Source organism: Cervus canadensis, chromosome 23, assembly GCF_019320065.1.
Source record: "Cervus canadensis isolate Bull #8, Minnesota chromosome 23, ASM1932006v1, whole genome shotgun sequence".
Taxonomy (NCBI): domain Eukaryota; kingdom Metazoa; phylum Chordata; class Mammalia; order Artiodactyla; family Cervidae; genus Cervus; species Cervus canadensis.
In genome coordinates, this window is record NC_057408.1 from 18,975,541 (window position 1) to 19,036,488 (window position 60,948).

Here is a 60,948-nt window from a genome sequence, read left to right on the forward strand (position 1 = left end):
AGTGCAATTACTTCTTAGATTAATTATTTTTTCTGGGAAGAGCTAAATCTAATAAACTAGAACCTTTTAGGAAATAAGATTTTGCTTGGATAGGAGTAATTAAACCCTGATAAGCTATGAGTTTCACATTTTCTTATACTACCTCTCTGCCAATTCCTGGTGGCCTGACCTAGAATTTGGTTTTTTCAAAGACAGGTGGTGATTTGAGGAGTAGGTTTTAGAACTGGTGACCATGACTATTCTGGGGGTGTTTTCTCCTAGGAGTCTGGTTTTGGACTCCAAGGTCACATGTAATGCTGGCAGAAAGCCTCTTCTGTTTCTGCACCAAGGATTACAGACTCGGTGCCTTTACCAAAGAGGAAAATAGCACCCTGTCTTAGAAGCAATAACAGGATGAGTATTAAATATTCTTAAGGGGACAGGAATACATTAGTTCTTCCAGGGCTTTATTGTTTGCATGATAGTCTTCAAACAAATTTTAAAAAGGTATGAAATTTAGAGTGATTATAGCAATTTTATATACAGTAATAAAGCAAGAAGCATTAAAATATGGCTCAAAAGACAGAAAGTGTTTAAGTTTAATACATTCATAAAATGAATACTTACTCAAGAGGGCAAAAATTAAACAGCACCAAACATCAAGGTATTTTACAGAATTTTCTGTGTCATTATGGAATTTTATGAAACCTACTGAGTCAAGTTAATTCTAGCCATAGACCAAACAGTTTTTCCCTTTCCCAGTAGACACATACTAAATCCCCAATGATGGATAATCATTTTTAAAATGGGTGATGCACACTACGGTAAATGACAGAAGAGTTTCAGTGAATCAAAACTATGTGTCCCTTTTGAAAAATCAAAATGCCACACCTAACCAATCACCCTGTGAGTGTTCAGATGGATAAATCTGCAGGCTATCTCTATAGAGGTAGAGATTTACTATCTCTAAAGAGAGGGTCTTAGTTAATCAAGACTGAGCAAACACTCTTCAACATGGACAATTACTGGTACTAAATAAAGTAATAGATGCAGATGGCAATGTTAAAAATATTTTTAAGAGCCTTAAATAACCCTCATTTTTAACACCAAATGACCTATAGAGAAAGAAAACATAACTTCACTTGGCTAGAAAAAGCATGGCCTCCAAAACAGATAAGTCTATTTGCTAAGAGGAAAAAATAGTTGATTTTCAACTTCTTGCTAAACAAAATTTAGTCCTTAATTAACTAAATCTGAAGATGTAGGGCAAGTAACCCAAGAAGGCCTGTTGATAAGAGACCCCAGAAAGCCCGGTTGGGACCTTTACTCGAGACTCAAATTGTCCCTGAATTTTGTAAGTAGGACATGGCCACCACATGAATGCTTAGAGAAAAGTTCATTCTGAATCATGGAGGAAGGGTAAATAGGTCTGATTCTGTTAGCCAACATGTAAACATCCAAAATTTGTATCATCGATGTTTAATGAAAAGAAGAAAAGCAAGTGGGACTGAAAGCATGTTTGAAGAAAAAAATGACTATAAAGTTCCCAAATTCAGCAAAAGACACAGACCTACAGATTCAAGAAACTGACCAAACCCCAGCCTGATAAGCCTAAATAGATCCATGCCAGGACACATGTGATTGATAGTCAAAATTTTGATAAGTTAGGGAAGAGTACCTTGAACAAGGTGCAGATTAAAGGCATATTGACTGATGGGGAAAACACCGCTTCAAAGGGCAGCAGACTCCCCATTTCAGGCACCAAGACCAGAAGGAAGAGACACAACCCTATCTCAGCTGTGAATGTCCCATCAAGTGAAACCACATGAAGATATTCTCAGCAAAAGGAAAACTGAAAGACTTTGTCTCTGGGATAATGATAAAGGGATCACCAGGAAGAAATGTGCAATACAATGGAAATACAACAGATAATAGAGCTTTGAAATACATGAGGAGTAAACCTGGTAGGACTAAAAGAAAAATAAACAAATCCACAATTGCACTTGGGGACCTCCACACCTGTCACCTCTCAGTAATTGATGGAAATTACTGCACAAAAGTTCAAGAATGTGTAAAAGACACAAACAACCAACAGGACCTATCGAAAACTCCATCTCTGCAACTGTTTGGAGGGGACACCTCCAGATCCCCAGGACTGGAGGCCATCGGGGAGAAAGCCTGCAGCCCCACGAAACTCTATCCATCTGCCCGCTTAAAAGGGGTCTCCCTTGTGGCTCAGGGGTAAAGAATCCACCTGCCAAGCGGGAGACTCAGGTTTGATCCTTGGTTCAGGAAGATCCCTGGGAGGAGGAAACGGCTACCCACTCCAGTGTTCTTGCCCGGAGAATTCCATGGACAAAGGAGCATAGCAGGCTACAGTACGTGGGGTCGCAGAGTCAGACACTGACTTAGTGACTGAACAGCAGCAACCCACTTTAAAAGCTGCTGACCTCAGGGTCTGGCATTCAGTCAGCCTGAAACCACATGCAGAAGAGGATTCTTCCCTTGGAACACTGACAAGTGTCAGGTGGTGAGGATGTGGGGAAAGGAGAAGCCCTGTGTACCTCGGTGAGAATGCAAATGGGAAAGTATGGAGATTCCTCAAAGAAACTAAACTAGTGCTACCAGATGACCCAGCAGTTCTGCTCCTGGGCATTTGTCTAAAGAAAGAGTGCTACTGTGAAAAGACAATGTACCCCTGTGTGCTCCATCGCTTCAGCCGTGTCCAACTCTGCGACCTCATGGACTGTAGCCCACCAGACTCCTCTGTCCATGGAATTCTCCAATCAAGAATACTGGAGTGGGTAGCCATCCCCTCCTCCAGGGGATCTCCTCAAATCAGGGATCGAACCTGGGGCTCCTACATTGCAGGCAGTTTCTTTACCATCTGACCCATCAGGGAAGAACACGAAGGAAATGACATTAAAATCACAATGCCTTTTATATTCAGTCAAAAAAGGAAATCCTTTGTGAACACTTCACAATACAGATACAGGATCTTCATCCTGAAATTGCAAAATGCTAATGCTGACAGTTTTGGAGAAATGATCATCTAGCCTTGTCTAGATTTGATAAGAATATGTGGTCTTTTCAACATCCTTTCTGATATATGACATTTAAAAATACATCTTGCACTTCAGAAGGTCAAGGGAGGAAATTTAACTTCACATAGATTTTTTAAAGCACCCCTGAATGAAGTTAACTTTATATAGAAAATAATTCATTTATTCATTTATATGCATGTGCGCTAAGTTGCTTCAGTCGTGTCAGACTCTGGGACCACGGATTGTAGCCCGCCAGGCTCCTCTGTCCACGGGATTCTCCAGGCAAGAACACTGCAGTCAGTTGCCATTTCCTTCTCCAGGGAATCTTCCAGACGTAGAGACCAAACCCGCATCTCTTACATCTCCTGTATTGGCAGGAGGATTTTTTTTTTTTACCACTAGAACCACCTGGGAAGCATTCATTTATGTAGTCAATCAATATTTATTCCAATTGATCGTGTAATACATGCTACAGGAAAATGATAAAAATGTATAAAGAAGCTCGTCCTTTCAACAAGCTTTTCAAGGGAATAAGAGACACAGATAATAGTAGAGCTAGACATAAGAAAACTGTCTTTCTTTAGGTATTAAATTGTATAATAGGTATTAAATGTAGGTATTAAATTCACAAGGTTGATTTGATTATTAATAGGTATCCCAAGTTACATTAATGTAAGCAGAAGTGGTGAATGTTATATGCTTATAATCTATTTGTCTTATTGCCAAAACCATAACAATTGATAAATTTGTCCTCACATAAACATCTGTGTATATTTCACTATAACTGTCAAAAAGATGGTTTAAAATGCTGGTTTCCATATTCGTACAGAGATATTCTTTGCCTACCATATATTCTAGGCATCAAGGACAGAAAAAAAAAAAAAAAGATTTCTTTGTCTAAGAGCTCTGGTCATGCTGTCCTTTTCTTTCAGTTATCTCCACAAAATGTTTCAAAATATTCTAAATAAATCCAAAATAATTTGTTAAACATTTATTTGCACCCAGCATGATTTGATTAGAGTTAAATTAGTAAGTGTCCAGTTGGACATTTGTAGTCTAATTCTAATGATGATGAGAAAAAATGATGAACAGGAAAGATAGTTTAGTTCATAAATAAACATTCGTAGCTCCCAAACGCTTGTTATGGGAAAAGTTCAAAGTTTAGACCAAAGTATCGATTCTCTCTCACAGAGGACCTTACAGAGAAGACAATCTAAGAGCCTAGTGAACTGACGAGATGCGGTTCCATTCGAAGTGCTGAAGACCAGCTCTAATTAAAGCACAGTGTGGATAACTAATTGCTTGCTGTCTCTCTTCCCTTCTGCTCTGTAAGTTTAATTAATAAGTGCGAGAATCTCATCACTCTCATCATCTCTCTGATTCCACAGGAGGCAGCCCACGTGCCATGCTGAGGATGCACTCGGAAGAAACAGCAAGAGTGGAACCCGGGGAGAACAGCACGGGCCTCAGGTGCGACCGGAGCAGAGAGAACGCTTGCGCAGCTCCTCCGCTCCGTCAGCCCGGGGCCCCAGGGCGCCTGCAGGACTCATTCCTTTGTGCTCCCCAGCAGACGTGCACCCACCTCCAACGCGTGCAGACGGCATCGGCCCGCACCTCCTCTCCGGGGTCCCCACGCCCCCGCCCAGAGCCCTTGCTGCCATCCCCACAGCGTCCGGACTGCAGCCCTTTGTTAGCCCGGGGAGAAGCCCTGCGGGTGCCCGCGGTCACACCTGCCAGCACTCCATCACGGGGACACACACAGCCCCTCGGCTGGAGTTCTGAATGTAGAGCTCCTTGCATCTCACCAGACTTCAAGCCCCTACCTCTGTGTCTATGAATATTGGGAAACCCCCATTAAATAACCCCTCAGCCTCTTATCCTCCTGAAGATCTGCACTTTCTCATTCCTGGTTCTTCTCAATATCAACACACACACATATATACACAGCTCACCGATACCTCCTGGAATCATCCGTACATTGTAAACAAACTCCAATTTATCCTCTAATTTGTGCAGAAAATTCTCTCCATTTCTAGCCTTGGCTGAAACCTGGCCCTTCCCTGCACTCTTGGACATGGACGCTTCTCACCGTCACAGCACTTTCAGCCCCCAAGGTCAGAGAGGGAGGTGGGAGAGAGGTCAGCTGGTGTCTCTTGACCCCATTTCCACTCTGCCCCTGCCTCAAACTCACTGATTCATCTGGAGCATCTTCTAACTACATCCATCCTGTCTCCCCCTGCCTCCTAGCCAGTGCCCCTGGTTCACTGGAGACTGAAACCTGCTTCGGCACCAAATCCTGTAAAGACCTGAAATGTCTCAGTGGTCGTGTGAGATGACGTCCGTTTAAAGACCCTCATCTCCATCTGGCTGTGCTAGTCCCATTGCCAGACCCAGGTCATCCCTGCAGCAGAAACACCCAAATGCTAAGCTCCAGTGCTTATTCTTAACCATAACTTTGGTTTCCTGTAACCCTCTCTGATCCTCATTACTTATGGAGTCCTTGATCCTTGATCCTTCTGTTTTTCTCAGACTTTCAGCCCCTGTCACTCAACCTTCCTTACTCAACCTCCTCAGTCATCTGAACTGCTCTTAAATGTGCTGAAATAACTCCATTTCTTCACCATATCTGCCCCAGAAAAAACACCCCCAATTAATAATGCTGGAGCTTCCCCTTTATGAAAACTACAACTACATATTCAAATAAACACACCAGTATGAAAATTTGCTAATAAACACATACAGAGATGGAACCCACAGTATTCCCAGTGCCATAGGTACCATGACAAAGCTGGTGACAAAAGACAGAAACCACGACCTCGTAAAACTTAAAATGTAGGGACAAGATAGCTATAGACGAATAATTATAAACATGAATTAGCAGCCTGTAAGTCCAAGTGCTACAGATGAGAACGTGGAAGGACACTGCAACTGCATCACCTTGTTCTCAAATTTACCTTCAAAGTCAGAGAAGGTCTGGTCTATGGGTAACTTTCTAAGTTGAGACCTGAACACTTATTAAAAGTTAGCCAGGTGAAAGTAAGACAGAATTGCGTTTTAGACATAGGGAAGAGGATGCATGTTTCCAGGGTGGGGAAATGCGGGGAAGTGAAGCCAGGTGAGCACAGCATGCAGGCAGTCGGCAGGGAGTCAGCTCCGAGGGTGCTCAGTGCTGGGTGCACGGGGCGCCTCCCCCGAAGGCCTGGGGCATGAGCGATGGCTGGAGGAGCAGGGCACAGGCTCACTTTCAGCAGTCGGGGGGTTCTCTGGAAGGGGTGTCGCGTCGAGAAGGCAGGTGGAGTAAGGGACTCGGGAGAGAGGAGTAAAGGCAGAGACGTGGACCCCGGGTTGGAACCAGGAGCAAGAAGACTGGGTGGGAACGTGCGGGCGAGACAAGACGGGGACCACCGCTGGGGATGCGGGCTGCAAGACGGGGAGGGACCCGGAGACGATCGCGCAGCCAGTGCTCGCAGGCCGCATCCAGAGCCTCGGGAGAGGGGCCTGAGGGAGGACGCGGGGACGTCCCGGGATGAGGGCTCCGTCCACCACACGCAACCCGTGCCCAGGCCCACCTGAAATACTGAGATGACGGGACTCCCCAAGGGTGCGGTGAGGATGACACAGACTGGGGGGACTCAGAAAGAGAAGGGAGCGAGAGAGCAAATGACGCGGGTTAAACGCAATAGTTTTCGTTTGAAGACAAAGGTGAAAAGAATGAGAGCCGAGGAGATGAGAAAGCTAAAGGGACTTTGTTTAAACTCAGGAAGCACTCAGGTGTGGGCCAGGAGCTGACAGAGGAGAGGAGACTGGGTCCCTGTGGCTGCAGAGAGCGGTCATGGCCCCAGCACAGGGAAAGCAGGGGAGAAGTGGAGACTCTTGGCGGTGTTCTGGAAAGAGGCCGAGAAGCCTCTGGTGTGATGGGTTTGCTTTATTAATGAAATAGGACACGGATTTCTGTGCTTAGCATGAAGGGGAAAGTCTGAGTGATAATTAGGGAGCGGGGAGCAGGGTCAGGAGACAGAACCTGGGCCATGAGAACAGACGACCTTTCTTTGATTCTGGTGGAATTCGATTCCGCAGAAGAGGAATGAGAACTCTGTGCCTCTGGAAATGGTTAACTTGGACATAGAGGATATCTTGGCTTTGTAGGAACACACTCAGCTTGTGTTCCAAGTCCTGGGAAATGGTATTCATCCTAGAAAGCGCCCTCCCCCAGAGCATCTTTGCCTTAAACAGGCCCATGTGGGTCAGATGCTGGGCCCCACGCCCTTGCTCACATTTCTCAGGCCCTCAGCGCTGCGGCCTTGGGAAGCTGTCGCCTGTCATCTTAGCTCTTCAAAGGCTGTGCATCACTTTCATGTCTCACTCCAAACCATCACAGGCGAAGGGAATGTGATCTCAACCCTCTTTGCCTCCCATCTCAACTAGGGGAGAAATTAGGATGTCTTTGCTGGCAGAGTCCTCCATGTTTTCATTAATAACGGGCTGGAGTGATCATTGGAAACATCACGCCTCACACTGAGAGTTTGAAGCTGAAATCTGAGGATGGAAATCACATGCCTCTTTGGTCCACACGTAGCTTCTGCTAATTGCTATTCATCAGAGAGAGCGTCTCCTTCTTCGGACAGATTCTGAGGACAGTGACATTGCGTCTGCTCTCCTGCCGGATGCCCTGCACCCTTGGGCCCCCTGCAGGCTTCCACTCCCAGACCCGCGTCTGCCATCCTTCTGGTCCACATGGGGGACGGTTGCCTTGCACACCCCGCTGTGTGAAGATGTCCTCACAAAGCTGGGCTAAGCCCTCAGACCTCAGAAGCTAATCCCATCATAACACAAAGATCTCAGAGCGAATAAAAGTCACCTTTTTTTAAACGCGGAAAACAAGAGCAGGAGACTTTCTGTGCCTTTTGGTTCTCTCTCCTACAGAGAGCAGACAGAAAAATCTATAGACAAACAGTGACTCCCTGATCTGTAATTCACCCAGGATGTGTGCCAGCTAGGGTCTCCCAGGCTTGGGTTTGTCTCTGTCCCTGACACCCTGTCCACAGCCCCTGGTCCAAATTAAACAGCTCAAGGCTGAGAGGGGGATACAAGCCTTATACTCCACCCTGCCCCCCAGACCAGAGGAGGAGTGGGGAGAGGACCCCCACTCCCCACAGACTGTGGAGATGGGAAGACACACAATACAAGGGGACCAGGACTGTCCAGGAGCCCAGACCCCTAGACCTGTCACCACTAAGATGGACAAGGCTGCCCCAGAGGAGGAGGCGCAGAGAAAAGGATGAAATCATGGAAATCTCACCGTGGCAGCCCTGAGCTCGTGTTTTATATACGCAGCCCCTGGACCCTCACCACAACCCTTTGGGGTAGTTACACTCACCGGCACCTTTCACAAACCACACAGGAGAAGGAACAAAACCCATGTGACTTACTGGAGACACATCACCATTGGTAAACAGTAAAAACAGGACTCAACCTGGGCAGCCAGCCTCCACCTGCATCCTTACCTGCATGGTGTGGCTTCCAGGCCCCAGGAGAACTCACCTTTTGTGACCTGATCTGTGTGGATCTCTTGGTCCCAGAGCCCAGCACTGTTTCCTGGGGAACCGGAAGTCACAGGCCCGTGTTTGCCTGGAGTCCCCAGGCTAACACACGTACCCCATCAACAAAGTCACATCTATGCTGACCTTCCCCCACCTTTGGAGCAGTTCCTTGTACCTTCTCAGACACTGTCTCTTGGGTTTGAGTCCTTATTTTGCCCCAAACAAAACAACTCACAACTCTCATGCAGCGTGTTCTTCTTTTCTTCTTTTTTCAGTAGACAGATCAAAATGCTAATAAGTGGTGCCCCTGGAGAGCTGAACACTGACATTTCTGATTTTTAACTGCAACACTCTACTGGCCCCCTGCCCCACCCCCCAGACAGGCCAATGTGTAAGACAGAGAGTGAGGAGAGCACATGGCTCTGCTTCAGCCTCAGCACCACGAACACTGTGGCTGGACAATGGTGGGTGTTGGCATATTCTGGTCCTGCAGAATACTGAGCCCCGCCCGCTTCTGGCACCTCTTTCTCCTGGTCATGAGATCATGACAATCAAGAATGTCTCCAGGGAAATATACCTTGTTCATGGATTGGAAGAATCAATGTACTGAAAATGAGTATACTACCCAAAGCAATCTATAGATTCAATGCAATCCCTATGAAGCTACCAATGGCATTTTTGAGAGACCTAGAACAAATAATTTCACAATTTGTATGGAAATACAAAAAAACTCAAATAGCCAAAGCAATCTTGAGAAAGAAGAATGGAACTGGAGGAATCAACCTGCCTGATGTCAGACTATACTACAAAGCTACAGTTATCAAGACAGTATGGTATTGGCACAAAGACAGAAATATAGATCAATGGAACAGAATAGAAAGCCCAGAGATAAATCCACACACCTATGGACACCTTATGTTTGACAAGGGAGGCAAGAACATACAATGGAGAAATGAAAATCTCTTTAACAAGTGGTGCTGGGAAAACTGGTCAACCACTTGTAAAAGAATGAAACTAGAACACTTTCTAACACCATACACAAAAATAAACTCAAAATGGATTAAAGATCTAAATGTAAAACCAGAAACTATAAAACTCCTAAAGGAAAACATAGGCAAAACACTCTCTGACATAAATCACAGCAGGATCCTCTATGACCCACCTCCCAGAATAATGGAAATAAAAGCAAAAATAAACAAATGGAAACTAATTAAACTTAAAAGCTTTTGCACAACAAAGGAAATTGTAAGTAAGGTGAAAAGACAGCCTTCAGAAAGGGAGAAAATAATAGCAAATGAAGCAACTGACAAAGAATTAATCTCAAAAATATACAAGCAGCACATGAAGCTCAATACCACAAAAATAGACAACCCAATCAAAAAATGGGCCAAAGAACAGAACAGACATTTCTCTAAAGAAGACATACAGACAGTTAACAAACACATGAAAAGATGGTCAACATCACTCATTATCAGAGAAATGCAAATCAAAACCACAATGAGGTACCATTTCATGCCAGTCAGAATGGCTGCTATCAAAAAGTCTACAAACAATAAATGTTTGAGACGGTGCAAAGAAAAGGGACCCCTCTTACAGTGTAGGCGGGAATGCAAGCTAGTAGAGCCACTATGGAGAACAGTGTGGAGCTTCCTTAAAAAACTGGAAATAGAACTGCCATATGACCTAGCAATCCCACTGCTGGGCATACACACTGAGGAAACCAGAATTAAAAGAGACACATGTACCCCAATGTTCATCACAGCACTGTTTACAATAGCTAGGACATGGAAACAACCTAGTTGTCCATCAACAGATGAATGGATAAGAAAGCTGTGGTACATATACACAATGGAATATTACTCAGCCATTAAAAAGAATACATTTGAATCAGTTCTAATGAGGTGGATGAAACTGGAGCCTATTATACAGAGTGAAGTAAGTCAGAAAGAAAAGCACCAATACAGTATACTAATGCACATATATGGAATTTAGAAAGATGGTAACAATGACCCTATGTGCGAGACAGCAGAAGAGACATAGATGTAAAGAACAGACTTTTGGACTTTGTGGGAGAAAGCAAGGGTGGGATGATTTGAGAGAATAGCATTGAAACATGTATATTATCATATGTGAAATAGATCACCAGTCCAGGTTCGATGTTATGAGACAGGGTGTTCAGGGCTGGTGCACTGGGATGACCCTGAGGGATGGGATGGGGAGGGAGATGGGAGGGGAGCTCAGGATGGGGAACACATGTGCACCCATAGCTGATTCATGTCAATGCATGGCAAAAAAAAACACTATAGTATTGTAATTAGTCTCCAGTTAAAATAAATAAATTAATTTAAAAAAATAATGTCTCCAGACTCTGACCTTCAAGTGCTTCCTGTATGACAACCCCTTCCCCTGGTGAAAAACATGAGAACCAACAACAGTAGAGAGGATACTGGCCTCTAAGGGAAGCCAGGCCTTCACCCTCTCACCTCTCAAGATAGATGAGACAAACGGCCCTGTGAAGCTGACCACTGTTAAACTGAATCAAGCAGAATCAGAAAGCTCTGAGTTCTCCACGGCATGTGCTGCTTTATCATTTTCCCTTTCCACCAGATCTCTGTCTTAGCACATTTTAAGTTCAACCAACCAGTGTGACGTTGGCCATCCCAGTGCCTCCCCTCCTTGGAGGGGAGTTTTGCCTCCTCTCTCTAGGAAGCCCACGATGGTCATGTGGATGCAAAGAAACTTTCTGAGGAAAATGACATTAGTCTCACAGCCTTAGATTTTAGGGGGAAATAGTCTGTCTTCCTATTGATCCAAAAGTGTTTCAATACAAGAATTACCAAATCACCTTCTAGTAAATAAAATGCATGCTAATAAGGCAGGTTGTCCTGTGGCTGTTGCTGATTCTCTCAGAGACGCAGGTCTTCTCTGGACACGTCAAGACCACCTACACACAGTGCCTGTGAGCACGGAGAGAAAGCCTGACATCACCAGATCACCAGTGCCAAGAACTGACCCAAAGACAGGTCAAAAGGGCCAACCAGCAGAGAAAACAGCACTGTTAACCATGTCTGATCTTCTAGGCAGATCTCATTCAAGAAATCAAGGAGCTGGCTGCAGTGAAGAGTGCGCATGTGCTAAGTCACTTACTCATGTCCGACTCTGTGACTCCATGGTCTGGAGCCCACCAGGTTCCTCTGTCCATGGGATTCTCCAGGCAAGAACACTGGAGTGGGTGACCAGGCCCTTCTCCATGGGATCTTCCCAACCCAACCCAACGGTCAAACCCAGGTCTCCAGCTTTGCAGGCAGATTCTGGTAGTAAAGAGGATACCCCTTTCATTAGAGACTTAGTGGTTATGTGGTCCAACGATCTCTCTAGAAAGCTCTATGCCAGATGTAATTAATAAATACCTGAAGACACTTAATGTTATCATTATATTATATGAATGATTAAATCCTGGAGCTCAGTTTAATGGTCATGCCATACTCTAGGTACAGGGTGGGTTAAGAAAAAAAAATTTAAAAAGGAGATGTTGTCAACAGGCCTGGAGATTAACCATCACAGTGTTTTTGTTTTTGTTTTTAAACAGGAGAAAATAACCAAAGTCACACAGCTCACCTGTTAAAGGGCATCTAGAACCCAACTCATGTACAGATCATGTGCTAGTCATTCTCTGGAAATTGTAAGCTGGAGAGTACTTCAAACTTGGCCTAAATTATGTGCAGATAAGTGTAATTAGAAAGGCAATGCAGCTTAGAAAACCTGCACATAAATGTGCAGTGAAACAATCTCAGTGCTGAGCGACAAGGGTGTAGATACAGTTCAATTATAATTCTAGTTTCTAAAGCCTTCAGAAAAATGGGTGCGGGTGGTGGCACCATTAACTAAACCATGTGCTCTGCTCTGAGCGTTAAGACTCTATCTGCATTCACACACATTGTGTTAAGGTAAACTATTCTTTCCAGAAAGGAAATCTGAGATAATAGTAAGTCGTTTTATCCACTTATGCCAAATTTATGAAACCTATGGAGTTGTTTTTCCTTTAAACTACAGTGAATGTATGTATGTATGTACTCAGCTGTGTCTGACTCTTTGTGACCCCCTGGAGTGTAACCCACCAGGCTCCTCTGTTCATTGGATTCTCCAGGCAAGAATACTGGAGCGGGTTGCCATGCCCTCCTCCAGGGGATCTTCCCAACCCAGGGATTGAACCTGTGTCTCGTGTGTCTCCTGTATTGGCAGGTGGATTCTTTACCACTAGCACCACCTGGGAAGCCCATAAACTCTGATATCACACCATTATTAAGAACATGTCTATCATTAAGTTACTGAATAATCAATAAGTGGGTTGACATTTTCATTAAAAGAACAAGAGCAGATTATTATGCATGTGACATTCATTTAATAAATATATTTGACTGAACTTTCATGTGTGAAAGTCCATGACATTTAAAAAATTTATTTGGGAATTTCAGGAAAGGAAAACTAATGATTTTAAGCTCCAAATACTTCCAAGATATGTGAGAAAACAGGAGGTGAGACAGTATGATATCTACTACATTAAAAATAAGTAACCAAAATTATAGTTATTTCTGTTTTTAATGTTGTTGTTTAGTCACTGTCAAGTCTGATTCTGCGACCCCATGAACTGTAGCCTGCCAGTCTCCTCTGTCCATGGGATTCTCCAGGCAAGAATACTGGAGTAGGTTGCCATGCCCTCCTCCAGGGGATCTTCCTAACCCAAGTATCGAACCCACACTCTTATGTCTCCTGCATTAATAGCTGGGTTCTTTACCAGTAGCACCACCTGGGAAGCCTGGTATCACCTGGAAGTCTTGTTAAAACACTGTTTCTGCAGCCCCAGTTTCTGACTCAGTAGGTTTGGAGTGGGGCCCAAGAACTTGAGTTTCTAATGAGGTTCCTGGAGAGGCTGATCCTCCTGCTTTGGGGACCTCGATTTGAGAAGCTCTGAGTCAGGGCTTCTGAGCAGCTCGCCTCATAAAGAGGACCTCAGTGTGTAAGTGTGACCTCCACACGAGGTGAGGCCTCAACTGTTCTCTAAGTTCTCACCTCCACAAAACCGTGTCACCAGGAGCTCCTGGTGCATGCTCAGACCCGCCTCAGCTCTGCCAGCCCCAGTCCGTGTGGAAGGAGGCCCCAGCTGAGCTGTGTGATTGCTGGAGCGAGCCGTGTGCCGTGTGAGTGCAGGATGGAGCCCTGGAGGGAGGCTCTTTGCTGCTCTTGGCGAGGTCGGCCTCACCTGAAGAACAGGTGGCTGGCGGGGCAGGAAGTGACCATCAGGAGCACTGGACCTGCAAGGACTGGCCCCCAAACCCCATCAGATGGCCTGGCAGAGGGGCCTGGAGGCCCCCCAGGTCCTTGCTGGTCCCATGCTCGTGTCAGTCCCTCCCTCGGTGCCTGCCCACCCCTGCAAGCCCCACTGAAGGAGCTGGAGCGTGAGGACCCCAGCATGAAGTGTCCACCATGGGGACCTCGCCTGACCTGACAGCTATAGGACCACGGGAACTGGAGCCCTTGGCCCGACAACCCGCAGAGCACGTCAGGAGACCTGTGGGAGCCACCCTCTCCTCTCCTCCCCAGACACAGGCAGAGCTCTGCCAGGCCCAGAGCCCTGTGGGGAAGGAAAGGGCCCTGAGGCCTGGTCCTGCTGACTCTCTGAATGTCTACCTGCTCCAAACACCCCCTTCCTGAGGCCCCCTGACTGTAGGGACCCTGAGGAACCCAGCTACCGGCTGGTGGCCTCCTGAGGGCCCAGATAAAGCCCCAGGGTTCCAGGACCAGACTTGACACTTTGCAGGGAGAGGGGGAGGTGCATTGGACCAAGAGCCAAGTGTGATCTCAGGGATTTTTTTTTCCCTTTTGTACTTTGTTTTGTTTCCAGAGTTGAGTCACTAAACCGCTCTGAATCCTAGCTCCTGATCTAAAAGACAAATACCGTACCCTCATTCCACTAGTAGCTCTACTGAGAAGCTCGAATTCTGTCAACACAGATCCTGCAGATGGGGCCGCAGGAGTTGGGAAACCTAAGGGGTCCAGCACAGGCCTCGTGGGCGTCTGTGCACTCAGCCCCCAGTGAGGGGACCACCGGTCCCCCACCCACAGCTCTGCTGGATCCGGCCACTGGGCCCTGCTTCCCAATGTACAGCAGGAGACTTTGGAAATCGGGCTTCTTTAAATCCTTTCCAGCTCTAGAATTCAATAATTCTGTTACACCAAAATTAAGTGTCTGAGAGGCCATCGATTATTAAAATTGTTATTATAGCTCTCATAGCCATGTTAGTAGGCACTCTGGGCTTCCAGAGGTGTGATGAGATTTTCCATAGCAGAATCCCCCGCAGTATCTCCCTGGGGCTGGGATCTGAGCATCATTAGCATTTTAATAGGAAGCTTGTGAAATCTAGAGACCTCAGGACAAAGAGCAAGCTTCTCGGGTTCTCCTGGGCTCACGTTCGGGGAAGGGGCTCCCGGCTCCCATAGAGGAGACCACCTGCTGCCCAGGTCAGTGCTGTCACCGGCACATCGAAGCTGCCCCAGGGTCTGTCCTGTGGAGGCAGCATGAACCCCTGAGGCAGGCAACGCTCCTGGCTGGTGACTCTGGAGCCCACCGCCCTGCCAGCATCACACCTACCCTGGGAACCCACCTCCTTGAGGCTCCTAGTCCCCCAACCCCCAACCCCACTCGAGTGCCGTCCTTCTTCCGGACAAAAGCCCTGAGCATTCGAGCTGCTCCGTTCTCTCACCAAGCACATGGCTTATCAAACCAGAAGGCCAGTCTTTCACCCCCTTTAAGAACAAGACCAAATGCAGAATCACATGGTGTCCAATGGCATTCTACTATGTTCTTGGTATTATTTAGACACTGAACATGATCTTAGGGGCTCAGTTTCTAAATAATAGACCCAGGTTCAATCCGGGGGTCAGGAAGACCCCCTGCAGAAGGGAATGGCAATCCACACCAGTACTCTTGCCTGGAGAATTCCCTGCACAGAGGAGCCTGGTGGGCTACAGTCCATGGGGTCGCACAGACTCAGACAACTGATCGACTAACACTTTCCCTTTTAAACATGATCTTGTGTTCCATTTTCTTCACATTTTGCATTCTCTCCAGACTCTGCTGCTTACTTTTCCTCTTGCTCTTCCTCTGCCTCTTTTATGAAAATAAAATCCCTGTCCCAACCTTCCACCAGACACTTTCTGTGTATGTATTGGAGACATTTGCAGTTTGCCAGTGCCCGTCTGTGGTTAATCACAAGATTTACCAAAGAGGTATTTCATCACGTTCATCAGTGAAGAACGGACGCTCCCACTGAGCTGATAAAATCATCTTAATCATGTCTGGTCGAGCATTCAAGCTTCCACCCAAGAAGCAGTCAGGATGTCTCACCTTGAGAAGCCAATGAGCCAGCTTTGAGTAAATGGATTGCCTGTGGGCTGAAGGCACTGAAGAGCTGTTGGCTTCCTCATTACAAAGTAGAATGTGGAATAAAGGTGTCAGCTTGCACTGTGCTGGCCGGAGTAGCTTTTGCTGCTGTTGTTTTGGTTTGGGACTATAGTTAACTTAAATGGCAACCCCACTCCAGTATTCTTGCCTGGAGAACCCCACAAATGGAAGAGCCTGGTAGGCTACAGTCCATGGGGTCACAACGAGCCAGACATGACTGAGCGCCTTCACTTTCACTTTCACTTTCACTTTGACTTACAGTGTTGTGTCAGCCTCAGGTGCGCCGCAGAGTCAGTTCAGCTGGACACACTCCTACAGCGCTGTCTCTCAGATTCTTCTCCCACATAGGTTGTCGCAGAATGTTGAGGAGAGTTCCCCGTGCTGGTCGACAGGTCCAGGCTGGAGAAAATTCAGGACTCTGAAGGCTTGAGTAAGAGGCTCTGGAGGCATGGGACAGATGGCCGTGGCCATTCCCAGAGTCTTGTCTGCGCCCAGCAGAAGGCCCAGGGGTTCCCAGAGGCTTGTCTGCACCCAGCAGAAGGCCAGGGGGTTCCCAGAGGCTTGTCTGCGCCCAGCAGAAGGCCCAGGGGTTCCCAGAGGCTTGTCTGTGCCCAACAGAAGGCCGGCGGGTGCTGCAACCCCCTCTGAAGACACGAAGACCAGCAGCTCAGCTGTTACAGTGAAGTCAGAGACGAATCCTCTGTGAAGCAGAACATTTAGTCTGTCTGTAACTTGCTGACGAGGTCACTTTGTTCCCTGGTGAACAATCACCTCCAAACCAAAAAAGAGAAAAGAAAAAAGGGTTGGCCGAGATCAGAGCACAGGATGGGAAGCCAGCCTTGCCCCCCAGCCCTGCCAGATCCAAAGCGGGAGGCGGGACTCGGGGTCTGGCTGCGGTTCTACACCCTGCGGCCCTGCTTCTGAATGACCATGTCCTCAGAACTCAGGGGGTCTTGGGATGAAGGTCTCTTAGTTCAGTTCCTGGTGATTAGGAATGTCCCTGGGCCCACGGATGTGTTCTAGTTTCTTCTGCAAGAACTGGGTTGGTCTTTTCGCCGAGTCTGTGGCCATGTTTCCTCCCCCACGTGGGACTGTGGGGGTCAAGTTTACCTCCCCAGATGCCATGTTCCCAGCCCCTGGAGTATCTTCAGAGGAAAGCTGAGTCAGAGTAACGCCCACACAAGAGCACTCCGGAGTGGTAATGGTGATGCCGGTGGTGTTAATTCCTGAACTGGCGAATAGGACCTCTCCTCCATCTGTCCACGCCAGAAAGAGAAGCTTTCTACAGGTCAGTAAAGACGTCCGTGGCCTAAAGCCCAGCACAGACCAGATCTAAGCTTACACGGTTCTGGTGGCCCGAAGGACCACACAGTTGTCGTCTCTGGATGTGCAAGGAGTTACCCCCCGGCACGACGGCTCTCTTACTCTCTCACAGTTGTCCTGAATGAGCGTCACAGAGCTGAAGGGAAGGCATTGGATGGCTGGTTCCTCCTCAGGGCGCTTCCCTTTCCAGGGGCCAAAGGCTGTCTGCATCTCTGGTCCACGGCCTCTGACCCCATCTTCAGAGCAAGGACCGCAGCATCTTGCAGACTCCCTCTCCATCTGTCCCCGCCACCACAACCCTTTCTCTGCCTCTACCCCTCCCTTGTTTGTTGTATAAGGATCCTTGAGGCTCCACTGGGTCCCCATGACCATCCAGGATAATCTTCCCATTTAAGATCTTTCATTTAATCACATATTTCCTTGCTTGCTTGCTTAGTCACTCAGTCATGTCTGACTTTTCGTGACCCCGTGGACTGTAGCCCTCCAGGCTCCTCTGTCCATGGGATTTCCCAGGCAAGAAAACTGGAGTGGTTTGCCGTTCCCTTCTCCAGGGCATCTTCCCGACCTGGGGATCAAACCTATGTCTCCCAGGTTGCAGGAGAATTATTCACCGCTGAGCCACCTGGGAAACCCAGTCATCACCTACAAGTACCTGTTTCCAGGGGAAACATCCCACTCCCCATGCTGACAGCATTCCTGCTTGTTCTCCTTCCAAAATGCCTCCCAATTATTATGTCTTGGATTATCGCAAGAGCTGCAGACGAACTTCCCAAACTCTATTCTCCCTCTTCCAAGTCCTCTGCCCTCCTCCGTATTCCCGCTTCCAAGTTACAAGTCTGCCCCTGCAGGTAACTTGCACAGGGGGGAAGGCATTCCTCTGGGTTCCCCTGGCCCCAGTCACTCCATTATGCTCATTTCCCCTTGTGTTTACATATGTGTCTCCCCAGTTAAATCATGAAGGGATCAGCGGTAATTATGCTGAGCAACTTTGACTTAGCTGCTCCCTTGGGAGAGACACTGGCTGAGCGTCACCTGGCTCAGGATCGTGTTGGAACTCAGCTCCAAGAATCAGGCTCTGAGAAGTGACAGTCCCTTGCGGGGCATCTACACAGCTCCTAGTCCTCAACCGCGGGCCGCCCTCTGCCCTGCGCTGCCCTGCAGTCTCCTCTGCATCAGGACGTCCAGAGCCTTCTGCTCCCAAAACCACCAGCGCTGGGTCTGCACACACCTTTTCTAACTTAAAGCCTGAGTCATACCATCCTGATGGAAATATGGCCTCTAGAGATTTCTTTTCACTTTCATTTTAGTTGTGACTATTTAAATCACAAAATTTGCATATTCTTGTGGTTTAAAAACAGTACAGGCATTTTAGAAGAATGGTCAAAACTTCTATCTACCTTTTCTTCATCTCTGTGACCCGATCCTGGAGATAATCACTGTGGTCTATTTGAGAATTTATCTTTCTACATCATTTCTACATATTTCCAACTCCAACACAGCTCCAAAATGCATTTCCAGGTATGCTGTTATGTTTATCTGTGCATCAATTTTAATACAGACAATCCAATACTAAGAGTTTTTCATTCAAGCTGTTTCCAATGTTTTGCTATCACAAATAATGTTTCTGGGCACCATTTCTCTGGGCACCTGCTATTTCTGCAGGAGACTCCTGAAAGCACAGCTGATGGGTCAGAGAGGCAGAGGTTGCAGAGTCCACAGAGTTAAATGAATCTTCTTAAAGACTGCCCCAGTTCCTACTCCCATACACAATGTGTATGTGTTTTCTCATATGCTTATCAATCTGATTTAAAATGTGTTCCACTGTTTTTAAAATTTGATGATGACTGGAGAGGTTGTGCTAGTGGTAAAGAACTCACCTGCCAATGCAGGAGACATAAGAAACGAGGGTTCAATCCCTGGGTCGGGAAGATCCCCTGGAGAAGGGCATGGAAATCCACTGTAGTGTTCTTGCCTGTAGACTTCCATGGACAGAGGAGCCTGGTGGGTTCCTATGGTCTACAGGGTTGCAAAGAGTCAGACACGATTGAAGTGACTTACCATGGAGAGGTTGTACAGTTTTTCAAATGTTAAATGTCCACAAGATTTCATTCTGTCCAACAGAAGAAGTGGTAAAGGAAGGCTGGAGATCAAAATGTATCCAGTACCCAGAGTCAGGCGCTGTGACACACACTTTACATGCAGGTGGTCCGTGACTGATGGGTCTTTTCACAAGAGGGCTCTCGGCTTGAGCTACACCCACATCACCTGGAGAGCAGGTCACAGCACCAGCGCCCAGCCCCACCAAGAGACACTGCCCAGTAGACGGGGTGGAGTCTAGCAAGGTCCCCAGGAGGCTGCCTCTGCTGTTCCTGGGACCACCTTTGAGAACAGCTGCCCTACAACAGATATAAGATTCGAACTAATTCCTTCATCCAGCATGCATATTTTTTCTTTATGAGAGCTGGTACCTTCTTGACAATAAAATCCATTAAATACCTAAACCCAAAAGAAAACCCATCTGGTAGGTGAGAAGAGAGCCTCTGGGGTGTAAACTAAAACCTGACTTATTTATTACACCTTCACTGGGCATTTTCCACATACCACAAATACTGTACAAGTCAGGAAAACAATTCCTTTCCATTCATATATAAATTGTGGGGGAAATACATAAAATCAGCTTGGAAAGAGGGGTTGAGATGCCAGCTGCCCTTTCTAGACACTTTGGGGAGAAGTCACGCTCGGTTCTGGGTTTTCCAGGTTATTCGTAAGGAACCTTCTCATTTACCCGATTCTTTCCTTCTTCACAGTTTTAAAGGAACAGAAGATTTGATCATAGATTTCTGCCTCCCTGTAGTGTGTATCCATCTGTCTGCCTTTTCCACGTGGCCATTTAGAACATTGTTGGAAATGCTATTTGATAGTTTTTGAAAAATTCATTTCTGCTTTGAAAAACTCTATGATTTTCAGTTTCTCATTAAAATACTCAGTCTTTTTTTTTTTTTTTTTTTTATTTCAACTACAGAGGGCAGGTCTTTATTCCCAATCCCGATCCCCCCTCCCACCTCCCTCTCCACCCGATTCCTCTGGGCTGAGAATATAAAACATGGTGGCGTAAAAGTTTTTGAAAGAGACATTCTTTTCTCAAAATTGTGCAGTCTATATGACTGGAAATTTTTCATTTTATTTTTACCAATTAGTAACCAACATGCCCTGAGATTTGACTGTAGAATGAACAATGCATTAAGTGCTTTGAAGAGGCACAAAAAAAGTTTCTCTTTACACTTTACTTAAGCAAATAACCCATTAAAATATGAATTAGATAGAAAAGTCAACCGTGGAATAAATAGGCATATTTTAACAACAACAGCAACCACAACAAGCCACACATATGGAAAGGGAAAGAGAAAAGCAACAGAAAGCAGAAGAAGTGATCAAGCAAATCCTTCTCCACATGTTAAATCTACTCTAATGTTACCATATTAATATCAAGACATAAAGAAAAGAAGTAAATGTAAAAACAAATAAGAAGAAAAGAACATTAAAATTTAAATACACATAAAAGCTCTGAGTACACCTGAAATCTATAACTTCTTTTGGAGACACATAGGATGGGTCATTAGTCTGTAAGACTCTAAGACACTGGAGCAGAGACACTGAGTTAGAACATGCACATATTTATGGTACAGAAGTGTACCTTCCATCCTTATCACTCAAAAATATGTTTTCTTGAGGCAACCATGGAAAATTAATAAGTTAGAGTGAAAAATGATGGAACATTTTTTTAATTTTTTTTCCATATGATGGAACATTTTTGATCCAGAAGGAACATATTTACTCAAAATAATACTGTAATACTATAATGGAAAGGCACAAGTCAGAAACAATGGTCTATATTTAAAGGGAGTAATTATGGACCAGGGTCAAGCTCCTCAAAGTTAAAGCATGTTACTCTTCCAGAGACAGTTGGAAAAAAATGAAGAGATAAGAGCTAGACTGAGAGAAAATCTCTAAAGTCAAATATCTGAACAGAACTTATTTCCAGAATAAAGAAAGAAACATCTAAGTTAATAACGTGAAAAACAGCAACCCAGTATTTAAAAATGGTCAAAAGATTTGAATGGACATTTCACCAAGGAAGATACATTGATGATCAAAAAGATAAAATGAGAAGATGCCAACATCAAGCATGCTAAGTCGCTTCAGTCGTGTCCAAATCTTTGTGACTCTACGGGCTGTCATCTGCCAGGCTTCTCTGTCCATGGGATTCTCCAGGCAAGAATACTGGAGTAGGTAGCCATGCCCTCCTCCAGGGGATCTTCCTGATCCAAGGAATCGAATCTGCATCTCTTGCATCTCCTGCATTGACAGGCAGGTTCTTTACCACTAGTACCAGTGGGGAAGGGCTCCAACATCAGTAATCCATAGGAAAATACAGATTATAACTATGAGACACCACCGATTAGCTGCTAAGAAAGAAAAAACACTGACAAGTCCAGTCCTGGAGAGGACACTGAACTGGGTTTCTCATACACTGCTGCCAAGGATGCAGCCTGCCGCAGCCAGCAATTCCTTACACTTCAGACACACTCATCATACCCAGAAGTCCCCTGTGTAGGCATTTACACACGTGAAATAAAAACAAGTGCTCATGCAAACACCTGGACATGAATGTTTACAATTTCACAATTTCCAAGCACTGGAAAGCGTCTCAGGCTCTCCGCCTGGGGAAGAGAGAAGTACTCTGAGATGTGGTTCCCCAGAACTGGCGCCTCCCGGAGAGCAGGGTGAGCCACACACGGCCAAGCCCCGGCCGGTCACACCAGCTGTAAGGGGTCTGGGGGGCTGCGCACCCTGAAGGGCAGAGCCACAGGGCCAAAGAACAGACCAGGGGCTGCATGGGTTCCAGGGAGAGAGTGACGGGCTGGCCAGGGTCTTCCCCACCCCAGCTCTGTCTGGGGGTGCCACAACCCCTCCCCCAGTTTCTGAGTTAAAATCCCTCCTTCAAGTTTGAGGAAGGGAAAGCTCAGTCGTTCAGCCAGTCTCTCAAGTCAGCCACCAGGGTCGGACCCAAGATGGCAACTGACCAGCCTGGTTAACACGAAGGACGTGCAGAAGTGTGGCTCACTCAGAACACGCAGAGCAGCCCTGAGCAAGTGGTCACCCTGCTTTGTCTGAGATACTCAGAAGATGCCCCTCGAGATGCTGGAGGAAAATAACCAAGGAAGTCACAATTCGTATTGCAAAAGAAATTTAAAAATCAAAGAAACTACCACGAGATACAAGCAAAACAAAACAGAAAAGATGATCTGTTGATTACAAATAGATATGAATTAGTTACATTACATTTTGAACCAAAAAAGTCTCAGTATGACAAAAATAATCTTCAGTGAAAAGCAAACATATGAAATTCCACAAAATACATGTGCCCAGGGCCCTCAAAACACATAGCTGGTACAGCCAATATTTTACAATAACTATGACTAGAGTGTAGTCTATAAAATGATGGCTCACTCTGCTGTACTCCTGAAACTAATCAAATATTGTAAATCAACCAAACCTCAATTAAAAAAAAAAAACTCACAAAGCTAAAGGAATAGACACAGGGAGCTTAAATTGAAAGAGGCAAGTTAAACCACTAAGTGCAAACCATAGGGAGGAATTTTGAACATTAATATCAGAAACCATCTCTCAGGCCATACAAAAAATCTCAACAAACTCCAAAAATGAGAAATTGTATAAGCTATGTTTTTCTAGCCACACTGCAGCAAAATTAAGAATTTATAACAAAAACACAAAGGGAGAGAAATTTCCAGTCCTAAGTTCTAAAAACAGCAGACTATTGATCTGACATTAACATAATTAATATCAACTAATAAAGTACAGCATCACTATGAACAAAGCTAGTGGAGGTGATGGAATTCCAGTTGAGCTATTTCAAATCCTGAAAGATGATGCTGTGAAAGTGCTATATTCAATATGCCAGCAAATTTAGAAAACTCAGCAGTGGCCACAGGACTGGAAAAGGTCCGTTTTCATTCCAGTCCCTAAGAAAGGCAATCCCAAAGAATGCTCAAACTACCGCACAATTACACTCATCTCACACGCTAGTAAAGTTATGCTCAAAATTCTCCAAGCCAGGCTTCAGCAATACATGAACCAAGAACTTCCAGATGTTCAAGCTGGTTTTAGAAAAGGCAGAGGAACCAGAGATCAAATTGCCAATATCTGCTGGATCATCGAAAAAAGCAAGAGAGTTCCAGAAAAACATCTATTTCTGCTTTATTGACTATGCCAAAGCCTTTGACTGTGTGGATCAAAATAAACTGTGGAAAATTCTGAAAGAGATGGGAATACCAGACCACCTGACCTGCCTCTTGAGAAACCTATATGCAGGTCAGGAAGCAACAGTTAGAACTGGATCATTGGAACCAACAACTGGTTCCAAATAGGAAAAGGAGTTACGTGAGGCCGTATGTTGTCACCCTGCTTATTTAACTTATATGCAGAGTACATCATGAAAAACGCTGGGCTGGATGAAGCACAAGCTGGAATCAAGATTGCCAGGAGAAATATCAATAACCTCAGATATGCAGATGACACCACCCTTATGGCAGAAAGTGAAGAAGAACTAAAAAGCTCTTGATGAAAGTGAAAGAGGAGAGTGAAAAAGTTGGCTTAAAGCTCAACATTCAGGAAACTAAGATCATGGCATCTGGTCCCATCACCTCATGGGAAATAGATGGAGAGACAGTGGAAACAGTGTCATACTTTATTTTGAGGGGCTCAAAATCACTGCAGATGGTGACTGCAGCCATGAATTAAAAGACGCTTACTCCTTGGAAGGAAAGTTATGACCAACCTAGATAGCATATTAAAAAGCAGAGACATTACTTTGCCAACAAAGGTCCGTCTGGTCAAGGCTATGGTTTTTCCAGTGGTCATGTATGGATGTGAGAGTTGGACTGTGAAGAACGCTGAGTGCCAAAAAACTGATGCTTTTGAACTGTGTGTTGGAGAAACTCTTGAGAGTCCCTTACTGCAAGGAGGTCCAACCAGTCCATCCTGAAGGAGATAAGTCTGGGTGTTCATTGGAAGGACTGATGCCGAAGCTGAAACTCCAATACTTTGGCCACCTCATGCGAAGAGTTGACTCATTGGAAAAGACCCTGATGCTGGGAGGGATTGGGGGCAGGAGGAGAAGGGGATGACAGAGGATGAGATGGCTGGATGGCATCACTGACTTGATGGGCATGAGTTTGAGTAAACTCTGGGAGTTGGTGATGGACAGGGAGGCCTGGCGTGCTGCGATTCATGGGGTTGCAGAGAGTTGGACACGACTGAGCAACTGAACTGAACTGAACTGAATAAAGTACAGAAGCAAATGTAAAAAGAAAAAAACGCATAAAATTTTTAATATGCATCAACATAGGCCTTATTGCTTCCATATTTATCATAAAGCGAAAAATTTTGGTCAAAGTTTTAGTTTTAGAGCATTTCACTTTCTTTCTTTCAAGAAAGAAAAGAAATCTAGTTATGAGACAATTGGTTGCGTTAATTACAGTGCGTGCGTGCTAAGTCAGTTCAGTCATGTCCGACTCTTTGTGACCCTATGGACTGTAGCCCGCCAGGCTTCTCTGTCCTTGGGATTCTCCAGGCAAGAATACTGGGGCGGGCTGCCATGTCCTCTTTCAGGGAATCTCTTCAACCCAGGGATTGAACCCGAGTCTCCTGAGTCTCCTGCACTGGCAGGCGTATTCTTTACCACTAGCGCCACCTGATACTACAATTAAGCAGTTTTTAATTTTCCTTTTTAAGCATTCCTGCCTATAATAGTCTTATTCCTATAATCACATGAAAGCCACTGATATATTTTATTGTCTCCTGTCATCACAGGAGAAAATAATATGATAGAGTTCTCAGCCCATAGAATAGAATGAATTCTATTTGAATTGCATATTTTCTTATTCATCCAACTATTGAAATCTTTGAAAGTGAAAGTCATTTACATTGAATGCTCTTTGATGTAATAAGACTTACATTTCCAAATATAGTCTCTAAGCTAAAAATATTCCCGGGAACAAACAAAGCAATATTGCATCTAATCTGAAAGTAACATGTCTTTAGATGTGAAAGAATCCTTTACCCTTAGGAATAAGCAGAGGTCAGTCCAAAGCATCACTTACCAATGAGGCCTTGCTAGGGGCTAGTTACCCAAAATGGTAAGTAAGACCTGTTTGTTCTGGGCGTAGGAAGAGGGTTCTGTGGTTGCATGGCTGGAAGAAACAGAATCGCACTCAGTTTACAAAAGTGCCTGAGGATGCTAACAGATTAATAACACAGCCTGTGTCTCCAGGAGAGAGGGTGTCAATTTCAGGTGCGCGCAAAGTTTTAGAATTTGCTTGATTTTTGTTTTGTCTTTTGTTTTTAATCCTGGACCCATTTTTTTTTATCCTGGACCCAATTTTTTATCCTGGACCCATTTTTCAGGGTGTAACACTCACAGCCAGCATCCTGGCAAACATACTTTGGCAAACTCAGCCATGAACAAACAACACAGGCTTCTGAAAATGCAAGAGTTTCTGGCAATTTGACCACAGTAAGTGGCTTTCTGGGCATTACAAGCTCCGCGTCCCCAGCCTCCCATCATCACATCCACGTGCCCGATGCAAGCAACATAAGAGCACCCAGAGCAAGCCAGCCTTGTGAAGAGCTCCCTAGCTGGACCTGAGCCCAGGATCTTGGCGAGGAAGCCGAGGAAAGCCTGTGATCACACCCAGAGACGTGGTTTTGGCTCAGATGAAGCTGTTCTCCTAGAGTCTGCGCCTCTGGTGGGCACCACAGGCGAGCCCTCACTCACACCTGCCTCACGACCCTCCCTGAGTGTGGACCTGGTACCTGAGCGCTTCACGGGAATCCATCTACACCAGGGGTCAGCAAGCATTTTTGCAGAGCCAAACGGTGCACGGTTTCAGCTTCGCAGGGCCCAGCTCTCTGTGACTCGGCTCAACCCTGCCACGTGGCCCGAGGCATCAGAGAGCACGGGCACAGGCCAGGCTCCAGTAACCCCGGCTGAGGGACACTGAGACTGCATTCATATCATTCCCGTGCTCACAAGAGACTCTTCTTCTGGCTAAGTGTTCTGGGCAGTTCTCCCGAGGACTGCAGACACGGCCAAGTTCTCCCCGAGCTCAGAGCAGCTGCCCATCGGATGCTCTTTGCTCTCAGGGGGACTGAGCCCACAGCCTGCTTTATGCAACACAGGGAACGCCAATTACAGAGGCACCTTTCTAACTGCCTTTAATTGTCATAAGTAATGTTTGCCAACAGTGGGCGATTGTGCCCAGCAAACCCCTCCCATCCTATGTACAGGAGGTATTCAGAGCTGCTCTCAGAGCAGCTGTTGATATTCAGTCGTTCAGTCTCCTCAGACTCTGCGACCCCAGGGACTGCATCATGCCAGGCCTCCCTGTCCTTCATCATCTCCTGGAGCCTGCTCACCCTCATCCAACCATCCCATCCTCTGCCTCCTCCTCCTCCTCCTGCCCTCAATCTTTCCCAGCATCAGGGTCTTTTCCCATGAGTCAGCTCTTCACATCAGGTGGCCAAAGTTTTGGAGCTTCAGCTTCAGCATCAGTCCTCCCAATGATATTCAGGGCTGACTTCCTTTTGGATGGACTGGTTCAATCTCCTTGCAGTCCAAGGGACTCTCAAGAGTCTTCTCCAACACCACAATTCAAAACAATCAATTCTTCGGCGCTCAACTTTCTTTATGATCCAACTCTCACATCCATACATGCCTCAGAGCATACGGGCCTCTTTATCTTTGTTTTGTGTTCACTTTACTTCGCAGATACACAGTCAGTGATGACCCGACCCAGATGTTTATCTGCGCACTGAAGCTCATCTGCCTGGACAGGACGCTTCTGCGCTTCTGGTCTAGATATGCTGTTTGGGGTGGTTTTCAAACTACCCCCGCCTTATAGTGTTTCATGAATGTATTTGTTCAACTTCCTAAGGTCTTTTTCTTTGTGATTTATTTCCTGAGGTTGAAATGAAAAATGAAAAGCAGCATTTTCAGAGAGAGAAAAATGATACTTCTTACCTATCACCACTTATTTTTAAAAAGTGGACTCTAAAGAGCCACAAAGACAGGACTAGAGAACAGCGTTCTGCACCTACTGCCAAGAAGACATTCAGTAAGGACAGGACACACAATTTTTTTTTTAACCCCAGAAAATTAAAACACTCTAAAAATCTGCTGGGGAAAAATTGACACTTTGCTCACAAATACTTTTGTAATTGGGTTTCACTTGGGTTATTGTATTATTGTCCATAAATCAGAGCTGATATGTGACAACAGGCAAAAATCCCGAGGAATATTGGACACAGGAAAGTAATACCCAAAGCAGCTGTGAAAACTTGAAATGGAAAAAAGAATCTATAAACTATATTAGAATTTCACAATTATGCAAACTAACATGTCCAAGCAGGTTTGGCCACCGTTTGTTTGCATTTTTACTTAGTTTTTACTCATAAATTAATCAGGTGGGTGTGTGCCTTATGGGTACAAGCAATAAGTTCTTAAATGAGTAAGGGAATGATTTAAAAAATACAGATACTTGCCAGAGGTGATATTAAATTAACAAAACAACAAAATCTAATAATCCTGAGTGCCACAAGGAGGCCATTTGGAAGCCCAGGTACAGCTCATTGCCTTGGTAAAAATCAGGTCTTTCCTTGTGTCTTGGACCATCAAATAAAGATTACAGGTTATTGTGGCTTGCCTGGTGTTTCAGTGGTAAAGAATCCGCCTGCCAATGTAGGAGACATGGGTTTAATCCCTCGTCCTGGAAGATCCCACATGCCTTAGATCAACTAAGCCCATGCACCCCAACTACTGAGGCTGTGCTCTAGAGCCTGTGGGCCTCAACTCCTGAAGTCCGCACCCCCGAGAGTCTGTGGTCCGCGACATGGGAGGCTGTGCTCCGCAACATGGGAGGCTGTGGTCCGAGACACGGGAGGCTGTGGTCCGAGACATGGGAGGCTGTGCTCCCCTACACAGGAGGCTGTGCTCCGCGACACGGGAGGCCACGGCACTGAGAGGCCATCGGACCACGACTAGAGAGCTGCCCCTGCTTGCCCCAACTACAGAAAGGCTCTCAAAGACTCGCCACAGCCAAATATAATAATAATTAACTAATTTTTAAAAAGATTACATGTTATTAAAGCAAAATTAAATGTTAAAGTACTTTTTTCAACAATAATACAGCAATACCCAGGGCACCCCTATTCTGAGAATTACGGTGTGGTTGCCGTGAAGCCCCCAGTGTTGAAGCTGGAGAGAAGCTTGGGGATACCCTTCTTTAAGTGAAGCCCACAGCCACCCTGTGTCCAGCCCCGTTGCAGGGGAGCCGGGCACAGGAGGGACCAACGGCCCTGCCCTCCCACCGCCCAGCACTCTCCTTCCATCTGGATCCCCAGGGAGGACCAGGGAAGACCAGGACCGTGAGAGCAGCGACTTCTCTGGACTCCCAGGAACAAGACGGCACTTTAGCTGTGGCCCAGGTTCCAGACACAGGAAGCTGTTACAGAACCATCTGCCCATCAGGATTTTCTAAACAATACTTGGCTCCAGCCTCTGGCAGAGAACTGGATTCTTGAGCAGTAAAATGAGTTGAGCAAAACTGGTCATGCTGCCCCTGCAGATGGGGAGGAGGGAGGAGGTCCTCCCGCTCACTCTGTTCCCGTCCCCCCTCTGCACCTCTCTGCAGTCAGCCATTTGTCCTGCCCTGCAGTTCCTGGGAACTGTAGCTCTCACTGCCAGGACACCCCATACACATGCCCTGGGCGAGGCTGTGGGTGGAGAGCCGGAGCCGCGGACCTGTCTGGTCAGGGACAGAAGGCATCCCATCAGCCAGCCACCTTGGGGGGCTCACTGCAACAAGAGCAGATTCTGGAGCATTTAAGACTACCTGCAGAAAGTTCCCAGAACTAGGTGGTGAAGGAAATCTAGTTAGAAAATCAGAAAAGGAGGAAAAGAAGAGAGGGAGAGAGAACCTAAGAACTGATGCTTTTGAACTGTGGTGCTAGAGAAGACTCTTGAGAGTCCCTTGGACTGCAAGGAGATCAAATCAGTCAATCCTAAAGGAAATCAACCTTGAATATTCGTTGGAAGAACTGATGCTGAAGCTGAAACTCCAATACTTTAGCCACATGATGTGAAGAACCAAGTCACTGGGAAAGACCCAATGCTTGGAAAGATTGAGGGCAGGAGGAGAAGGGGACGACAGAGGATGAGATGTTTGGATGGCATCACCAACTCAATGGACATGTGTTTGAGTAAATTCTGGGAGATAGTGAAGGACAGGGAGACCTGGGGTGCTGCAGACCACGGGGTCACAAAAAGTCAGACAGGACTGAGAGACTGAACAACAACAATCCTCTCTGAAAGGGTGCAGATGGCTTCAGAATTTCAGTTGAAGACAGAATCCTGATTCTTGATATTACACATCTTCCCAGGTGATGCAGCCCTGGGTATCTACAGAGACCATGGAGGATGGCAACATGCCTCCATCCCTTCCATCAGATGGTCTCTGCATCACGAGGCAAAATCTGTTTGCTGCAATGAATGAAAGCCAGCAGACATTACACTGCTCATCAATATAGCTGTTTTTAGGTGGTAAGTGTTCCTCAGGAACTGGAGGGACATCAGATGCCTATTAGCTTTTGGTAGAATTTCAAAATTCCAACTTTTTATGTGAGGCTAGTTATTTTACAGGAAAAATGAGGAATTCACTATCAGAATGGACTCTCAACCCAGAAATTCTCCTTTCTAAGCTGTCCAATGTACCCGATTTAATGCAATATACTACACTGCAAATAACTGAAAATACTTAAATAATTCATCTGAAAACTAAGATTACCTGGTCGAAGAGGTTTAAATGACATCCCAGCTCTACTCATGGTTTTGGTTACATGAAAATAAAAGCCAATGTTTCAACAATGAAGAATTAATTGAAGGTGAATATGCTGTCAATTTGGAAAGTAATTTTTCCTTCCACTAGTTCGATCCCTGGGTCAGGAAGAGCCTCTGGAGAAGGGAATGGCAACCCCACTCCAGTATTCTTGCCTGGAGAATCCCGTGGATGGAGGAGCCTGGCGGGCTACAGTCCAAAAGAGTTGGACTTGACTGAGCGACTAAACAGCAACAGGAGCAGTAGACTCTGGTAAACTGACTTTCATCCAAAAAAGTTCTATGGAAAAACCAGGGAGAACAGAGCAACCCTTGTTGTGTCAATAGTTGTAAACCTATGTATACCTAGACAATTTTTTTAACTCCTGAGCTCAATTTCCTTCATCTTAAAACAAGAAAGGCTTTAGCAAGATGATCCCTGAAGTCTTATCTTGTCTAATCTTTCATGATTTTTCCCAACATTTTCTCATTTTTTTTATTTCTTCAAGGGAATCATATCTACAATGAGCATCATCTGATGTGAAAATAGAAAGGGTCTCATTTCTGTTGTCATGAAAAACATGCCATGGAACATTTTTATATTTCAGAAAAAGTTTTTGATTGAAAGGCTTGGGTGGAGGCTTTCAGTTTCACCAAAAGCAAGGCTATTTGGATATCGCTGGAGCAATTTCAAGGGAAATTGGTTCATGGCGACAGCTCTTCCCCCAGGGTCCTTCACCAGGTCAGGGACCTGCAATGATCAGGCTTGTGTTCTGGAGAGCACAGATGCTCCAGCTCTGCACATCACTGAGCTAGACCAGCTCAACTTATCACACAGGAAGTGATGATGGGAGAGTGGTCATTTTTGTCCCTATTTTTTAGAAATACATCTTCAGCTTAGTCATACTGTGTAATTAATGGGTTATATTAGCATCATACACAACAGTGAATGAGCCCCACAAAACTTCAAAGTTTTCAAGAATTACTTTGCAGGTCATCACCCAAGGCTTCCCTGGTGGCTCAGACAGTTTAAAAAAAAAAAAAAATCTGCCTACAATGTGGGAGACCTAGGTTCAATCCCGGGGTTGGGAAGATCTCTTGGAGAAGGGAATGGCTACCCACTCCAGTACTCTTGCCTGGAGAATTCATTGGACAGAGGAGTTGAGTGGGCTACAGTGCATAGGGTCACAATGAGTCAGATACAACTGAGCAACTAACAGAACACAACTGGAAGAGGGAAATTCACACAAATTCAAACGTTTGCTGATTTGATTTAAAAAATCTTTCCAAACACTCTACTTGGAATTAGAAAATTCAATTAACCTTACAAAAAAGCACCCTCAAGGGCCAAAGTAGACCAGAAGTAAATGACTTCATTTTAATCAGTTCTTAGGGCTGTGAGTGGACGTGGTGAGATTGTCCAGACGCTTGCCAGACCCTGCAGCACCAACCACCTGCTTCTTGGAGGGCGCTGTGTGTGTTCGCTCACATGCCAGTCTCTATCACGAGGATATACACCAGGGGTCTACTTTCCTTCATCTCTTTCATGCCCATCACTGCTCCTGGCACATGGTGTGTCCAAAACACTGTCCAAAACAGATAAATGAAGGGAACGCATTAGAAAACACTGCAGAGGGAATGACATAGAGGTTGTGCCAAGAATGTTTTTCTTGTTGCAAAGAAACGGAATTGCAGCTGTGACATTCTCCTGAGTACACAGGGGAGTCTGGTGGGCATGACGGCTAAAAAGCTGCTCTCCAGTTGAAGAGGTGCCCCGTGGGCTGGAGTATCCCAGGCATTCACAGTCACAGCACATAGTCAGGGATCACATTCAGGTTCCCAATCATTTCTGTCTGTTCTCAAGGATTCCTCCTCCTCCAGGGAGGCCACTGAGAGGAAAGGACACAAATAATTAAGTATTTGGAGAGTTGGTGAAGTCAAACAAATGCATACAAAAGGTTAACTGGAATTCAAAACCATTTCTAAATGCCTAACATGGCATTCCCTCCATGAGACTGAAGTCCCAACAAAGGGGACACAGTTGAACTAAGATCACAGGAGACGTTTGACAAAGAGGCAGGGTCCCTAGATTTGTTACTTACCCTGACTAATCAGAATTTCATAATATTTTTCTCTTCATCCAAACCTTCATTCTCCAAATAGTATGACCTGATTGTACACAGTAGATTTGGGCGATCTCAATGTGGAAAACAGTATGGAGTTTCTTCAGAAAACTAAAAACAAGATCCAGCAATCCCACTACTGGACATATATCCAGTGTGGGGTATGTGTGTGTGTGTGGTGTGTGTGTGTGTGTGTGTGGTGTGTGATTGAAGCGTGCAGAGCTGGACAGTGAGGGGAAGTGTGTTGCCCCTGTGAACACTTACTGAGCCCCATGAAATTGCAAAGATCAAGAAGACAGGTTTCTGGGAGGGGGGATCAGGATGGGGAACACATGTAAATCCATGGCTGATTCATGTCAATGTATGGCAAAAACCACTACAATATTGTAAAGTAATTAGCCTCCTACTAATAAAAATAAATGGGGGGAAAAAAAAGAAGACAGGTTTCTATCCTAAAAGAATTCAGACGTGAATTACAGGTTTCCTACCCCAGGGTGTATAGACTTCAGCACAACTGTGATGAAGATGTTGACGGGGACCATAACTACCACTTGAAGCATTTACCACTGACAACACACTCTGTAATGTCCTCTGGCCCCTGTGACCCTCATGACCTCCCCCAGAGAGCAACTTCGTGGTCCAGTCTGCATCGTGCTGTGCCACCTGTCTTGCAGAAGCCGGTCAAGTGGACGCTGTGCGCGTTGGAACGTCCAGGTCGGCAGGACTGAAGGCCAGCCCAGCCTCATGCTCTGCTCTTACTGTGCAGATATTAAATGAGACCACGGGTGAACGTCAGAATAAAGTCAGAGACGGAGGAGACCTTGAATGTGCACTTGGCACGATGAAATGTTATGAACCACATGTGCAAGGCTTCTGACTTGTTTTGAAATCATTTTTTCAAAAATAGCTAAAAATGTCTAGTGACAATCAAGGAAAGAACAAAACAAGGAAAAGAACATTAAGCAAACAAAAACCTGGATGAGTTTCTATGGTCTTTCCCTGCAGAATGTCCTTCACAGGAAATTGCATTTTAAGATCTTCTCAGGCAGAAAGACCCCTTTTGCAAAGCGCAGGGCTTTGTTGGGGTGGAAAACGGGTGTTACTCTAAGGACAATGTCCACCTGTGGTGAGTTCCTGCCGGGGTCGTGTGCCCACCCACCCTTCCGGGCGGCAGAGCTGTCCACCTCTTTCTGGCTTGACGCCGGGCACCTGCGGGGCCAGCTCTTCCCCGTTACCTCCTCCCTGTGAATCCCCAGCTCAGAGCATCCACTCCTGCCACTTTCCCCTCTGTGTTCCACCCATGCCTGCTGGGACCCCATCCTGCCCCCTCCTCTTGTTTGTAGAAAAACTTTAGTGTCTGAGGCCTTCCCTGAGTTCCAAAGAGCAAATTTAATCAAGTAAGAAAATGTAGAAATAAAGGAAAGCAGCCAAGCAAGATAAAGTAATAATAGTTTATCCCAAAAACAAAGCCAAGGGCCTTTAGTTCCTCCTCAAGGGCTATAGACATTATCCTGAGCCATGCCCTTGAGCTGCTTTGTAGACAGTAAAACCCGCAGCAGGTGGAAAAGATAACTGCCTGCTGACCACCAGCACGTGGCCCTAGACCGGCTGGAACCAGAGGGTTGATGACAGATTCTGGACACGTTACCCTGTTACCTCCCCATCAATCAGGGGATCGTGTGTGAGCTGATCTGCCACCCTGCAACCAAACAACCCTCACTTGGCCTTTAGAACCCTTCAGTCAAGGCCAGCAGGGAGTTCAGATCTCTTGAACATGTGTTGCCCACTTTTCTTGCTTGGTGACTTGTAATAAATACTATGTGTGCATGCTAAGTCACTTCAGTCGTGTCAGACTCTTTTCGACCCCATGGACTGTAGCCCGACAGGCTCCTCTGACCATGGGATTCTCCAGGCAATAATACTGGAGTGGGTCGCCATGCCCTCCTCCAGGGGATCTTCCCAACCCAGGAATGGAATCCGAGTCTCTTAAGTCTCCTCCATTGACAGGTGGGTTCTTTACCACTAGTGCCACCTGGGAAGCCCAATAAATACTATTCTTTTCTTAATAACAATCTGGTGTCACTAGACTGGCTCTACTGTTTGTTGGGACCCAAGTTTGGTTCAGCAACACACTGAACCTCTTTCAGAAAGAATGGTCAGAATTAATCATGTCACACCTCTAGAATTTGGAAAAAGCTAGAAGATGGGTTCTCTTTGAGAGGCTTCAGAGAGAAATGCCACCCTACTGACACTTTGATTTTAGTCCAGTGAAAGCTGTGTAGGGCTTCTGACCTACAGAACAGTAAGATTATATACCTACATGGCTTAAGCTGCTAAATACTTGGAAATGTGATATATCAGCAAGTGAATTCTAATACACATGTGTGTGTAGGCTGCCAACGTTGTTTCTAGCAAATAGAAAGGAGGTGTGGAGGATTGGGAACAGTGTCTCCTCAATGCAGTGAACATGGGACCCAGAAAACGGAGGCATTTTGAAAGCTGAACTTGGAAACAGCAGTGTGACAAACTGTAATTCAGCCTCACTGAGAAATATGTTAACAGTGTCACGTTGTCATCGTCTATTCTTTTTCTGAGTTGGATTTTTTCACTCCCCGCTGAAGCTACTCTTACTAATCCCACTGACACAGTCCTCAGCAGAGCTGGGTTTTATGTAACTTCTTTGCGCCGCAAGTGGGAGTTTTCTCTCCACCTTTTAGAAGCCGTTTTATCTATGACCTTTTCCTACGATCCTCCACATGGCCTGACCCTCTCTTTACAAAGGTCCCACGGGGCCGCCTCCTCCTGGCCTGCCCTCCACGGGGTGGCCTCACTGAGATTTACCGTTGATCTTCCGGGTCTCTTGTCAAACCCGCCACTGATGACTCCCGAGTCCAGGTCCCTACCCAGACCCTCCCCCTGAGCTCCGGCCTGTGCTTGTCAGCAGGCAGCCTGCAGGGATCAGAAGCACTTTCACACTAATACTAGGACGGACTCTGCCTTTCTCAGTGTACTGACGTGTGTGATGATGGAATGCCAGGATGGCAGGTGAAACCACAGGCTCCCAGCACCAGTAATGCCCATGACATCCAGCCCCACTGAGGCCACCAGGCAGATGGAACGTAACACAAGGCCACTCCCCTCACTATAGTATATATATCTATGCATGCATTTTTTTACAAACATGGTTATTTGGGTTAAAACATGCAATGAGTTAATTACTATTATTTTAATAAACTGATATAGATATTTAAATTTTTCTGTTTTAATTTCCAATGCTGTAAATATGGACAGATACAATCCACAGAATGAAAAGCTCTCTGGGTACTCACCGAGGTGAGAGACCTGCTCAAGGTCACATCCACGCTGCCCTGATGCATTGCAGGCTGCCCAGTGGTCCAGTTATTTGTCAGCACATTAGAGCTGTTCATGAAGCCTGGAAATCCCCTGCTTGCATGTGTTTCCTTCATCACACAATCATGCCTTCAGCATCCCCTAAATGAACTATTGGACTGCAAGGAGATCAAACCATTCAATCCTAAAGGAAATAAATCCTAGATATTCATTGGAAGGACTGATGCTGAAGCTGAAACTCCAATACTTTGGCTACCTGATGCGAAGAGCTGACTCATTGGAAAAGACCTTGATGCTGAGAAGGGTTGAGGGCAGAAGGAAAAGTGGGCGACAGAGGATGAGATAGATGGATGACATCATCGGCTCAATGGACATGAGTTTAAGTAAACTCTGGGAGATGGTGAAGGACAGGGAAGACTGGCGTGCTGCAGTCCAAGGGGTCACAAAGAGTCAGACGCCACGCAGCAACTGAGCAACAACCTGGTGAGTTACACACAAATGCTGTTCAAAACTGCGTTAACTGAATGGTAAAGATCAATATCTGTGTTTGGACCACAAACTATGATTGATTAACGTAATATAATCTTTCTGACCTAATAATTAAGAAACACTTTCCAGTAAAAGAGACAAACGACAATACATTATACATTCAGTACAAATCACTGCAGCATATTTTTTTGTTTGGCAATTATTCAAATGGTGTAACTTAAGACAATGAATCCTTCATCTGCCAATATTCTATATCTAGAGTGTAGTCTCTCTAGAAACAAATTCTTAGAATTTTATTCATTTTCTTTCCACTTCTCTGAATAAGGTAATTTCTTAAGAGACACTCTTCAAGAATTATGTCTGGGTAAGAGACTATGATCTGCATGCTGTGATTAAGTAGGGTTTCAGAGGATAGAGTGGCCTTTGTTGTGTGTGAATGCCCTAATTTCAAGAGCGTACAAGCATCTCTTCTCACAGCCAGCCCCAAACAGTCAAATATGCTCAAACTGCATGCCACATAATAGTATCAAAGACAAGAGCAGCTTCAAGTGCGCTAGTTTAAGTTTCTTAAATGAGAACTTTACAACTTGATACTATAATCCTTGGGGCTTCCCTAGTGTTCAGACAGTAAAGAATCTGCCTGCAGCATAGGAGACTTGGGTTCGAACCATGAATCGAGACGATCCCCTGGAGGAGACCATCGCAACGTACTCCAGTATTTCTTCCTTGAGAATCTCCAGGACAGAGGAGCCTGGTGAGCCCCTTCCACATGGTCACAAAGAGTGGGACACGACTGAGCGGCTCACACTTTCACACCTTCACTGTACTCCCAGTGGCAGAAGGCAAGCACCCCCACAGGACTATCTGTGAACACAGCGCCTCCGGCCTGTCCCTCACAAAGGCAGGATCATGAGTCTCAGAGAGGCAGTTCATTTGGTAGACGCACTACATTTCTGAACAAGAGGGAGGGACCCAGGCTGAAAAGGCCTCAGAAACGCCATATCCTCCTCACCGCCGCTGTGCACCCCATGGCCATGCTTACTGATGGGCCAGGAAGACAGAAAGGGGCGTCACCACCCCGAATCCATCCAAAACCTACCAACGACACGAGAGGTTGTAGGTGTTAAGGGTGGGTCTGCAGGCAGAGACTCCCTTCTCCCTCACCCCATCAACACCCCTGAGTGTGCTGGGTGAGCAGAGATGGTTCTGAACTCCCCCAGGTGCTGCGCTGGCCCTCAAGCCTGGGGACACAGGGTGGATGGGCAGGCAGACTGCATCAGGAGCCACTGCAAGGGGGTGAGTGTGAAACTGGGAGGAGAGACTCTCATCATCAAGGGGATGCTGCCCTCCCCCTCCCAGATTAATCTGTTGAAACCTAATCCACGGTGTGATGGTGCTTGGAGGTGGGCGGTGATTGGGTCGTGAAGGTAGAGCTTTGGGGAAAGGGATCAGCCTCTGGTAAAGGAGGCTCCAGAGAGTCTCCCCCGCTGCCACGTGAAGGCACAGCAAGAAGACGGCTGCTTATGGATCTACAGGCTATCTCTAGCACAGGAGACTTTTCACATTTTTAAGTGATTTTTTTTTTTACTGTATCATTGAACATCACCTATACCTGTTCAGTCACTCAGTCGTGTCTGACTCTTTGCTGACCCATGGACTATAGCCCACCTGGCTCCTCTGTCCATGGAATTTTCCAGGCAAGAGTACTGGAGTGAGATGCCATTTCCTTCTCCAGGGTATCTTCCTGACCCAGAGATCAGACCCATGCCTACTCTGTTTCCTGCATTGCAGGCAGATTCTTTACTGCTGAGCCACTGGGGAATTCACAAATAATATGCATAGTATGATCCAATTTTTCTAAAACTCTTTCTCCCTCCCTCCATCCCTTTTGTCTTTAGAGAGAGGTCTAGACTGATATTCAGATGTTGGCAATGGCTCCTTTTTGATAATAAAATTTTGGATGAATGCTTTCTCTCTTCTAATTTCTTGTAGCAATTTTGTGACATTTTTATAAAAACAGTAGACATGTATTCTTTTTTAAAATAGAGAAAGAGGAAAGGAAGCAGGAGGAGAAGGAGGAAGAGAAGGGATGAGGAAGGGAAACCTCTGTGAATACAGGTACCAAATTTTCACTGATGTGATCCATTCATACTTCACATGACAGCTCCCAACGTGAATGAGACTAATTTAATGCAATAACTTGGCACTGTGTCCCTATATGTAGATAAATACTTTACAAAATGCTGCAATTAAGCTTTATTGAAACTAGCATACTCATAGATAAGAACACTTTGAGGAACAAATTTTATTTTCACTTTAAGAAAAGTGATCCAAATCATAGATTCCAGCTAGATTTCATGCAGAACACAAAGGTAGGGTGATTCAGGGTGACTACATTTGCTACAAAGTAAGTTAACATCACCTCTTAACTTGAGGTGGTCGGCTTTGCAAGTTTATTCATACTATGTGTATATATAATATTCATGCTAAATTTATAGGTGGTGAGACAAATTTTAGAGAAACAAACTTTAGAGAAGAGTTGTAACATCATTTGGTATAAGAAGATCCTTGGTTGGCATTATTTATATAGCAGAGTTTAAACAATCACATTGGTAAAATAAAAATACAATATACATAGATTTTCTTCCTCATCCATATTATTAAGTTATCAGGTGATACTTAATTAAAAAATTTTAAACACAGTATAAGTTACATTTATCTCTTAGAGATAATAATGCAGTTAAAAATTAACAACCACACAGACAGACATGCACACATTTAAAGAGTGAGTTCAAAAATTCACATGTAATGAGTTTTGAACCCTGTATTTATCTGTCTATAGTACAGGGGAACAACATGAAAGTACAGGTGCTCCTTTCCACCAAGTTATTTTATTTCATTCTCTAGAAGAAAAATGATAACCTCTGATACTCCTACACATAAGTTAATAAACTCCTTCACACTCCTGAAAGCTGACACATTTTCTGTAGCTGTGGTCATGTAAGAATTGAACAGATATTTTATGAACTTGTTCAATGTAGGCAATAAAATCCAAATGATTAGGTCCCACAGAAGCAGCTTTGTTTGTTTTTTTCCACAGAACCACAGAAATTTAGACGTGTATCAGCCTGATGGCTCACAACACCTTTGGGCACCTGGGAATATTAAAAAAAAAATGCCTAGGCTCCACCTCTAAAACCATTAAATCAGACGGTAGTTCTGAAAATGTGGTCCCTAGACCAGCAGCATCAATGTTAGCAAAGAGCTTTGTAGACGCTTAAACTGGGGATCAACGTGTAAATCCAGGCGATCAGAGGCTCAGTGACATTTGGGAACCGCTGTTCAAAGCTGAGGGCAGAGCATCAGGATTCTCTGGATCTCCCCCGCTCACTCAAATAAGCCGTCAGTCTGGGGTTTTATTCTGTGTTTGTAGCTCTGACAAATGACTCTTTGTGACCCCCATGGACTGTAGCCCGTCAGGTTCCTCTGTCCTTGGGATTCTCCAGGCCAGAATACTGGAGACGGTAGCCATTCCCTTCTTCAGGGGATCTTCCTGACCCAGGGATCAAACCCAGGTTTCCGGCATTGCAGGTGGATTCTTCACCCTTTGGACCACCAGGGAAGACCTGGGACTCATTCAACCAAATTTTTCTTTGACATGAGGGCACCAAAGACAGCGTTTCCAAGCAGACAGCAATTTACCAGCAGAATTCAACCAAATCTCAAGTCCCATAACAGCCATCATCTTTTCTAGAACACTTCACAACTCTCTTCCTGACTTGGGCAGAGGTCAGGTGAGAAAGTGAAAGATGTCGTCACTGATATTCAAGGGATCTTTACATTTCTACCCCCCATTGTCAGATCTTCAATCGTTATAAGATACATGGCAGTAAACCATGATTCTTGGAAAACCAACATATGGAAAGTAACACTGATGTATCCCTTCCCAGCTCATAAATATTCCTGAATTATAATCAGATTTTGAGAGAAGTATGAAGTTTCACTCTTTATCCACCCTAGACCTATTTGACTTCCCTGGTGGCTCAGAAGGTAAAGCGTCTGCCTGCAATGTGGGAGACCCGGGTTCAATCCCTGGGTCGGGAAGATCCCCTGGAGAAGGAAATGGCAACCCACTCCAGTACTCTTGCCTGGAAAATCCCACAGATGGAGGAGCCTGGCAGGCTACAGTCCATGGGGTCACAAAGAGTCAGAAACAACTGAGCAACTTCATTTTTACTTTCACTTTCAGACCTATTTTGAAAACATCAAAAACCCAGACATGTGCTCGTTCACTAAGTGTCTTCTAGCACAGTATCTCTATGAGGCCCCCGAGGCTGCGAAGATAACAGCACAGGATGCCTACGACACCCCTGGCCTCATTTCATGTTCACTGACCTGAGCTACAGCACTGACATTGATTTTTAGCTACATCCACACACCAGCAATGGTCTGTTTAGAAGAAAAAGGACACTTCCATTTGAAACAATATTTTCTCATAGTCAAAGCTTGGTGACCCTGACAAAGTGTACCCAAACCACATGCTTATTCGTTTTCCCCTTCAACAAGATGAGGAGATTTCCACTGGAAATCAACATGATCCCCACCTACTTCTTTCTTGGATCTTTGCTGTTTCTAAATGGAGATCTCGTTTAACTGGACTTCCCTGATGAGGACGAAGAATCTGCCTGCAATGCAGGAGACACAGGTGACATGGGTTTTATCCCTGGGTTAGGAAGAGCCTCTGGAGAAGGAAATGGCAACCCACTCCAGTATTCTTGCCTGGGAACTCCACAGGGGAGCCATGGGGGTCACAAAGAGTCAGACATGACTGAGTGACTAAGTCCAACAATAACACCCTACAATGCTGAAGGACAAGACACCTGTTTACATTCTGGTCGTTCTGTGTCCCAAAGTCCCAGCCAGGCTCCATCTTCACTCACAACGGATTGGGAAGTTCTAGTCCGAGGATGGTGGGATATCCTCAGACAGTTGGATGCACTTGGCCGCTGCAGCGGGTCAGGGGAGCAGGAGCCTGATGGAACGAGCCCAGGGGACCCGCTGCAGCCTAGGGCAGACAGCAGGAGTCCTCCCACCGTCCACTGAGTCAGAGCCTCTCGGGCGTGACCAGGGCCACTCCCAGGAGAGGAACTTATTTGGGGGCAGCCCCCAAAGAGGGCCCCCAGGCGGACCATGCCTGCAGACCTGCTCGCTGCCTTTGGTTCCAAGCAGAAATCGCTCACTCGTGCTCCCTAGAAAAGTGATGTGCTCTCCCTGCGTGCATTTCCGACAGTTTGCTGTTAAAGGGAGGAGTGTTGGCAAGGGAACCAGGAAGGAATCATCAGACCAACAACAACAACAAAAGTGAAGATGGGGGTAGGGCCCAGGCCACACGTGAACCCCTCAGAGATGACCAAATTGAGACCGTCCCGAGAACAGAAATGATGGGTGACTTTAAGGAAACAGCAGGGAGAACGAGAAAGGACACGTCAGAGCTGCAGAATCAGGGAATGACATTGTCGTCAGACAGCCGACCTAGACTCGGGGCAGGGGATGGTCCCTGCGTGAGCGTTCTCCGGTTTCCACTGAAGCTTTGTGTGGCGAGCGGAACGCAGAAGAAAGCAGAGCCCCTCCGGCCACACTGGGAGGGGGCCGGGGGCTGCTCCCCAGACGCCCCCCGACTCCCGCGCTCGGCCGGGAGGGCGGGACTCCCCAGGGCTGGAGGAGCGGGCTCCGCGGCCAACACTGGACGCGGCACGCTTTTCTGGAGTCTGCCGCTTACGCCCAGGCGTGACAAGCCCCAGGCTTCCTTTGCCGGTCAGCCCCGCCGGTGCCCCTCACCACCCAGACTCAAACTGTCCCCTCCAGGCTTGCCATCACTGCCTCCGCGGGCCCGGAGGTCGGCCCTCCACTGGCTCTGCTGCTGAAGGAGTGACGGACACGCTCAGAGGGCTGAGCTCACTCTCCACCAGCGCCAGCCAGGACTCCCGCATTGCGACCCACCGCAAGGCCAGTCAGCATGATAGCCCCAAACAAGCCAGCTGAAGGGAGAAAACAAGCCTAATGGATCCACAGTGGTCCTCAGAACACATAACGAGTTCTCGTTTCAATAGGCAACACCCCAGAAATCTTCACTATGAACAAAGCTAGTGGATGTCATGGAATTCCAGTTGAGCTATTTCAAATCCTGAAAGATGATGCTGTGAAAGTGGTGCACTCAATATGCCAGCAAATTTGGAAAACTCAGCAGTGGCCACAGGACTGGAAAAGGTCTGTTTTCATTCCAATCCGTAAGAAAGGCAATCCCAAAGAATGCTCAAACTACCGCACAATTGCACTCATCTCACACGCTAGTAAAGTTATGCTCAAAATTCTCCAAGCCAGGCTTCAGCAATACGTGAACCAAGAACTTCCAGATGTTCAAGCTGGTTTTAGAAAAGGCAGAGGAACCAGAGAGCAAATTGCCAATATCTGCTGGATCATCGAAAAAGCAAGAGAGTTCCAGAAAAACATCTACTTCTGCTTTATTGACTATGCCAAAGCCTTTGACTGTGTGGATCACAATAAACTGTGGAAAATTCTGAAGGAGATGGGAATACCAGACCACCTGACCTGCCTCTTGAGAAACCTGTATGCGGGTCAGGAAGCAACTGTTAGAACTGGACATGGAACAACAGACTGGTTCCAAATAGGAAAAGGAGTATGTCAAGGCTGTATATTGTCACCCTGCTTATTTAACTTATATGCAGAGTACATCATGAGAAACACTGGGCTGGAAGAAGCACAAGCTAGAATCAAGATTGCTGGGAGAAATATCAATAATCTCAGATATGCAGATGACACCACCCTTATGGCAGAGAGTGAAGAGGAACTAAAAAGCCTCTTGATGAAAGTGAAAGAGGAGAGTGAAAAAGTTGGCTTAAAGCTCAACATTCAGAAAACTAAGATCATGGCATCTGGTCCCATCACCTCACGGGAAATAGATGGGGAAACAGTGGAAACAGTGTCAGACTTTATTTTTTGGGCTCCAAAATCACTTCAGATGGTGACTGCAGCCATGAAATTAAAAGATGCTTACTCCTTGGAAGGAAAGTTATGACCAACCTAGATAGCATATTAAAAAGCAGAGGCATTACTTTGCCAACTAAGGTCCATCTGGTCAAGGCTACGGTTTTCCCAGTGGTCATGTATGGATGTGAGAGTTGGACTGTGAAGAAAGCTGAGCGCCGAAAAAATGATGTTTTGAACTGTGGTGTTGGAGAAGACTCTTGAGAGTCCCTTCGACTGCAAGGAGATCCAGCCAGTCCATCCTAAAGGAGATCAGTCCTGGGTGTTCATTGGAAGGACTGATGCTGAAGCTGAAACTCCAATACTTTGGCCACGTCATGCAAAGAGTTGACTCATTGGAAATGACCCTGATGCTGGGAGGGATTGGGGGCAGGAGGAGAAGGGGACGACAGAGGATGAGATGGCTGGATGCCATCACCAACTCAATGGGCATGAGTTTGAGTAAACTCCGGGAGCTTCAGATGGACAGAGAGGCCTGGCATGCTGCGATTCATGGGGTCGCAAAGAGTCGGACACGACTGAGTGACTGAACTGAACTGATCTTCTGAAATAAGAACATGGTATCACAAAGAAAACCAACAGAAGACTGCACAGTTCCTCCCAAGCCCTCGGTCACCTTGCTGGTCACCACTACCTAAGAGTCTAAGAGTCTAAGTGGCAGAAGCCAGTTCCCATCAATTCCAGCAGCCAGTGGCCAGTGGCTTCTCTAAAATGTTGAGAACTGGGGGCACAGCCCCCAATTTCTTGAGCTTCTCAGAAAACTATTCCCCAGCAAAAAGAATGGGACTTGCATACAAGCCCGCAATCCCACTCCAGGTGTAAATCCAGAGAAAACTCTTAATTCAAAAAGATCCATGCACCCCAATGTTCACAGCAGCATTATTCAGAACAGCCAAGACATGAAAGAAACCTAAATGTCCTTCGGCAGATGAATGGATAAAGAAGATGTGGTACATACATACAGAAGAATACTGCTCAGTCATAAAAAAAAAAAAAAAAAAAAGGATGAAAAAATGCCATTTGCAGCCATATGCATAGATCTGGAGACTGTCATACTGAGTGAAGTCAGAGAAGGAGAAATATCATATGACAGCCCTTATATGCAAAATCTAAAAAGAAATGATTCAAATGAACTTACAAAATAGAAACAGACTCATAGACATACAAAACAAACTTACTGTGTGGCAGAAGCCAACACAACATCGTAGAGCAATTGTCCCCCAATTAAAAAAAAAAAAAAAAAACTACAGTTACCAAAGGGGAAGGGGCAGAAGGGATTGGGAGTTTGGGATTAAGAGATACACCCACAATATATAAAATAGGTAGCCAACAAGGGCCTTCTGTACAGCACAGGGAATTCTATTCAATATCTTATAATAAACCATAGTGGAAAAGAACCTGAAAAAGAATATGTATATATATGTGTGTGTGTAGCAGCAGTGGCGACTGTGTTTGTTTCAATGCTTCATTTGACACTTCATAACTGAGTGTCTTTGCTATACACCAGAAACTAACACAATATTGTAAATCAACTACATTTCCATTTAAAAGAGACCAAAGAGGATGAAACTTTCTACCCCAAAGTGACACCAAAACCTTTAGCTACAAAATTGGCTCGTCATGCAATTGTGTGAATATGGCAAACTTAGCCAACATTCACAGACCCAGAGAGAAAGTTTGACCAAGGGTACTTCACCATGTACACAGAAGTAGAGAGGTCACCCGCCACCTTCCCCACCCACTCCCCGTCACTGAGGCGTCCCCACCACCCCTGATGCCCCCGGGGCAGAACCCGGACCTCCGAGGCCTGGGAGCAGCTGTGGGAGGGCCCTGACCGTGAGCGCAGGACCCAGCAGAGGGGCTGTGCCCAGGCCTGCTGCCATTCCTGGAGACCTCACCACACGAGCAGACCTGCCCACGGCTGAATATCAGGTTCAGAGGGCGGAGTGCGAGCACCGGCCACTCACACCCACAGAGAAAAAAAAAACCCCATCAGAGCCATACAGTGCTCTCATGGGAAAATAAAGAGGCCCCGGGGCTATGCAGACAATGCCTGGCAGGCTCCCCTGCACACGCCTGCCTGACGTACACCCAGCCCACACCAGGGATGCTGAAGTTTTTACATGGTTCTGAAGGCTCAATTTTCCACTTTTTAAAAAGGAAATATTAAAATATAGCATAAATTAAGTCCCTTTTGCAATTTTTTTCTTTCCAAGATAACAAGTCACCATCGGCATTTTAGGCTACCTACTCTATGTGGAAATTTTTTAAATCAATACATCCTTAAATAAACAAGTCATTAACATCTGCTTGACAAATAACTTAATATGCAATGTTTTTTGATGACCCAGAAGAACAAGACTCGCTTACAGAGAAAACCACTTACAAACTTAAAGTCAGGAAGATATTTGCATCAGTGCAGCTGGAAGTTGACAGATTTTAGGTAAGTTTCCAGAAGCAGCCACTTTGATCTCTTGATTCCATTTATATGACTATGTGGTTCTTATACACACATTTAATAAATTATTCAGCAGGAACGTGACAAAGCTATATAATACATTGCTTTCCTTGATGTAAGGGTGCTTCAAGCATAAGCACTGAGGATCGTACGGCGTCTGTGGAAAAAGAAGGGATCCTCTCCCGCCCAGAACCTGACCTTGGGTATCAGTTAACGTCTAGGAATTATTTCTGCACCATCTCAGTGTATCTGAGACATCAAGCAAATGCAATTATCCTCAGGATCACAATTTGAAGTTGAGTCACAAGAAGCTTTTAGCCTTGCATGAGTCACGCAGTTCAGACATCTCTCCACAGATACGCCTGGGGTGATGGGGGAATTTTACTGTGGTTTATGTCAGAGTGAGGAACTCTGGATCTGAGCAAGTTAGGATGGGAGCACACAGGGGTTGGAGATGCAGAGGAGAGGGGAACGATGGTGTGATCCGCAGTGTGTGCAATAAAACAGTTCCATTTACAGCAAAAGGATTTCCCTAAGATACTCAGAAATGGGCTCAGCCCCCGCACTGCTGAGCATATATATGGTCAGAGCAGCAGAGAGACTCTGTCTCAGCAGCTCCTGAGGAGACAGGACAAGACCAGCTCCTCAACCGCACCCCCATATTCATCAGTAAGGAACTGAAATCGCAGCTTATGCATTTGAAAGTCAGTATGCCTACTATTTAAATATTCCAGAGCCATCTCCCCATGAGAAAGCAAAAGGCCCAGAAAAATAACAGCTGCCTTAGGCCACTAGGGCAGCCAAGTCTAAGGAGAAAGCATCATTTATCTTTGAAGTTCACAGAAAAACAAGGTTTACCCAGCATCCGGACTTCAAAGGCACACTGGGGAAGTGTATCTCCTTTAGCCTGGCTGCTAGTAGTGAGGGGAAAGAGAGTGGGGTTGGGGGCGCTGGGTTATTCAGTGAAGAAAGGATGGGGCCTCTGAATAGGTCCCCATTAATTACACATGATTACAAGGGTGCCCCAAGAAGTACTTGGTCTGCAGACGCAATACAAGTTCTTCTGGAACCCCTCACTCAGGAAACTGTATGCAGTTTTACATCTTTGCAGACATCCGTTACCAACGAAACTCATTAGAGGAGGAGACAACCTAAACTCTGAACAAGAAGAATTGATTAGAATGACGATGGACAGAAGAAGAGCTCACCTGCCTGTAAAATGAAGCAATCTGCGTTTACACTGGGCACTCTTGGGTTGTGCAAGTCAGCCATGACAGCATCGGGAAGTGACCAAGGCGTGACAAGGGTAAATACATCGCGTCCAAGCACATTCTCAGCACTTCCCCGAATACAGCAGCAGTGGCGACTGTGTTTGTTTCAATGCTTCATTTGTGTGCGTGGGAATGGGAAGAGGAATATGCAGGGAGCCACTGCCACACAAGCAAGTCCAAGCAGGAGCCCCTCTTTATGCAGCCGCGTGAATCCACACACACAGAAGCTGTCCTGACATTTGCAATGGCACCTTCACGTTTTGCAAAACACATGAGGTACGTTATCAGAATAAAATCTTTCTGCTGCGATATTTGAATAAAGTGCTAAAATTGTGCAAAGGAATTTTGTTCTTAAAAATACTCACATAGGTGTATGTACAATTTTTCCCCTGGCCATCAAACATGAAAAGTCATGATTTCCCATCCTCTCTGACAATTTTCTCCTCTTCTGTCCAGAGAACTATTTATAACATGGCAAATGTAAATACTGTTAGCTGGAGGAATATAGTTAGTAAGATAAATTCACAAACTAGAGAAGCTAACATGCAAAACTTACATCGAGTTGATCTTTTTGATCCAAAATTTGATATTTCACATGAAGTCCTCATATGACGCAGGTATGCATTACACAAAATTCTTTTTAAAAAACTTTTCTTGCTTTTGTATCATCCTAAAATATATCAGTCTTGCAGTCTGAAAATTATTTACTAATATAGAATCATTTCATCTTTTCATACCGTTTTCTCATTATTAAATATGAAACTGTCACAAAAGCTACATTTGAAACTAAGTTATGATGATTTGAACCCCATATTAAAATTTCTAGAGGGAATGATATTTGGGATAAATATGCATTAGACATCATTACAAATTTGATGAAAAAAGCATTTGTTTGTACATAATATGCCCAGCTATGTCCAACCATTAGATTGTTTTTTCTAGGTTTATCTGAAACAGACATTTTACTACACTTACTAACTTTTCTCACATGGCATGACCATTATCTCATGTGGCTTATAATTCATAGAAATTATTCTGAATTTATAGAAATTATTTTCTGTACATCATCTTCACTGACATTTTAAATATTCTCCTTTTGAGTAGATTCCATTCAAGGCATAGCTAATACCTTAAAATATATATATGTGTGTGTCGATATATATATATATGTAAATTTTTAACATCCAGTTTCATTCTCAGCAACTCATTCACAGCTTCCACCATGAGAATAGTCACAGGTGGTGGTTTTCCCTGATTTTTTGCTCATCTCAACGAAGACCAAGTTCACAGCATAGTTTTTCACTGACGTCCTGCTGGCTGACACCCCAGGGTCATGCTGCGACCCCTGCTGACCACCTGAGATAAGCTTAAGAGACCTCATGACTGCGGATGGACACAGCATGTTGCAGAAGCCCAATGCACTGTTTACAACTGGGAGCAGATGCAGCAGATGTGCAAATAAGCTTATTTCCATCAAATATATATGTCTCAGTATAAGTGTCCACAAAAATAAAACTCAGGATCAAGTGTCCATAATCGTATCTGAAACACATATAGTTTCAATATTACCCCAATCTTAAAATTGAAGAACTAAAGCACAAATGTGTTTTCTAATTAAATTTACTTCAAGATGTCGATCACAAATATTCCTGACCACCTTGATAGGCCCTTCTTCCTCATCTGACAAAGAATACAAATCTAGAGAGTCCTATTATAGACTCTTTACAGTCTTTAAATAAAGTTTCTTGAGAAACTTTCATTTCTTAAGATGTATAAAACTATATTATTATCTTTTGCTTATGGAATAGAATTTAGAAATAAAATAAAATTTAGAAATGGCCTTCACTAGACCTAAGGATTTTCTAGGCAGATCAAAGTGCTTTTTAAACACAAGTGGAATTCAAACAATATAATATGAATTGTTGTTAAGATAGCAAGTTACTGCCTTGCTTAACACCGCAATGTATTTCTCTGTGTCTGGTCCACATGCATGCAAATACCACACTTTTAAATAATACTCTTTTTTCACACGTGAGTACAATTGGTTGATGGTGGGGTGTCTAGTCGACTTTTATTTTCTTTAGTGTCATTAAGAGGTGACTCCTTGTGGGCATGGCACTTGAACACTTGCTTATAAGCCTTCCTGAAGTTTTCAGAGAGAAAGGCGTAAATGATGGGGTTCACGGAGGAGTTGCTGTAGGCCAGGCAGTGGGCAGTGATCCTGAAGAAGAAGGAGGCGGGGGTCAGCGGGAACACCCCAAACTCAGCCCAGAGATGGATGACGTGGTGGGGCAGCCAGGAGACCCCGAAGACCACCACCACCACCAGCACCGTCTGTGCGGTCTACGAGAAGGGAAGAAAGCAGAAGCTCTGGTCACAACAGACGGGAACCCAGCATTCCAGCTCATGCACTGACAGAGGGAACTTTCTGTGTGTTTTCACAGAATCAAGTGCATCCTAAACCTGCTCTGGGCACTGGTCTTCACTTCGCAGTCACACCCCCAAAGGAGCTATAAGCATGGCCCATTGGCCCCCTGTCCACTTTGCCCCTGGAGAGACCCAATCCCACTGGGATCCATGAATTCAGGGAGGGAGGGTGGAGGGGAAGGAGAGAGAGAAGGAAGGTGCTTATTTTCCCTCCAGCTTCACACCGTGGAGCAGGGACTCCCCAACCAGGAAACCGTTGTGGGCCCACAGGTCTTTTCACAGGAGACGCCTGGCCCCCACCCTGCAGGAATGTTCTCATGTGATGCAATGACTTTGCTGTTACTTCCCGTGAGTTAGAATCTGGCTGTCACAGCCCATAGCACCCAGAACGTGAGGCTTAAGATAGCAGTCTTCCAAGAAAGACACGGGGTAGCCGACTGACTTGGAGAGGAAGCTTGTCCAAGAGGCAGGCTGGAAGCCAGGGAACCCGGCAGAGGTGGGAGAGGAGCCACTCTGACTTCAGGATGAGGTCAGAGCAAGAGCGGTCAGGGCGCCGGAGACGGGAGTTACGCTCATGTTTACCATGACCACGCGGGTGCTCAGAAGGTGCCACGAGCCACACAAAAGCCAAGGGTTTGATGACCTTTGAAAAATGAGGCCAGCTTCCCTTGTGGCTCAGATGGTAAAGAATCTGCCTACAATGTTGAAAAATGAGGCCACCTCCCTGTGCCTCAGCCTCCTGGCCTGTGACCGGAGTGACCCAACGTGATGGTTCTCTGAGTGGACCTGGTCTACTTAACAGCTTCAAACAACTCAGGTACAAACCTGACCGCAGGGTTTCCAGGGCAGCAGTGTTACAGACTGAGGCTGCCGTGTGCCCGACGCACGGCAGACCAGCGCCCCGCTCCCTAGGCCAAGGACCATCTGCTGTCCATCCGTCTACCCAGCAGTGTATGGGCTGCGCTCCTGATGAGTCAATAACCATCTAGACGCAGTCACACCTGCAGAGAGCGCGGAGCACACCCGCTGTCCTCCCTAAGACAGGAAGGCCATCTCTGCGCAGCACAGAACGCATGCTCTCTGGGTATTCTGTTTCACTGCTCCTTTCACGAGGTCTTCACTAAGCAACAAGCTGAGGGCAGAACTACACCCCGACAGCTTACAGATAAGAGCCACACTGTATCTGTATCCCTGTAGGGCAATGGTCAGCAGGGTGTCTTTTCTATGGAGGGTTTGTTACTGTGTGTATTTACCCAAGTTCATTCAAAATCTGCCTTTTATTTTTAGCAGGTCTACTGGTCTTTTCAGAACCATGAACGGGGTTCCTTTCCTTGGTCTGCCTGTAGCTTTGGAATGTGAGTGCCTTAAGATTACAATATAATAATATTGTAAGAATATCAATGGGTACTTACATAAACTTTATCATTTATCAAATGATGCTCCCAAAAGAATTTAACAGAATGCTTGTTTAATACAATGTTTATGCTCCCAGTTATGTGTCAACAAAAGTTCACTATTTATTTTCTGCCTATTTCACAGGCATGTCATCCCATCCGAGCTGGTACGGGAGTGGGCGCCCTGCACACAGGCCCTGGCGCTCAGCCCTGCACCCCAGTGGCCTCCACACCAACTACAGCATCACATTAGGGGAGCGCATCAAGGTGCCCAGGGAGAGACGTGCATGGCTCCCTCCTGTGTCTCCCTCACGTCAGAGGACCAGGACCAGGGAACTGGGAAGACATCCACTCACAGAACAGCACCCTCACCTACCCCCAACTCAGAAAACATGCACCTGGAACATACCAGTTCAAGGTCAAGATCTGGTCAAAATAACTCACTGTACTAACAAAATAATGGCTGAGCACCGAAGAATTGATACTTTTCAACTGTGATGCTGGAGAAGACTCTTGAGAGTCCCTTGGACTGTAAGGAGATCCAACCAGTCCATCATAAATTCCTGAATATTCATTGGAAGGACTGATGTTGAAGCAGAAGCTCCAAAACTTTGGCCACCTGATGCAAAGAACTGACTCATCGGAAAAGACCCTGATGCTGGGAAAGATTGAAGGCAGGAGGAGAAGGGGATGACAGAGGATGAGATGGCTGGATGGCATCACCGACTCAATGGACATGAGTTTGGTGATGGACAGGGAGGCCTGGCGTGCTGCAGTCCATGGGGTCGCAAAGAGTCAGACAGGACTGAGCGACTGTACCTGGGTTTTCAGCGAGCCATCATTACGCAGCACTTCAGGTATTGGGGTCTCATGCTTCCACAGGTCGTGCGGATGACGTACCTGCCCAGGAACCTGCCTTCCTGGATAGTTCATAAGTGCTTAAAGAATCAGTGAAGAATTCCACAGAAGCCATAACAAAAGCAAGCGGCCTTGCCCTCCTCGAGGGGGCTGAGTGCTTCCTTGGTGCTAACTGCACCTGGGCTGACCCACACCATCTCCTCTGAAAGGTTCCCCTTAGAAAAGTCAGGCAGTGAGGAGACAAGGCCCTCTGTGGGGATGGGGGCTATTTTCACTTCTTACAGTATCATTTGCCTGAATCACAGATGGATTTACACCCAACGTATTGCCTACATTCCCCGTCTGTCCATGTGTGGTACAGAACCACAGCATCACCATTTGATAGAGAAGAAGTCCTTGTTGAAAGTTACGTGCCAAGCCTCTGCATGAATTCTTATACTTAAGGTTGGGCCTTTTATTAGCCTGCCTTCTTTTTACTTCTTGCACTGAAAGTATCTGAAAAATAGTAATTTCTCCTCTTCCTGTGAGATGCTCTTTTTCAAGCCATCTGAGACATCTGATTTTTTTTTTTCCTTCAAAGAATTTTACACATAATCCATCTAATGGAACTTGGCAGGGAAGGAAAAAGTGAGTAAATGATGAGACTGATGAGAAACATTTTGTAAATTGTACAAATGACAGCCAAAAAGCTTGCTGAGTTACTCCAAGCCAGATGGGGAGAAAGAGCCGCTGTTAAAAGAATCTCGTGGTTAAGAAGGTACCATGAGGGTCTCGCATCTACCTCCCTATTACCAGGAACCATCCTGGGGAAGCCTACCCCACTGGGAAGTCTTCCAGAAATTGTTAAGAATCTTGTTTTCCTATCTGATCAGCCTTGTGCCAGAAAACGTTTCTTTAGGTCCAGCCAAGCCTAGTGTTAATCAAGGCCCAGCTCTGTACTGTGGTCACTACTATTTTGGCAAAGGAAAGCACACTCTTCTCTATTTTCCTCCAAACAGGCAGGATAGCTGTTGAGCACATTTGTGTTGAACCTAACCCTCCACCCCAGGAATGCTACCAGCCTTCACATGAAGTGGAGCCCTTATGGATGGACAGGGGAAGGGGAAGGGGCCCTACGCAGCCACCGAGGTGGGGAGCCAGAAACAGGCACAACTGAAATGAATAAGCCTCCAAGATCTCGCATCACCCCATGATCCATCAGAAACTGAGCGTGTACACACCCAGGAACACTCTTCTCTGCCAGGACCGAGGGCAGCATCATCTGAGCCGATCCAACCTTCGCCTCTGGGTGAAGGAGCTCTGCCTCTCCACCCTGGGCCCTCCCCTCCTCTGCCCCTGTCTCCCCATTCCATCTTCCTACTCTACTCCCCACACCTATCTGTTAGCCCTGGCCTAGACGCAGGTACATGCACATACACAAACCATTTGTTCTGTGCAAACAAGGAGGTAATTAAAAACATCAAAAGAGATCTGACATCTGTTCAGTGGTTATTAAGGGTTAGAGGTTGTGAGAGAATAGAAGAGAAAATCTTCCCTCCTCCAAATGCTGAGAACTTTTCCCCCTCAGATCATATCCTGGAGAAGGCAATGGCAACCCACTCCAGTACTCTTGCCTGGAAAATCCCATGGATGGAGGAGCCTAGTAGGCTACAGTCCATGGGTCGTGAAGACTCGGACACGACTGAACGACTTCACTTTCACTTTCCCTTGGGAAGAATTGCATTTATATATATGTTCCCTTTGGAGAAGGAAATGGCAACCCACTCCAGCATTCTTGCCTGGAGAATCCCATGGACAGAAGAGCCTGGCAGGCTGCAGTCCATGGGGTCACAAGAGTCGGACACAACTTAGCTACTAAACCACCAACCGCCATACGTTCCCTGGTGGCTCAGCTGGTAAAGAATCCGCCTGCAATGCAGGAAACCCTGGTTCAATTCCTGGGTCAGGAAGATCCCCTGGAGAAGGGATAGGCTTCCCACTCCAGTATTCTTGGGCTTCCCTGGTGACTCAGACGGTAAAGAATCTGCCTGCAATGCGGAAGACATGGGTTTGATCCCTGCATTGGGAAGATCCCCTGGAGGAGGGCATGGCAACCCACTCCAGTATTCTGGCCTGAAAAATCCCCATGGACAGAGGAGCCTGGCGGCAACAGTCTGTGAAGTCACAAAGAGTCGGAAATGACTGAGCAACTAACACAACAACAATACACATGCCTCATACGCACACACACACCCATAGGTACACATACACGTTTAAAGCCCAACAATGTAAATGTTAAAATGCTCACTAATCTTCCAGTTCAGTTCAGTCACTTAGTCGTGTCCAACTCTTTGTGACTCTCGGGGCTGCAGCCCACCAGGCTCCTCTCTCCATGGATTTTCCAGGCAAGAATACTGGAGTGGGTTGTCATTTCCTTCTCCAGGATATGATCTGAGCAAAAGGTAGATTAATCCCGATTTGTAAAATAGCTTGTCCTCGAAATGGGTTTGAAATATAATAAATTGCAGGATGTTAGATGCTGTCAAACCCTTCAGAGGAAGCTTGTGGGAATCGGGATTCCAGGGAGAAGGACAAAGACAATTAAAGATGGGCTGGACTCCCCTCAGGCCCCTCCCATCAGTTCTGCCCCCAGGCGGCCAAGTCAGCACATTTCTGGGAGGAAGAGAGCAGAGCAGAGCAACTGCTTTGAGGATTCAGGGAGGGATACAGCAATACTCGCTCGAAAGATAATTAAGACGGGCCTCCTGGGACCACATCAGAGACAGTAAATACACAATAAAAGAAGCGTGTCTGCTGAGTCGCTTCAATCGTGTCTCTGAGACTCCATGGACTGTAGCCAGCCAGGCTCCTCTGTCCACGGGGTTCTGCAGGCAAGAGTACTGGAGAGGTTGCTGTGCCCTCCTCGAGGGAACCCCCCAAACCAGGAATGGAACTCGGGGCTCCTGCACTTGCAGGTGGGTTCTTTATCACGAGCACCACCTGCAGTTCCAAGCAAATTGTGGGTCCAGCCACCTGACACCCTATGCCAGTCACCTACAGCGCACCTTCTCCAGAGGCTCAGAATCCAGAAGAGACACCTTTTGGCCCCTCCCCAGACCTCCACCCACGTTCTCTGGCAGCTCAGTCACCTGCCCACCCTCAGCAGCTCAGACCTCTCCACGTCTCCTCTCTGTCCAGGGCTAAGATGTTCTCTGAACCCAGGAACCAAAATTTCACAGGAGGATGCAGGAGAGCTAACAGTATACATTAAACCAAGCCCCAGAAATGGCACAGAGAATGTAAATCCAGGAGTTTTACCTTTTTCTTTGACGCCTCTGACTTCTTTGACACGTTCTTCAACTTTTTATGCAAATGGTTAAGGACCTGAAAAACACAGACTGATAAAATCGGTTTGCCTCAGAATTGCAAAATTCATTGTCCATTTTGCATTGACATTTCCTGATGTTCTGAAAAGGGAAGACCATGGTTTACAAAGTCATGCAAGCTGAAATTCACAGGAGCTGGTGGAGTAATGATGACCATGGATTGCCATGGACGTCCGGTCTTCTAGCCACCTGTGTCCGGAGCCCCCGTTGGCAGAGCTCTGGTGCAGGGAGCTCCGAGGTTTCTTCCAGAAAGACCCACTCTGCTGCCCACACCTGCATCTCCGCTGGCCTCCCTGCCACCTGCTTTCCCCTAAGAGTCTATCGTTCCACAATCCCAGGTCCCTGCTATATGCCAAATCCTAGATGCTTAGAAAGACTGCGGACTGCCTTCCAACAACACTGAGGGCTGGCAGACCACCATTCTGCGAGGTTCCACGACTACTGTCCCATCAGGGAGGCTTCCAGGGACACACTTGTTTCCTTCCTTAGAGACACTAATTTTGTCTTCTCCCGCCAGCATCATTCTCAGGAGAAAAGATGTGAGACACTGTGGTTCCACATAAGAGTTTGCAACGTAAGCTGTACAACAGGGTCAGGATGGTGGTACACACACCAGGCAGGTCTCGAGTTCATTCTTATGTCCCATCTGAGTGAAAAACCTAAGGAAAATCAGGTCAGGGTGACTAAGGGCTTGAGACTGCCCGTCAATTGCTCAGTGAGTACCCCCCAAACAGTGGAAACAGGGTTCCAGCCATCTCTCTGTCCCCCTGGAGCACCACAGCATGGAAATAGTTTAATCAAATTGAACTAGTATTATGAAAGCTGCTCTGTCTGGGCGGATGCAACCCTCTAGAGTCATCAGTCACTCCCTGACGGAGAAGCCGCGGGGTTTATCCACCACTTCACGATTCCCTGGGCTTCCCTGGTGGCTCAGATGGTAAAGAATCTGCCTGCAATGGGTTCCATGCCTGGGTCGGGAAGATCCCCTGGAGAAGGCCATGGCACCCCACTTCAGTATTCTTGCCTGGAGAATCCCATGTACAGAGGAGCCTGGTGGGCTACAGTCCCTGGAGTCACAAAGAGGCAGACACGACTGAGCAACTAACACTCACTTCACTTTCACAATTCCCTACCCCGGTCAAGCAGCTGTTGTGGGGTGTGAATTTCTGACTCCAAACTCCCAGCTCTACCGAAACGCTGCTCACTTCCCACAAGGGCTCAGCGTCCTCCATAAGACAAGCCTCTCACTTCCTACGGGGACATCTGTGGTCACTCTCAGTACAGCGACAACGGGTCCGTCTACTGTCCTGCCGTCAGCAACTGGGGTATTAAAAATCTAATGGAAGACAACTACAGAAGGGAGGCTTGTGCAGGAACAAATGAAGAGGACTTTTAAGAGGAAGGAACGGGCTGGACAGGGCCCCTCCCGGAGAGGACCAGCCTGGCCAGGTTCCTTGTGGACAGCCTCCCCACCGCCAGAGGAGGACCCCGGTCACTGAAAGAAAGGGAGAGGTGGCAAGGCAGCGTCAGCGAGGGCTGCTGGGGAGGACCCCACGTGGAAAAGTCAGATGTTACCTGCTACGTTACACAGCCTGGGGCCACTCAGCCCTTCCACAGCGTCGGCGGGTCACATCTCATAACTACAAACGCCTAAGGAATGTCGCGGAGTGGCCCACAGGGAGAACGCCTAACTGTGTTTCTCCTGGCTCTGCTCCACTTCATGAGCGCACACTACGGACCCACACTGATGCGTGTGACGGACCCCATGAAGGTCTCGCCATCAAAGGAGAAAGGGTTATGACTGCGTTTCTCTGGAAGCTGATGACAGTGGTGAGCGGACACTTCTCCGTCACTTGTACTTTCAGAAGTGTGCACGGGAGGCCGACACCCGTCCTGGCACAGGACGTCTCCGGGAATGTGGAGGAACTGGGCAGGTCCCGAGTTCATCTGTGTCAGGCCGAGGAGGGCCCAGGACAAGCACTGCCCTGAGGAAGAGTGAGCCAGCCCCGCAGCAGCAGAGGGTGTCCCAGAGTCATCCTCCAGCCTGGCATTCTGGGTCTCTAGGGAGGGAGCGTGCAAAGGACCTTCCACTAAACTGTCAGTGCAGAAGGCAACTCTGGAATGCAATTCCTTTCCTTAACTTAAAAAAAAACACTGTGATTGTATATGTCTTTTGATCTGGGCCTTGGGGTAACAATCAATCCCAAATGTAACATTTAAGTAGTAAAACCCTTCCATGCAAAGCAGACAGTGACTGAATCAAAGGAAAGCAACTGAAGGCTTTAATCTTTACCTTTTTTCAAGCCCTAGAATGAATATGCAAATATTACTTTGAGTTTCAAAGGAATTTCCAGTTATGCTTAAAAGCAAACTATCCATATTTTAAGAAAATCCCAATGATCATGCATTTTCTGAATTTTTTAATTTAAAAACTTCTCCTTAGGTGTGACTTTTATAAAGTCTCAAATGACAGAAATGTAGGCTGGTTCCTTCCTAGAAGTTTCTCTTGTTGTTTCCATTAAAAAGACCTGAATTTCCAAAAGACCAGAATTTTGGGAAACAAAGGAAGAATATGCTTCAAGTATAATCCATGTAATGATGAAAGAAAAGCCAAACACAAAGAATCTCTCTAATCTCGAGGCCCATGGCCCACAGGCCCGCCTCCCCCAGGGGGCTAGGAAGCCCTGCAAGGAAATCCTTCCTGAATGCTTTACCAGCTCCGCAATCACTGCCTCACAATCAGCAGCTTCCCTCCTCCAAAACCCTCTTTCCTTATCAATAAAATATGCACAGTGGCTCCAACCCACTGGGTCGCCTGCAGATCAAGTGACAGAGTGCACACAGGAGACCACGGCCCTGTGCAGACCAAGCTTTGATTTGCTTTTCTCAGAAGCAAAGGGGATAAACCAGCCATTTATCAAAGAGCTAAGCTACAGTGATTCCCAATTTCCTGCCTTTAGTGCATCTTTATGCACAACCCTTCGGTACAGGACATTCATTCAGATCACATCCAAAAACATTACTGTTCAAAATAGACACTGCTGTAGATAGATGGCCTGGGGAAGGGGCAAACAAAACCAGGTGGCTCATAGTCCACATTTCTGCCAGGGAAAAAAAACTATGAGTGGAACATGAGAACTGATTGCTGTTCTACTTCACCTGATTATTCAGAGTCCTAGAGTCACAAGCTTATCAGAAAGAAACTGAGAGAGAGAGAGAGAGAAGATAAAATGATAAAATGGTGCAGATCTCAGAATTCAGTCACAGAAGTATTTCTCTAGTGGCGATGGTACTGGGGAGGGTGTGTCAGGGAGAGGGGCTCTCACCCCATCCACTGCATCTCCTGATTATAAAGCAGATATTGTGGCTCAGACAGCAAATAATATGTGCTCCCTAAAATGTGGAAGACCCATGTCTGATCCCTAGGTAGGGAAGATCCCCTGGAAAAGGGAATGGCCACGCACTCTAGTATTCATGCCTGGAGAATTCCATGGACAGAGGAGCTTGACCCCCTACAGTTCATGGGGTTGCAAAGAGTCAGATATGACTGAGTGACTCACACACACAAACAAGTTGTGTAAAAGGTGTAAGGCTTTTAGATCAGTATACAAACTTCAACACCATGTGTTATTAATGAAAGAGAACGTGATTGTGCTGAGCTGGGGGGAAGGGCACTGCACAGAGAAAGGAGTTTCAGGGTAGGGGGACCAGAGATGTGTCAGCCGTGTGTCTCCCAGCTGAGGCTTTAGACCTGCCACCTGAACCACTTAATATTCTTTACCTCCTCCTCAAAGGACTGAAATGAGGAAACGGCAGCTGCAAACCCATCCATCCAACGTTCTCTGGAGAATCCGTGAGGAAACATTTCTGACCATTTGGATTTATGACGCCTAACTTGTGTTGTGAAATAAAATTCAAAGCTCTGTCGCCAGGAGCAGCGGTTTCACAAAGCCGGTCCTGGCCGGCGCCCCAGCCCCGTGCACCCCACAGGCAGGGAAATCCCCCCATCGGACCCCAGTTGAGGGCTGCGGAGGGGCGCGGATCCTCCACCCAGCAAAAGGACTCGCTCGGCAGGACCCGGCGCTCGCCTAACGCTGTGGCCACGCAGGCGATCAAAGGTAGGCTGAGCGGGCTACGTGGCTAAAACCTCCTGAGAAGTGGGCGTTGAACCCCGCCTCCTGTGGGGACAACCTCAGGGCCCAGGGCTTGCGGGGCCGGGACGGACGCCCAGACCGGCAAACTTTCCTGGTGTCGCCCAAACTCCAAGCAACTTTCCCGCAGCATCAAACTCGCAAGCCCAAGCCGCGGCCGGAGGAGGCGATGGCTCGGGCAGAAAACTCGCGGGGGACGAGGGCAAGGGGGCGGGGCCCTGGAGGGGTGCGGGGACAGAGGAGCCGCCCCGGGCCCGCGGACCCGCCCCGCGCCCCGCACCTTGGCGTAACAGAAGCAGATGAGCAGGAGCGGCAGCAGGTAGCCGAAGACGAAGGTGCACACCACGTAGGCCTTCTTGTGGCGCTGGTTGGGCCACTGCTCCCAGCAGAAGGTCTGATTGCTGACGTCCCGGTGGAAGAGGCGCTGGTGGTAGGCCACCGGCGAGGCCATGGCGATGGACAGCGCCCAGATGAAGCCCACGCCCAGCAGCGCGTTGCGGGACACCCGCAGGGCGGAGGAGCGGCGCGAGTGCACGATGGCCACATAGCGGTCCACCGACATCGCGGCCAGCGTGAAGATGCTGACCAGCATGGACACGGTGAAGAAGTAGTGGATGAACTTGCAGATGAAGGCGCCCAGCACCCAGGTGGGCAGCGCGTACACGGTGGCCTGGAAGGGGATGCAGAAGAGCAGGTAGGCCAGGTCGGCGATGCTCAGGTTGAGGATGAACAGGTTGGTGGTGCTGCGCGGCTTGCCCGGCTTGCTGCGCGCCAGTACGGTGATCACCAGGCTGTTGCCCAGCACGCCGAGCGCGAAGATCAGGCCGAACACCACCAGCGTGACGAAGTTCTCCACGCCGATGCCGAAGAGCGGCCTGGGTTCCGGGGTCGGGGGCTGGAGCCCGCTCGCGTTCCCCTCGCTGAAGTTCCCAGCCTCCAGCTCCATGGCGCGCAGGGGGAGCCTAGGTCGCGCTGGCGAAGGGCGCCTGCCGGGGAAGGAGGGGCTCCGGGGGACCCAGCTCGGATCACTCAGAACCCAGGCGCCTGGGCCGAGTGGCACCGTCTTTTCGGACGGGGCCACTTGGGAGAGGACGCAGACAGGAGCTAGAGCTGGACCTTCCCGCACTCGCGAGGCGGTCCCAAGAGCGCCGGGCGTCTGCTGCTCCGCCACCGAGCCGGGGAGGAGGGACCGGCCGGCGCAGCCCTGCGGGAGGAGAGAGCCCTCTCTGCGCCTTACCGGCTCCGCGCCCTGCAGGTCGTTTCCCTTGTCCCAGAGAGGCTGCGGGCTGCACCTGTTGCTCCGCGCGGCTCCCTTCCCGCGGCGTTCCGGGGACACAGCCGGGCGCGCAGCAGCGCAGCGCGCGCTTCGTGGAGAGGGCTCGCCGCGCCCCTCAACCTGCCGGCGCCGCTTTCCCCTCGTAGTTTTTGGTCAATTCTGTCTGCGCCTTCGCCTTCGTCCGCAGGGTGCCGCTGAGATGTAGTGAGGACTCAGCCGGGCTGAAATCCGCGCTGCCCCGGGGGGGTCCCTCCGCCCCCCGGAAGTCGAGGCGCACGCAGGGACTGGACGAATCCTAATGGGGTGGGTCGCCGCGCACCGCCTCTCCGAGAACAGTCGCGCGGTCTTCTCTGCGCACTGCGGACCTGCTTGCGTCCAGCGACCGCAGCAGCCGCCGGGGTGCAGCCCCCGCCCTGACCA

The 60,948-nt window shown here is 46.8% G+C and overlaps 1 protein-coding gene across 2 annotated transcripts; it reads right to left on the reverse strand.

Moving 5' to 3' along the window:
- Positions 1-31,795: 31,795 nt before the first annotated feature.
- GALR1 (galanin receptor 1) lies at positions 31,796-60,698 on the reverse strand. 2 transcript variants are annotated; one of them, XM_043444114.1, is made up of 3 exons: positions 59,533-60,698; positions 55,034-55,099; positions 48,463-49,400 (listed from the first exon to the last, which is right to left on the reverse strand). In XM_043444114.1, the coding sequence occupies exons 1-3, from the start codon at positions 60,196-60,198 to the stop codon at positions 49,083-49,085; spliced, it is 1,050 nt and encodes a 349-aa protein (XP_043300049.1). In that variant the 5' UTR covers positions 60,199-60,698; the 3' UTR covers positions 48,463-49,082. The 2 variants fall into 2 exon arrangements, with proteins under 2 accessions (XP_043300050.1, XP_043300049.1); XM_043444115.1 differs by lacking the exons at positions 48,463-49,400; positions 55,034-55,099 and adding an exon at positions 31,796-31,886.
- Positions 60,699-60,948: the final 250 nt, after the last annotated feature.

Excerpts from the sequence above, each read along its gene's own strand:
- GALR1 (XM_043444114.1), bottom strand. The coding sequence starts at position 60,198 with ATGGAGCTGGAGGCTGGGAACTTCAGCGAGGGGAACGCGAGCGGGCTC. Across the intron at positions 55,100-59,532 it reads TCTGCTTCTGTTACGCCAAG|GTCCTTAACCATTTGCATAA; the intron begins GTGCGGGGCGCG and ends TGTGTTTTTCAG. Across the intron at positions 49,401-55,033 it reads CAGAGGCGTCAAAGAAAAAG|ACCGCACAGACGGTGCTGGT; the intron begins GTAAAACTCCTG and ends CCCTTCTCGTAG.